The sequence below is a fragment of the Phragmites australis genome, chromosome 14, assembly GCF_958298935.1.
Source record: "Phragmites australis chromosome 14, lpPhrAust1.1, whole genome shotgun sequence".
Taxonomy (NCBI): Eukaryota; Viridiplantae; Streptophyta; class Magnoliopsida; order Poales; family Poaceae; genus Phragmites; species Phragmites australis.
The window spans coordinates 829,987-901,391 of record NC_084934.1 but is presented as its reverse complement, the minus strand read 5'-3'; the positions used below and the strand labels follow the sequence as shown (position 1 = coordinate 901,391).

General features: G+C 45.3%; 5 protein-coding genes across 7 annotated transcripts; 2 read left to right on the top strand and 3 right to left on the bottom strand.

Annotated features, from left to right (window-relative positions):
- Positions 1-2,107: 2,107 nt before the first annotated feature.
- On the top strand, positions 2,108-4,187 carry LOC133891162 (putative disease resistance protein RGA1). Its single transcript, XM_062331884.1, has 2 exons — positions 2,108-2,177; positions 2,700-4,187. Exon 2 carries the CDS (start codon positions 2,724-2,726, stop codon positions 4,185-4,187), a length of 1,464 nt encoding a protein of 487 aa, XP_062187868.1. The 5' UTR covers positions 2,108-2,177; positions 2,700-2,723.
- A 32,360-nt stretch (positions 4,188-36,547) lies between these two features.
- Positions 36,548-38,378, bottom strand: LOC133890075 (probable N-acetyltransferase HLS1). Its single transcript, XM_062330519.1, has 2 exons — positions 37,959-38,378; positions 36,548-37,857 (listed from the first exon to the last, which is right to left on the bottom strand). The coding sequence occupies exons 1-2, from the start codon at positions 38,169-38,171 to the stop codon at positions 36,856-36,858; spliced, it is 1,215 nt and encodes a 404-aa protein (XP_062186503.1). The 5' UTR covers positions 38,172-38,378; the 3' UTR covers positions 36,548-36,855.
- Positions 38,379-45,766: 7,388 nt separating this feature from the next.
- LOC133891445 (uncharacterized) lies at positions 45,767-50,558 on the top strand. Of its 2 annotated transcripts, none has more exons than XM_062332157.1 (4): positions 45,767-46,122; positions 46,995-49,374; positions 49,636-49,764; positions 50,154-50,558. In XM_062332157.1, the coding sequence occupies exons 1-3, from the start codon at positions 46,108-46,110 to the stop codon at positions 49,719-49,721; spliced, it is 2,481 nt and encodes an 826-aa protein (XP_062188141.1). In that variant the 5' UTR covers positions 45,767-46,107; the 3' UTR covers positions 49,722-49,764; positions 50,154-50,558. The 2 variants fall into 2 exon arrangements, with proteins under 2 accessions (XP_062188141.1, XP_062188142.1); XM_062332158.1 differs by lacking the exon at positions 45,767-46,122 and adding an exon at positions 46,143-46,678.
- A 251-nt stretch (positions 50,559-50,809) lies between these two features.
- On the bottom strand, positions 50,810-53,802 carry LOC133890031 (QWRF motif-containing protein 2-like). Its single transcript, XM_062330472.1, has 6 exons — positions 52,536-53,802; positions 52,282-52,401; positions 51,731-51,847; positions 51,561-51,650; positions 51,295-51,402; positions 50,810-51,061 (listed from the first exon to the last, which is right to left on the bottom strand). Exons 1-6 carry the CDS (start codon positions 53,790-53,792, stop codon positions 50,993-50,995), a joined length of 1,761 nt encoding a protein of 586 aa, XP_062186456.1. The 5' UTR covers positions 53,793-53,802; the 3' UTR covers positions 50,810-50,992.
- A 4,586-nt stretch (positions 53,803-58,388) lies between these two features.
- LOC133890033 (uncharacterized) lies at positions 58,389-59,293 on the bottom strand. 2 transcript variants are annotated; one of them, XM_062330474.1, is made up of 2 exons: positions 59,011-59,293; positions 58,389-58,923 (listed from the first exon to the last, which is right to left on the bottom strand). In XM_062330474.1, exons 1-2 carry the CDS (start codon positions 59,093-59,095, stop codon positions 58,700-58,702), a joined length of 309 nt encoding a protein of 102 aa, XP_062186458.1. In that variant the 5' UTR covers positions 59,096-59,293; the 3' UTR covers positions 58,389-58,699. The 2 variants fall into 2 exon arrangements, with proteins under 2 accessions (XP_062186458.1, XP_062186457.1); XM_062330473.1 differs by having other exon boundaries at positions 58,389-59,292.
- Between the last annotated feature and the right edge of the window lie 12,112 nt (positions 59,294-71,405).

The following is a 71,405-nucleotide window of genomic DNA, read 5'->3' as shown; positions in this document are numbered from 1 at the left end:
TTCCCTTTGAGATAGGACTTACTGAGTAACTTATGTACTCACTCTTCCTTTGTTAAAATTCAGTTAAAAGATCCCAAGAAAGACTACACCGATAGCTATGAAGAGTAGAAGACTATGGCTTCGTCCGCCCCTAAGTTGCCTGTAGGGCTTAGGATCTACCCGTTGAGTTCCGTTACATCGTAATGTTTTAATTCAGGTATAATATTCGAAGTGTGTCTATAATATCTATTTCTGTTGAAATTATGTGTATCATCTACTGATCTAGAGATTGATATTGTTTGCACAGGGAGACCTAAAGGAAAGGTCCGACATGAGGGGAGGAGAACATGGCAATATGTCAAAGCCGACCAGCTGAAAATGATAACCAGTCTCCATCCGCCAGGCAAAACAAAATCTAAGATCCATGTTGCCTCCTCAGAGACTTTGTCGTTAAGATAGCTCACAAGAAACCAAGGCAGGATCAAAGAGGTTGAGATCTATGAATCTGCAATAACGCCTCTAATGAGGGAAGCAACATTAGAAATGTCGGAATTGCTTGATCCTCAGTTTTCATCTCAGATACTCCACAAAACCTCAAACGGAGTACAGTGCTACCTCTACTGCTGCTGATCTTATCGACAACCACAAAATCCCCCACCTTTCCGCTGATGGCATCAGACATTGCACCTTCAGATGTGTGGATCTGGTCGAGAACAAGGAGGAGAGGAAGGTGTATTAAGGCTGTCAGGCCCAATAGTCGCCGCCGTCATTGCCACACGAAGCATGTTGTTATTGCTTGTAGCGCTGTGTGGAGGATTGGGAGCAGATCCGACAGTTGCAGAGCGTAGAAGAACATCCTCTTAAGAGGAAATTTTACTTTGCCTTTTAGGCCCAAAAAGAGCTGGAAAGAGAACCCTTGTCAAGCATGCCTGTAACGGCAGAAGGGTGCGAGATCACTTCTCACAAATCATGTCTCTCACCCATGGCGATCTTAAAGATGAAAACTTACTTTTGACTCTTAGAAGCTGCGGTGGTGTAACCAAGCATCGGCACAATGGCTTAGATGAAGAAAGGGTATTGGTCATTGTTGAATTAGATGGGGATAGGAATTCAAAAGGTCAAGATTGGACTATCATTGAGGGGTTATTGGACAAATTATACTCTACCTTTTTGAGCATAGTCACACAAGTCGATCTGACAAGATTGCAAGTATCGGTGCAACAGAGCCTCTTAGATTAATGCCCATAACACAAGAAGCTTACTGGTACTTCTTCGAGCCGAGGTGCATACATTTGGAAGCACAGACGCGGCAGAGCACCCAAAAACGGGCATGGTGCTGGAGATGGATGGAAGTTTCGCGTTGGCAGACATCTTGGGTGGACTGCTGAGATGAAATTTCAACGCTCGTCTTTGGAGCTTGGCGCTCGCAGTCCTAAGAGAATTCAAGCAGAAAAACCTTTTAATGCATGATGCACGCCAGACTGAAACTGATCGTTGGGAGGCGACGAAACCCGCATGTACCCCCAAAGTAACCGAACAGTTTGTGTTTCTTGATGACTATCAAATAGGTTCTTCTGCGCATGGAGAAGTTCCTAAGGTTTCGTTGCAAGATGTCCTGTTTGGAGGTGCTAGGCCTCGAGGAAATTTCGATGTTTTTGGGTTGGAAATCCCCCATACCACCTCACTAGAGCTATGCGTATAGCTGCGAGATACGGAGGACACCGCGTGTGGTTGCCAGGAAGAAGAGACTAATGCACAAGATTTGCAGCTGACCTGATGATCATCTTCTGTACATCTTAGATATATATTAGAACTTTCCTTCGTGATAGGATTCTCTCTCCTTTTCTCTCACGATTCAACTCGAAGAAAAACTGTTGGAGATGAATGAAAATAAAGAAAATAGGAACGGGGAAGGAAACATGAAAGGAATGAAATGAATGGAAAATAGTTGGGATAGTCTAATCATATTAGAACTTTGAGATGTCGATGCCAAGCTGCTTTTAACTTCATTTGGATAAAGAGAATCGACTTCTCTCTCTCTCTTTAATTCCTTCTCTCAATGCAAGGCTCTATATAGAAGCCAAGAGGGGATAGATGGTGCGTTATCTTCCTTCAAGCAGAGGGAGAAGAAGCAGCCGGCGTCGACAACGGAGCTCCGGCGGGTACTGGCCGTCGTCTGCTATCTTCTGCATGCATGCGTATGTGTCTTCTTGTTTCCCCGCTCTTCAAATTGAAAGCTTTTAAATCTCAAAACTAACAAATCAAAACTCTATAGTATACGTTTTGAATCTGGTTTAATGGTTTGTGACTACAAAGTTTTTGGCTTGAATTTGGGAGCCCCGAATACAAATTGAAATTTCAGTTCTTATTTTTTTAGAGTCTGTAGATTCCCTTTTTAAAGATTTAATCCGAATTGGAACTTATATATATATTTAAAAAAAAGGTTTTTGTGTAGATTTGGTTATTTTTAAAGGAAATGTGTAGATTTACTAGCTGTATAAGGCCTGGTCGGTCTGGTGTGAATCCGGCCCAATTATCTTCGGCCCATTAATTACTCCGGCAAGAAGGAACGATCGGCGACGCGGTGGTCGTCCACCTCTCGTTTGATTCTAGGCGAGTAGCAACCAAATTACACAGTCTTCTCTTTGTGATCGCTTCGAATTCCACACCATCCCTCTTCAAAACATTCAGCCTATCTCACTTCTCTCATCGGCTGTCAGGAGAGCTGAGGTGATCTCACCAACATGGCGATGTTTCTCTCTGCAATTTTGAGCGACCTCACCAGCAGATCCGTATCTTTCCTGATGGAAAGATATCGGGAAAGATGCTCGACGCCGACGGTGGAGGAGAGGCTACAGAGGCTGCTGCTCCGGGTTCGCGTCGTCGTCGAGGAGGCGGCGGAGCGGCGCATCACAAGTCAGGCGATGCTGCATCGACTGGACATGATGAGAAAGGAGATGTACAGAGGCTACTACACCCTTTACACCCTGAGATGCCGAGCCAACGAAGAAGACAAGCATCAAGTGAGCCAATCTTTTGCACCATCCCAGCTCAATTCTGCCAAGCGCGTCCGTCTCTTTCGCAGCACTAGTTCGGATGAACGAGAACATCTCCAGCAAGTTGTTGGCTGCCTCGAGGCCGCCACTGAAGATGCGAGTGAGCTTGCTGTGCTCCTTAGCGGATGCCCTCGGCTGTACCGCCAGCCGTACAGCATGTACTTGATCTTGGACAAGTGCATGTTCGGTCGCCAGATCGAGATGGAGCACGTCGTCAGGTTCCTGTTACAGGCAGAGGCTCCAGGTGATGAAAATAATCCTGATGTCTTGCCCATCATTGGCCCCAGAAAAGTTGGAAAGAGCACCCTCGTCGAGCACGCCTGCAACGACGAGAGGGTGCGCCATCACTTCTCTCAAATTGTGTTCTTGAATCTTAGAAATGAAAACATGGCGACTCCTGGAGATGCTGTGATCAAGTATGAGAACCCTGCCTCACATGGAGAAAGGGTATTGGTCATTGTTGAACTGGATGGGGATAGGTTTTCAAGAAGATTGGCCAATGAAAATATCGACGAGGGATTGTGGCGAAGACTGCATTCGCCTTACATACGTGCGATTCCGCGTGGCAGTAAAATCATAGTCACCAGCCGATCGGACAAGATCGCGAGTTATGGAACCACATCGCCGCTGAGATTACAGTTTTTTGACCGGGAGGCGTTCTGGTACTTCTTCAAGGTGCGCTTGTTTGGGAGCACGGACGCGGCCGAGCACCCGAAGCTGGCATCGATAGCAATGGAGATGGCAATGGAGTTGAACGGGTGTTTCCTGACGGCAAACATTTACAGTGAATTGCTAAGATCAAATGTCGACGCTCGGTTCTGGAGCTCGGCCCTTATAATCATAAGAGAATTGAAGCAGAAGAACCTGTTTGGTGGTGCACACCAAGTTGCTGATTTCTGGGAGGTGCCTGAACCTGTGTATGTGCCTAGAATGAATAAATCATCTGAAGATTTTGTAGTTCTTGATGACTATGAAACAAGCTCTGCTGACCACAGTGCCGTTACGACTACGACCACGACGGTGCAAGAGGTCTTGCTGGGAACCGCTAGACCTCAAGGGAAATTTGATGTTCTAGCGTGGAGATCTCCCATACCACCTCATTTCAGCTACTTTTTGGGCTGCGAGATACGCAGGCCTCATGTGAAATTATGAATGTTGAAAAATTGATGTTATTGTGAAATTAGCAAAGTGATTTAGTGTTATTACACTTGTTGATGTTTTTGAAACGTAACCAGTAGAAGAGCTACCGATTATATATAAAAAGAAGAAAGCTCGACGGGCTCACGTACAGAAGCAACCAGGAGGGGCCCTACAAGACGGCATCCCCCCAACCCGTAAAAAATGCGAAAGAAATAGTGAGCAAACGAGGGTCTATTCTTGCGACATAAAGTACCCTAAGTGGTGCACCCCAGCAAAAACCCAGATGTCAGCCTCCTCAAGGATGATGGTCAAGACCCCAGCTACCAATGTCTCTCTGCTCTCAAAAGTGTGTATGTTTCTCTCCAACCAGATCTCCCAAGAGAAAAGTATTGTGAGCATCCTCAATGCCTTTTTTGAAGAGATGCAATTTGCCATTGAGGACCACCAGCCAATAATTGAGGTGCAGACAGGATTGCAAGGCCATTCTCTGTGAGCAAGTTGATCCACAACCAAGAGTCTGTCTTGGACCACGAGCCAGGCGAAGAACTTACATTTCGGTAGCAGCCACGCCTTCTTAGATGAGCTTTGTAGAACTTATGCGGATTGATCCTTTGAACATCAAGGAGTATGAAGATCAAGCAGTGTAGATGCCTTGACCGAAGTACTTCCAAGTTATGGAGTCGTGGACGTCAGGTTGGAGGCTGATCTCCCTAGTGGCTTTCCAAAGCCAAATAAATTGGGACATGTGGTCCCATGAGACTTGATGCGGTTAGGCCATGTCAGTAATCCACTGCCTTTGCGCCATCGCCTCCTGGAAAGAACACCTCTTAGCATCAAAAATTGCAAAGAGAAGAGGGGCATTGTCTTTAGGCATGAGACCCCCAGCCCAAGGAGAGTGCCAAAAGGACACATTTTCACCATTTCCAATCGAAATTGAGGTGACAACCGTGAAGAGGAATCTATCAGAATTATCACATGGTACTTCCATGCCAATCCAAGCCTTTTGCAACAAATTCCACTCATGCTAAAGCCAACACTGTCTTAGCACCATGCCAAAGAACTCAAGATCAAGAACCCTGAGTCCCCCAAGCACTTTCGGCCTGCAAACTTGCTTCCAGTTGACCTTACATTTGACGCTCGTGATAGGCTTGCAACCTGTCCAAAGAAATTGCCTCCTTGCTTTGTCGATTTGGCGCAAATTGAGATTGGAGCTTTGATTGCTACTAGAAAATGAATAGTCTGGGATTTCATCATAGCTTTAATGAGTGCAAGATGCCTCGAAGGCGACATGTTCCGTCCTTTCCAGGAAGTCATCTTCCCAATCACCTTATCTGCCACCGGTTGCATGGTCGTGGCCTTTAGGCAGCCTAGAGTGAGGAGCAGCCCAAGGTAAGTAATCAAAAAGTTAGAAATAATGGTCGACAGGCCAGAGAGGACCGTGATCAGGTCAATGTCATCACATATGATTGGTGATACCGATGTCTTGGAGAAGTTGGTCTCCATACTAAAAGCCTTACCAAAAGAGTGTAAGATGCGTGCGAGCATGGCCACGTCGTGAGGTGATAGGGTGATGAATACCACCGTATTGTCAGCATACATGGAGGCACGCATCTTGTCATAGTTGAAACACCCTTTGAGCCGCCGAGGAGCCCCCACCATGTAGCCAGGGAGAGCAACCGCTGGAGAGGGTCAATGGCTAGCGTGAACATCATGGGGGATAGAGGGGCCCCCTGTCTCAGCCCCCTCCCAAGCGCTACGGGTGCCCCCAGAATTCCATTCAGGACAATTCTCGAAGTGAAGGTGGCAAGAAGGTTTGAAAGAAGATCTCTCCACCTTTGCGGGAATCCTAGGTTCGAAAGATCTAGGAGGTAATCCCAGCGGACCAAATCAAAGGCTTTTGAAATGTCCAATTTGAAGAGGAGAGCGGAAGTGCGACTTCGGTGAATGAGCCTGGCTGCACCCCTAACAGTCATGTAGTTGTCATGAATGCACCGTTGCTTGATGAAGGTGCTCTAACAGTCGGAGATCAAAGAATCGAGAAATGGCACAAGCCGGAGAGCCAGAATTTTGGAGACTAACTTAGCAACTGAATGGATTAGGCTAATTGGCGTAAACTCCGAGATGGTCTCAGCTCTTGCATTTTTTGGGAGAAGCACAATGTTCACCGAGTTAAGGAGGTGAAGGCCAGATGACCACAGGTAAAAAAAAAAACCTGACGACCGCGACTACATCATGCTTGATGATGCACCAAGAAGCCAATGTGTTGATGTGTATGTGTTGATAATATGTTGCTTTGATATGCTCGTGGTACCATAATGATGTTTTTGTTTTTAATATGTATAATATACTCATGTGATTGGTGTTATGTGGATTGATGTGAGTCAAGTTTGTAAAAACTTCTGCTGGAATTAGTTGTTGATTTTGTTCATATGCAGGTGTGTCTTAAGAGCGAGCGTGGTCAGTGATAGGGACCAGGGTTAGGTTCAGGGAAGAACTGAGATCAAGACGGTCAGAATGTCACACAGGATGTTCGGGCTAGGGAATAATACACGTAAAGAATGATCATACTATGAAATATGCAAAAGAGATGTATGGGCTATGGTGTAATGGAGATGGATCATGCCAAGATGGGATATGGCGCAAATAGCGCAGTGGTCCAACACGATAATTGGGCTAGAGTTGCTAAACTAGGCGTGGACTAGGCGCATGTGGCCATGCGCAGTGGCGGATCTAGAACCAAAATCTAGGGGGGCTCTCTCTCTCTTCTTCTTCACCCCCCCCCCCTCCTTTTTTCTCTTCTTCTTCGTCCTCCTTCTCTTCTTCTTCATCTCCCATGCCCAAAATATGAAGGGGGCTTAGAGGGCTCTCAAGTGCGCCGAGGGGTGTAAGGACTTGAGCTCCAAGTCCCCCGGTGGATCCACCGTTGGCTGTGCGGGGTGTCTAGCAAAGAAGGATCGAATTAAAAAAAATTGATACATGTACAGGAGCATGTGCATGCTTGTTTGGTGAATTAAAAATGCTTGGCTCTGGAGAGGAGCAGATGCCAATGCCAAAGCACCACCGAAAGCTGCATGAAAACTGGTCTGTCGACCAAAGATGCAAGGTGGATTGTCGATCAAAGATGCAAGGGGGATTAGGGGTGATCAACCTAAGAATGCAAAATGAGCCGTTGCTTCTGAAGAATTTGCATGAATTCTATAACAGAGATGATCTTTCATGGGCTCAATTGCTTTGAATTAATCATTATCAAACTAGCAGGCTACCTGGTACAGACAAAAAGGGTTCTTTTTGTTGGGCCACTATTGGGGATGGAAAAACAATAATGCTATAGTATGATATCTGGCATGGATGGCTGTCTAGTTTGAGATATCCTGAGCACATGTCATATAACAGGAATAAGGCTATCTCTTTATACCAAACCATTCAAATACCAAACTTTAGCTCCCTCTTCCACCTGCCTCTATCTATCCAGGCAATGTTTTGTCAGTCAAAGTATATCGTTTAATGATAGGTTAGACACCCATACATCCCTCCTATAAATATGGCTATGGAAATCTTGCTATAGTTGAAACATAAAACTTTATTCTGGTTACTTTTGAAGGACAAACTAAGCACAAGAGAACTTTTAAAAAGAAAAAACATGAATTTGTCGTCATATCACTGTGTTTTGTGTGATCGACAAGAGGAAGAATCTTTAGATCATCTCTTCTTACAATGCAGCTTTGCGAAAGATTGCTAGCATATTATGAGAATCCAAATTTCAGCACAGCTCCCTCCCTTCCAGATTCCATAGAAAATGAAAACTGAACTGGCAGTTCCTTTTTTCATGGAAGTCACCATTCTGCTCAGCTGGAGCATATAGACCATGAGAAACAACTTAATCTTCAATCAAATTGTGTCAACAATTGAAGACTGCAAAGAAAAATTCTAATTTGAATTTTCCATGGTTATCCATAGGGCAAAGCCACATTATCTGCCAACAATAACTCAATGGCGGCAAGGTTTAGACTAATTTGGGCTCTCTGCCCTTTTTCCTTTCTCTATTTTGCTTTTTCTTTTCTTTGGTTCTCTTCTCCGTACTTCAAACTCTCTTTTTTCTCTTTAATATATGATAGTTAGTAGGGACGTGCCCCTCCTGTTCCTTAAAAAAAATGCTTGGCTCAGGGAGACATCCATGGTGTTCTCACGTTCGGTTGCCGAGATGCAGTGCAATCCAGGTGGAAATGCAGTTCTGTTTGAGCAGGTTGGCTGGTTGATATTTCGGGTGAGGAAGCCCAATCGGATGTGGAGTCAGGCCGTGGAGGCCGATTTTGCATTGGAAATCCGTGGTCTATCGCTGACTATAAAAAGGTTTGATCGATCGGTTCGGCTGTGTAACACAACAGAACCTGGAGAACAGAGTTTTTGAGAGTTTTCTCTTCAGGAAAAAGGAGAAACTTATTAGGGTTACGATTTTATGGAAATCTTTTAAGAATGTTTTGAAGATGTATCTTGTGAACTCATCCATGTAATGAAGATCAAAATTTGTAAGTTGATAATTGGTAATTTCGTTCTTATTCCGCACTTTTTGTAAGTTTTGTTATTCTATGTTGATTTTTTTTGGATCTTTTAATCACTGTAATTTGTCTTGATTTGATCCATCGAAAATTATCTTAGAGGTCAAGTAAAGTTCTGAAAAGTTTGATGGGTTAAATTTAGTACTTAATCTATTTTCGTCACTATCTGTCATAGTCTGTTTGCGAAATTTATAACTTTTGATCTAAAAATCTGATTGACTTGTTTCTTATTGGAATAGTTTTGTATCATTATTTAGTTTCTATAATTAAATTTTAAGAACAATTGTACTGTCAGATCTTTTTATATATCGTTTTTAGTGACGTGATAGCAATCTATTCCTTACTGATTTGAAGATTTAATTGAATATTTTATTAGAATGAATTAAAATTTAAATTTGGCTTCGGTAATCCTTCATCCCCTGTGATTGCATATTTTGGACGTAATTGATCTGACACCTCGACGTGTGGTTCCCAAGGAGAAGAGAATTCAGAAGACTGCCGACTGATCATCTTTCGTTTACTCGCAGTCATGTCGACATGTAAATATCTAAACAAAAGCTAGAACCTAACATTTGTGTGATCTTATGCAGCTAACGCTAATCAGTACAAATACATGATCCCCAGCTCATGATCAGTATATAAATAGAAATTGCTTCATTTGCTTTCTCTCGCTCACGTTAATTTCTAGCTACCTCACTTCCCCAATTTCTTTCAACACATATTGTACCTACATGGTAATCAGACTACGGTGAATTTCGATACTGTTATTGACCGCCTCCTTGTGCCTCCCTATCCCCATTACATTCTATATCTTTCTCCCCTCTGGATTTTCTTCTCCATATGTTTGGTTGGAGCCCTAGATTGGGCTACGCCGAGCTCGCAACATCATCCCTTCTCTATGGACTTCATATAACCAGATTTCAGCTTCCCCAACCTCTGTTAGTTACCACAATGGTACAAACATGGATGTTTCGATTACACACAAAATACCTAATCAGAGGGAGGTAAATGATTGTGAAAGCTAAATTCGAATCTTAAATCACCCTAATCAAATATTCAATTTAATCGTGAAATTAGTTTGGAAAAATTGCTATCACGTCACTAAAAATGATGTACATAAATATTCAACCATTGGATTGTCCTCAAATTTTTACCATAGAAAATAGACAACCATGTGAAACTATTCTAATAAGAATCATGTCAATCGAATATTTGAATCTAAAGGTATAAAATTTACAAGCAGACTATAACAGACTATGATGAAAGCAGATCAAATCTAAATATTGCAAGAATTATGAAAATTTGTGAAATCAAACTTTCCAGAAAGTTACTTTGATGCTTATAATGATTTTGATTGGATCAAACCAGTATAAATTGCGACGATCAAAAGGTCTACTGAAAATCAACACGAAACAACAAGCACAAAGAACACGGAGAAAAACTTACAAAACTTTGATTTTCATATTGAATAGATAGGTTCGCAAGATACATCTCAAAGCACCTCTAAAATGATCCCGCACAATCTAGTATGCTTGTGTACTGTTGTATACCAATTAAGCTACCCACAATCAACATGAGTACCACGGTTATATGAGGTGAGTACTCGTAACTTGATTGAACATGCATTTTTACAAAATAGTTATGTACATTCTTGACGTCTTATTGGTACAGAGCCTAAAAATTGTATTTTTATTAGAAAAAAGATTGAACATGCATGGTGAGTATTGGATATGCGTCGAATAATTATACGGAGTGGGTTATGAATAAGACTTAGAGTTGTATCAGCGTTATATAGTGGAGTTACACTACGTGAAAAATAGATAAAATAGACATGAAATGAGTCACTCATGGTTTATTATAAGTGACGGGTCATTCTAGATCAGTCATAGGTGACGGGTCATAGTTGTGATCCGTCACCTATTACGACTCATAAGTGACAGGCCATCCTAACTAGTAATTGGTGACGGGTCACAACTGGACCCATCACTAATGACTAACTCATCAGTGAGGGTCATCTTAGCTAGTCATTAGTGACGGGTTAAGTTGTGATCCGTCACCAATGACTTGATCAATACATAGAGCTATCATTTAATATATTATGTGCATATATACCCTAGTTATTTATATACTTAGGTTTATGTAGATATGTATATACAATATTTATGATTATTTTTATAGATGTACATGATCGATAGACGTTTATTGGAAAAAGCAACACCAAAGATTTGGTTATTTCATGTGGTGCAAAAGTACATGTACTCCTAGTTTATGTTATGTGTGTGTATATATATGTATAGTAGTACAAATATATACTCATATATATATATATATATATATATGTGTGTGTGTGTGTGTGTATTCTATGTTATTTTTCTCTATTCATCAGTGGTGTAATATATAATATGCAACCAATTCCAAGCTGTTTTTAGTCTCAAAAAATTCTTCGAACCCGACAAAGTCAGGGAGAAACGGATGTAACTTTTTCTGTAGACGTCTGTAGAGTAAAAAAAAAACGTTGAAATCGAAATCTGTTTGCAAAAGTTATACACTTTTTACTAAAAGCACTCAGGATCAACATTTCGGGACACCTATAACTTGCATAAGTGACGGTCATAGTTATAACCCATCACATATAACCTTTGACAACGAAAGTAAAAGGATAACATAACCGGTTCCTATCACAAGCACGTGATAACTAAGATGGTAAGGGAGTTGCGTGCAAGGCCCTTGGCACGGGTTTGAGTCCCACAAAATGCAAAGACCGAAATATGTTTGAAAATAATATAGATTGGACATATGCGATGGCCCTGTATTAGGTGGCTCTCGGGTGAAATTTTTTTTTAAAACTTTTTTCGTGTCTAAAAAACGCAAAACACATGCATCAGTCATAAGTGACGGATTACTGTTACGATCCGTCACTTATGTTCAGTTATAGATGACGGGTCACTGTTACAACCCGTCATCTATGATATTTATTGGTGATGGGTCAAATTATGACATGTCACCTATGATCATATTAATGACGGGTCTATACCCGTCACCCATAATAACTCATTAGTGACGCGTTCGGAGTGACAGATGCGGAACCCATCACCCATGAGGTTATCACCCGTCACCTATGTCCCTTTTTTATGTAGTGTTTGAGTAGGACTTCAGATGAAATCCTAGTAGGACTCTTGTAACTAGATCTCCTTATAAATATAAGAGGATAACTGTTGTTGTAACTATAATAGCATAGCAACGTGTTATTAGGGGTACATGGTAGAGTTAGAGTATAAGGGTACATGGTGGAGTTAGACCATGACATCATAACGATATGTATAAAAGGATAGCTATTGTATTAGCGTTATATTGTGAAGTTAGAGTAGGACTTTAACTAAAATTTTAGTATCGCTTATGTAAGTAGATCTTCTTATAAATATAAGAGAATAGCTGTGGTTGTAACAAAGATTCCTACTCTTGCATGTCCTGCTCCATTCCTATTTCCTAATCTTGCGTGTCTGTCACGCATTGCTTGTTCGAGAATAGCTTTCACAGGCCTCAAGCAATAAGATATGATGCACACGTGTTCCATAATATATTTGAATTGACGTAAGCTTTACTTTGATCGTATCAAGACTCCTTTCTTTAAAAAAAAAATCAAGGAGCTTAAGCTTTATTAATCAGTAGGTGTATGAACTTAATCTGCAGATACGCCTATATCCAAACTCTGTACGAGCGATACCAGACAATAGACGTGCTCCACTCGGACACTTATTTGTGATCGGACACTAATTAAATCAAGCTTCCATATTTGGACTCTACATATCTATTGCTTCCATATTTTAACTTTATTATTCCATATTTAGAGTAACTAGCTTTCTTATATTTCTCATCTCTCGAATTCACATCTGAATAGAATTCCTTGCCGATACTTATTTCCATGACTCGCATGTCTACATGTCACAAATATGAGCTCTAGATCTTCCACGTACAGTTGGAATATATCAAATAAGATATGAATGTTTTTTGTGAGATTTTTAAGGATTTCTTTTTTTTTAAGTACGTTTCATCTGGGTCACCGTGGAGCTTCTGGAAGACTCTTCATTTACTCTCTCCAGTCACAAGTACTTGACATTTTGGATAATAGCATGATCTCAAAAAAACATATATTTGATTATAATTTTCTATTAGAATATATTATAAAATCTAATAAATTATGACATTGAAAGTATTTTTCAAGATAAATCATAAGTTTTTCATGTTTCCAAACTAAATATTGTAAAACTATTGATAATAAAAGTTTCAAAAGTTTGACCTCAATCTTATCCAAAACATCATGTTTTTTTATTGAAGTAAAAAAAAAGTTAATCCAAAACGTCATGTTTTCTTGTCCAAAACGTCAGTCACTAGTCCATCAGACAAGATTGCCATATTCGGAATAACACCGCCCCTGAGGTTGCAGTTCTTCCCTCGAGAAGCCTACTGGTACTTGTTCAAGGTGGTGACGTTCGGAACCATGGACGTGGCGGAGCACCTGAAGCTGGCGTCGATCTCCATGGCGACAGTGATGAATGGGTGCTTCCTAGCCGCAAACATCTTCAGTGAATTCAAGCAGAGGAACCACTACATGAGCAGTGCACATCAGGTTGATCCATGGGAGGTAAATTCGACCGTACGCATCCCCAGAGTATCTGAATATATTGTAATTCTTGATGACTATCAGTCTATCAGTTGGGTTCTGCACCTTCTCGTGGTGAAGCTGGAGCTGAAGCTCCCAGGATTACGGCGGTAGAGGTCATGTTTGGACATGCTAGACCTCGAGGAAAATTCGATGTGCTTGCATGGAAATCTCACTTACCGCCTCACTACTACAGCTACGTGTTGAGCGCGTAAACACTACTTCATCTGCATAATTAAATTTTACTTGAAACAGTACCTCTCCACCAGTCAAATTGTGTTCCCAAAGAGAACCATTTGATATGCTCTCACACTAATGCTCCACACATGGAGCACATATGGGATTGGAACAGCAAAAATATATGACAGCAATCCGGGTGCAAAGAGGTGATCCTTATGCATCTGCATCCGAGCGCTGGCTCGGTTGGCCAGGACGGCACACACAAGGCGTGAGCGCTCGAGCCGGCCCGCGTTCGAGCGTGTGCGCTCGCGCGAGCATGCATTCGTACCTGCCTCCAATAAAGACCATGAATATAGGTCCTACATTTTAAAGAAAGAGGCGGTCCTTATTGTACCCTTTGATGACCCTCTTTAGCTCGTTTGCCTGTACAAGTAATCATCATCATGGACTAGAAATTTAAGTTTTTAGTGCATTAATTCAAATTAACAAGAGTGGGGTATAGGTTCTAATCTTAGCATCTAATCTAATACCTAACAACTATCCTGTCCAACACCACAAGTAGAGCACTAACAAGACGTTTAGGCATTAACAATAGTTGAGGTTATCAACTTATCTGGATGTATGGAAAAGTAATCACATATGGTGCAAGAAATGGTGTACTACTTTTGTTAAGAGCATACCATCACGTCACTAGTAGTACAATACTTTCTTTGTACTACTACCACAAATGGGAGATAACTTTTTCTTTCTTGAACACGTCTTTTTTTCCTTTTAGTGGACAAATGGGAGATATCAGGCAGCATCAGGATGAAGTGGCAGACATCAGGGGCCCGTTGGCTGCTTGGAGCATACGGGGGCCAGGAAGGTGTAGTTCCAGATCAGACTGTGGGCCAAAGTTCTTGGACTCTTCTTCAGAATGTGGACAAAAATAGCAAACCGTATTTGCTAATTGTTACATCAATCACTCATCCCTTGATCAAATACTCCAAGAAGTTGCATCACAGTCTCACAGAGCACTCTCTTCCATTTTTCTTTATTTTTTAGATTGTGTGTATCTTAGCTATTCAGAGATGGAGAGTGAACTCTCGTATTGTATATCTTGATGTAGAGATAAGAGTTAATAAAAATTTCCTTTATCAGACAAAATAAGTAGCCGAGGCCTCTACAGGAGCATTGTAGCCTGTCAACCTTCCTAGTCATTAGCAACCGCTCATGATTTCTGTTGCGGCAGTCTAACGAATTTATCCATACTGTACCATCATGTTACTAAATTTGTTTTTTAAAAGGTTTGTTTAGGCATTCAGGTAAGATTTTGTAGTCATCAGTTTTTTTTCATGATCGGATAAGGCAATGTGCTTATTTTTACCCTATGTCCCTAAAAATATTACAGATTGTATTGGATTTAGAGCAACCTTTACCTCAAGTTTGTTTCAACCGCAGCAATTTTGATGATGTGCTCATTTGGATCATGAACACTGCACTGCATGTGACCGTGTACCTACTTTAGAAATGATGGCCAATGATTGGCAGGAGGCAGGTCCTGGGATGGGTCCAAATTTGGTTAAGTCACACGTTACTGCTTATGTATTGTACTACTGTACTTGCATTCCTGCCATGCAGTTAAGAGAGAAGAGACAGCCACCAGCAGCGAGAAAACAGTCGATCAACGAATCACTGCTCATGTTCAGCACAAACAAATCATTTCGAGGACCCGTTAAAATGAAATCTTTTAGCGCCACTGTTTTTATAATAATGAAAAAAATCATATCCTAGCCTCTACATTTTTCTGAAGAAGATGCTTGTTTGCCGGTGTTTGCTGCTCCCCTTTCCGATTGTTAGTGTAAGAATTGCATTCGGCGATGGACGATGCCGAAGAGAAAAGTCGGCTAGTGTATCTTGTTCCAACTCTTTTCAACCTATGAAAGATTTTATACCGTGGAGAGACAAGGGAAATTGAACGCACGTCGGCACATGTTCTAAGGATGCGATACTCCTTTAGCGTCCTATAATTCCTCTACCTAGATTTGGCATCTTTATAACTAGCACAGACAAAAACTAAAAGGTTGTATATATTTGGAGAACTTTAATTCTCCTCTATTAATATTAACTTGCTCCATCCGTCACTAAATGCAAGACTCTGACCATGTTTCTAACTTCAAAGTCTGTAATGCAAGACTCTGACCATGTTTTTTCCCTGCCATACTTATATACATGTAGACATTCAAAACAACTGGATATTATGAAAGTATTTATAAGAAAATTGTAATAGAACTATATTCAGATGCTTAAAATATTTTGTAAACAAATACATACAATGTTCGAGGAGAAAACGTTGGAGAATTCTGCGGTCGAGCTTGGCTACAATGAGGAGCATATAAAGATTGTGGATTAAAAAGGGATCGATCGAGATAAGTGGCCAACATGCACGATTCCATTAAGGACAGTCTACAAAACATCATGATTGAGTTTGTTTGGATCGACTAGATCGACACCATTTTGTCTGCAAAATTCAGGGACAAAGTGTCGGCATGGGGTCCTTGCCAGTGCTACTAGACAACTACCGTTGGAATTGAACGCCCCCTTTTTAATGAGGTAAAAAAGGTTAGCCAAGCCTTCTTGATTCTAGACATGCACGAGCACGTACGATAGATCGATGAAGACACAATGATTATTGTATGATAGCTACTCCTTGATGGCAAGAGATAACAGTAGACACACACACTTGATGGAAAATTTTATCTATATGATTGTTAATCTCCAAGATAATCTAAGGGTTCAGTGGGGCAGAGCTACCTTAGGCCAAAGGGGTGCACAGAAACCCAGGTAAAACAAAACTTTAGTGGTAAATCAATTGTTGGGATAATCCCTGATAATGAATCCGGAGTGTATCAAATGACAGACGTGTTGATCTATATTTCTTGTGAGTGTGTATCGAACGAACTTAAGAACAGAAGACTTTATCTAGATTCAGGCCTCCCGTGGGATACTAACCCTACGTCCTGTGTATTTTCTTATGGATGAGATGAATTTGTTACATAGTGTTCTCCGTTATCCTTACAAGTTTGGCCTTCCCCTTTATATACCAGGGGAAAAGAAGTACATACAAATAGATCGTGCCAAACGTTGTGGCAGACCCACCTCTAACGAAGCCAACTATCCCTAACCCATCATGACATCGGATAGGCATGCCCGCTCTACTCTAGTCATACTACGCGTCTTATCCTATCATCGAACACCGTCACGCTCACCGGCCAGGCCATCCCATAGCATTAAATGCTACGGTATGGGTCAATGCTTCACCACGCTTGCCACAACCTCGCTCACCGAAAAAGAGTGCATGAGGAAGGAAAGCACTTGAGTGGATGACATTAAATGTGTCCTGATATATTAGGTGAATACCTACCCTACGAGTTGGTCGCAGGGTTTCCATCTACGACCAGAGGACTAGTCGCATGAGCCTCACCCTGGCCGCGCGATGAGGCCGTGGTCTTGAAAATATCAATTGTCATTGACATTTGATGGTGTGGGGCCCACCACGTGGGGTACCTCCTTATCTATTACATCGATACTAGCCCCCAAGCTCTATTGGGATGGGACGAACTGAGTGGTTTGCCGTAGTGGACCGCGGTCGCCGCGCGATTAGTGATCGTGGTCAAGCCTGATTGCGCCACTTGGATCCCAGGTGAACGCATGTTCACCCTAGGGAGTGGTCATTGACGCAACCCGCTTTTGTGATCGACTCATGAAACTGCATCCTCATAGGAGGTTAAATGTCCAGAGAGAGAGAGAGAGAGAGAGAGAGAGAGAGAGAGAGAGAGAACATAAGAGAGAGAAACATTAACTACCGCTGGACCCGAGAGAATTTTGGTTCCCCACATGCGGCCTTTCAAATTTCTAGCGGATCGGACCCCACGGCGGTTGAGATACCGTGGTGGCCCTTTAAATTGGAGCGCCTATAGTTCCCCACGAATCCTTTCATCGCCTTAGCCTCCAAGCTTTTGCGCTCAGAGCCCTTCATCTTTATCTCCATTCTTGCCTCGATGCATCTTTCATCATCATCTGATGGCATGCACCGGTAGCAAGCCCGCCTTCCCCAGGTCCAAGTGCAATGTAGCAGTTACGATAGATGCATGATGCTGGTCTGCTCACCCGCCGCCTAACCACAGAGTACCGCTCCGGAGAGAACGTGCCCGCTCCTTGCCCGAGGGAGATCGTCATGTTCGTCTCATTCTTCTTGGTCGGCCTCATGCTGCCCTTCTCTGAGTTCTTCACCATTGTCATCTCCTTCTATGACATATGTCACCTCCACCTCAACCCCAACTCCATTCTTATGTTGAGCATATCCGCTCACTTGTGTGAGAACTTCGTTGGGGTAGAGTCATGCCTCGACCTTTTTCGGTTCTTCTACACATGTCGGTCGGTGACCGAGCTGATCATTGGAAGCTGCAGATTCTGCCTCCGCGATGGCTTCTCAGACTCCTACATTGAGGTGGGCTCAAGTAATCGCGATAGGGATGGAGGGAGGAGTGATTTACCTTGCAGTGGACAACCTCCGAGTGCCGAGCGCTTCGGCGTAGGTCAAGAACAACTAGGGGACTTCGCCCACTACTACCCCGGAGCTACTGACCCTATCCAATCTGGTTGGCTAGCTCCGAGGGATGGGCTATGGGGTCAGACATCGTTCGTGACTTCACTAAGCGCTGGTTGTGCCCCCTGCAGAGTTGAGCACACTCGACATTTCAGTACTTTGGGTCGAACAATGTCATCCGAGAGAGCTTCACAGGTAACCCTGTTGCTATTTTTTTGGGTGTCACTTCTTTAGATAGGTGTGCGACCTCTTACATCTCCTAATTTATCCAGATCTTAGTGATGATATGGTCGACTCGCGGGTCCAAAGCCTGATGTCGACTGCCTTGAGGAAAGATGGTCCTCCGGGCGGTGCACCTCCGCTGTGTGATCTCACCCCATAAGAGAGAGCATCACTTCGAAGGTTAAGTTTGGAATTTCCAAAATTCCTACACCCGAGTCTTTTCATGAGTTAAATTTTCATGGTTGCCATTGCAGGGTCTCCCTGAGGTCGACGTTCTGCGCTCGATCATCGACGAGGTCCTAGAGGTCTCCGACCAGGTCACCTTAGGAAGAGAAATTTGTAGCGACCTCCACCCTGGCGCCTAACAGAGCACGGTCCCATCTAATCCTTGCTCGTCTAGTCACGACCTCCACTCGGGCGCCCAACGATGACCAGGCTACTTCGAGCCAAACACCAACAACGGGCGAAGGTCTTACGAGCAGTGCCGGTCAGTAGAGGAGAGACCAGCCTCACCCTGAACCAGCCGAGGGTGATCGGACTACTCACAGTCGATTGCTGATCCCGGGAGGAGACCCTACGAGTGGTGTCGGCCCATAAGGGAGTGACCTGCCTCGCCCTGAGCCAGCCGGGGAGGACCAAATCACTGCCCACCATGCCTCCACGCAAGGGGAGAAGAGACCAGAGGAGGATTCAGCTTCCGCGGAAACACCCAAATGAGCCTGTGGGACACTGATCGCCCGTGGCTCGATGGCAGATATGACCTCCTCACTCAGTCAACTCAGTGGCTTCTTGAGGACAAGAATTGTGCTCACTAGTCTGACCACACGGTAAGTCCTCCAGTTAGGCATAGATACCTTGATTTCTTTCTTGACTTCACCATTTGTTATCATTGTAGGTCCTCTACCCTGGTCGTAACTCCTCCAGCACCTCGGTCGGATACTCCAGTCCTCGAGCCCGCTGTGGCCCTAACACCGAAAGCATTGGCTGTAACCCCCGCGCTTGTAAAGCTTATCATGGAGCTCGTTTCTGCCTTCAACCTACTCTCCCTGGTAGTCAACCTCTTCGCCTCCATCAGCAAGCTTATCGCTAAGAGGGAGGCAGCAAATTCCAGGTGCCACCGAGCTAAAGGAGGAAACTATGCAAGGCTAGACCTAAGCCATCAGCGACATGGCAGAGAAGTTCACCAAGCTCCCGGTCTGAGGAACGGTGACGTCCTAAGAGGGGGTGAATTATGACACTTAAAAACTAATGGCTCTAAAAACTTCACAGGATAAATTTATCTCAATTTCTATCTAAATATGCTCTATGTTTATCTATTGTGTCTACTCTACTGCTCAAGAGGACTGCAACCTACTCTAGCAAGGTAAATTATAAGTATGTAAATGCGAAAACATAAATAAGGTAGAGAGACAAACTCGGCATAATGGATTTTTATCTCGTGGTATCGGTAGCACATAAGCTACCCCTAGTCTACATTAGAGCTACACAAAGGATATGCTCCTGGTCGCCAAGTCTCTTCCAGTCACGGCCCTTGAGCTGCCAAATCACCAAGACAAAGCCTCAAGCACGATGAGCCATCAAGCCACCAAGGTGAGGTCTCACCACTAACCTCTCTTTTAGTCACTTGTGCATTGTCTTCACTTTGGAGCTTTAGTCATAAAGACAAGGGTCTCCGTGTCCCCGCACAATCTTCCTGTCATCGCTCCATACCAAGTCAGAGGGTTAACAAGTTACCGGCGAGTCACAAAGACGCTAAGGCTTCGGCATACATCTCAGTACACGGCTGGATCACTCTTTGATCCACTATCTAGGTTGCAACACCTAGCAACACTTTTTTCTAGGCCTAATAGCACTAATCACTCTCTAATATTGTGCTAAATTGCATTAGATGAACACTTTAAGAACTTTGGTGGTTTGGATATCTTCTCAAATGTATATGGACTTCTCTAGACTCCAACACCTTCAAATGGCCGAGTGGGTGGGTATTTATAGCCTCAAACTCACCTACTAGTCGTTGCTCCAACGCCTCAACTTTACTGTGAACTCTGGATGCTCTGGTGACAATAGTAGTATAAGCACCGGACCATTCGATGTATATAATATCAGAAACTAGCCATTAGAACTCACTTAGAACCACTTTTGAATACCAGATTATCTGGTGTATACTTCATCTCCATCAGACTATCTAGTGTGTATAATTGAGCCTGATCAAGCCAACTTCTTCACTATTCAACTGTCTGGTGTATTGATCTTCTGATCACCGAACCTTCATGTGTGTACTACTTCATCTTCTGTGAGTTCTAGAAAACACTCTGATGCGCACTGTCTTTTCATCACCAGACCTTCTGTTGTATTGATCTTCAGTCTTCAACAGTTGCAGAGCTTCTGTTAAATACTCTGATGTGTAGAGCACACAGATCACCAATATCCGGTGAAGTCATTTCTTTCCTCTTCTGAGTGAAAACACCCGATGTCTGCAAACTCTTGAGCACCGAACCTTCCCATGAGAACAAACTGATTTTATCTCAGTTTTTCATCCTTCAGGAAAATGCTCCGGTGTGCTTTTTCTTCCATCACTGGATCATCCGGTGAGATCAATTTAATTCTGTGCAGAACACAAAATTACTCTAGTGTGTATACCTTTGGTATCACTGGACTATCCGGTGTACTTATTTTCCGTGGGACTTCTCTAATTCAATCAAACTTTGTTCTGGCTTCGGTGGCTTCTTCGTGTATTACATCCATGAGATCTACTAACATATATTCTTGACAAACATGTTAGTCCCATTGACTATATTATCATTAATCACTAAAATCACAATTATGGCCTAATAGGGCTATTTTCGCTACACCCGGGCTTCCTGGTGGTGAGGGCAGTGGAGGATGTGGAGAAGGCCGAGGAGGGGTACATTCTCTAGTGCTACCACTGTCATGACCCCAATTTCAACCTCGAGGTCATCCAGTAGGGGGTCATGACCGTCGGTCCTAAAGCTGAGGCGAGGTTGCAAGCAGAGTATCGAAGGGCAATGGAGCATGTAGGGTCACTCTTTCAGGTGGAGACCACCGAAGAGGAAATACCATATTGTAACTTGGGCTTGTATCATACATGAATGGAGTTTTCATTTCTTTGATGGGCTTGTGTTACTGTTGTGGTTGTAGTGCCTCTGCATTGACTGTATGCAATCTCCGAGCCCTTGACCTCTCTCATCGACAACTCCCTCCACCAGCGTAATCAGGAAATAGTGGCTGAGTTTGAACTTAGTTTTGTGGTCGAGTGAGAGAACTTGCAAAGAGATCTTTGAGGTGCGCCAGCCCTACCATAGGGTAAGTCACGTGTAGTCTTAGTTTAGTCGAGTAAGACCCAGCCAGCTGATTCCTATGTGTTTTGCGACATGTTTCTTCGACCAGCTTGTCAGGAGGAAATCTCGCAATGCAAAGGGACATGGAGTGGATGATGAGGGAAAACAACTAGCGGCGAGTGTATTTCAACAATTGCCTTAGTCGGACATTCACCCCCATCGACTCGCTACTTCGTTCTGTCGGCATTCAAGTTCGCCCCACTCTTTGGGACACCATGATTGGTCATATCGACTGGCTCTTGACAGCCTCTGAGGAGGCTGGTGAGCTTGAGCAGAGGCTTCACGAGACCGTTGGTAACTACATTTTCAAAGTCAGAGTCTACAACGCCTGCATTGCCCTTACCTGTGTCAGCAAGCACTTCCCTAACCTCGACCTTGTTCTGGTCATCTCTAAAGGCTTCGTCAGTGCCCGAAAGACTACATAGGAGCTCCACGATTATACGGACACATTTCTTTTCGTAGCTCGATACTTCCTTTGGGTAGTCCAGTTCGAACCGCTAGCAAGCATTTTTGGATCCTAGGGACACTAAACAAATAATTGGAACCAACTCTCGGGCATTACCCGGGTGGTCATTTTCTAATATGAGGACCTGCATTTATATAAATCTTCCATGTGTTCATGTGGTGAGTAGGCTCTGATTGCTCGTTATCTCTAGAGGGAATCGAGGCTTTCCTTACTACTTGCTAGCTAGGTTCACGATACCTAGGACAACCTTAGCACGATAAGCCCTTCGGTGGCGACCAGTGCTCCACCCCAGTTATGACTTGTGGCCTCATGGTTGTTATCCCCCAGCCACTCCTAACCCTGATACTATGTGAGCAATAGTTTTCATTCCCTCCTAATCCAATTGGTACTCACCATATGAGCGAACTAGCCAAAAAATTAGCAGCATAAACGGAATCCTAAACTTTTCTAGCCCCCCGACCGTCTGGTCAGTAGAAAAGCTACCGACCAAGTGGTCTAACCTCCAAATTGAAAAAACTTACAAGCCTACAGGAGACCGTTCTTGTTCGAGAGAACCTTCAAAACAGAGTGTCTGGTCTTTGAATCTAAAAAACTTACAAGTCGGGGGGTAGTCCGTTCTTGTTCGGGTGGTCCTTCAAAACAGAGAAAAAAATGGTCTTGTGCTCGAGTAGCCTTACACATAAAACTTGTGCAACTGGTTTATGTTCTATGAACTCTGCAATTCACGACCTTCTTCCAAGGCCAGTTTGATTGCACCGGGTTAGGTAACTTCGACCATTGTGTAGGGCCCTTCCCACTTGAGGGAGAGCTTGTTCGGACCTGTTTTATTTTGGATTTTTCTTAGGATGAGGTCGCCTATGACCAAGGTTCGCTCCCACACTCTGTGGTCATGGTAGCGCCTAAGGCTCTATTGGTATCGGGCTACTTGAATTAGAGCGTGATCGCGGAACTCTTCAATTAGGTTTATGCCATCCTCTCGTCGAGTGGCCTGGTCATTGTCTGAGTATATGGTTACTCGAGGAGACTAGAGGGCGATCTTAGAGTGGAGCATTCTTCAGCACCAAAGACTAGGAAGAATGGAGTTTCGACCATGGCACTGCTGGGGTCATTCGCAACGACCAGAGTACTATAGAGAGTTCATCCATCCAACGTCATGAATAGCTCTAAAGCCGATCAAAGACTCGGGTTTTGACTCCTTGCAATACCATCTTATTTTACCTTTCAACCTGCTCGTTATTTTGTGGGTGTGCCACAAACACATAGCATATTTTGATTCCGATCTCTTCGTAGTAGTCCCTAAAAGCGCTACTGATGAACTGAGTCCTGTTGTCCATAATTATGCTGTTAGGACTTCCAAACCACACTAAAGAAAAGGGCCCGCCTGTCTTTTTTTCTTCTTTTTTTTATACTTATGTATGCGGGGAAAATGCGCAAATATACACGGCAAAATACCGTCATACACTTTGCATCTTGTAGCTTTGTTGTGCAATATGACATGAAGGATGTTGGGATCTCCATGTCCTGGATTCAAGGACTGTCATAGTTCGGTCCATGTCCACCGGATGCAGACAAGGCTACAAATTATGCAGCACTATGAGGTTTACATGTATGTCCTGATGGGAGATATCATGTTCTACAACATGGCAGGTGTCGGTGACATGAGAACCAGGGGTCCTCAAGTCCCGAGGCTAGGACCGCAGAATGCCACGTGGCACCATCCCTCGGAGACCATCTCCCTGAGGACTGAGAAGAGCAAGTTCCGGGAGGGGTGCTCGGGACCATGAACAGTGATCTCCGAGTACCAGAGTTCCCCAACGACTCGAGAAGAGGTAGTTCCGGGAGGGTGCTCGGAGCTATGAACAGTGGTCCCCAAGTACCCGTAGTCCCCTAAGGACCTGAAAAGAGCTAGTTCTGGGAGGGGTGCTCGGGGCCATGAACAGTGGTCCCCGAGTACCAGGAGTTCCCCAAGGACCGAGAAGAGACATATCCGGGAGAAGGCGCTTGGGGATATGAACAGTGGTCCCCGAGCACCCAGAGTTCTCCGAGGACCTGAGAAGCCCCTTGCTGGTGGACCCCACAAGGGCTCAACGGTGAGATATCAATTGGTGAGAGACCCGATGTTGTATTTAAGAGAGAGCGTGGCCTGTCACTTCTAACCACTCCCCCCACGCTTATCGTACTGAGTACGTCAGTCCCTGCCACCTTCTGGCAGGAAGGCGTGGGGACATTTAATACGATGGGTCCCATTGCACGTCACCCTGCGGGACCCATAAAGGAAACGGTTTGGAGATATCATCGCTGGGCTCGAGGCATATCGCTTGTCCCCTACTGTGTCAGACCTGCTCTGATCGAGAGGGCATGCGGGGCAGTTCGGCGGCTGCCCGATGGGCCCCCCTGCACCTGCTAAAGTTGGGCGTAATGGGCGACATGACCGGTCGAAGGCGCATTTTCAACCCCCTGTAACATCAAACTGCAGCCCCATGATGGTTGCTTTCCATTTATGGCTCATGGGAACTCGTGCCCCCGTTTCTGGGCACGCCAAGCCTCCCCCAACAGGAGAAAAGGGGGGTGCAATTTGTAGAGAGGAGGGGGAACAAGTCTGAGAAGATTTCCGAGAAGTCAAGCCGGAAGCAAGGAGCAAGACCGGAGCTCAGGACTTAGACAAAAAAACCTTGTAACACAGAGATCTAGAGAAAGGCATTCCAAGAGCATTAATAGCATACCCACAGGAGTAGGGTATTACGCTCTGTGCGGCCCGAACCTGTCTAAAATCTCTTGAGTATTTACTCTCACTAGCCGACGATCATCCTTCCCGCCTAGATCTCACATATTCGCATTAAATCCACGTACGAGGTAGATCCAGAATCAGCCCCCCGGTCGAATCTCAAAGGGGGTCCCTCAGGATCCCCGCTTGCGGTGTTCACCCACCGACAGCAAGTGATTATGTCGTCCCCCATATTGTATGGTTAGCGAGTCAGCTCGTGTCACATCCTTATAAGCCGACATCTTACACTTAGGGATCTGTTATGCTGACTGCAACCTACAGAGGATTGTGTACTGTAACTCAGTGGTTAGAGAATAAGGAATCTGTTACAGGCTGCCTACACCTCTTACAGCTATGGAGTTGGGAGTACCTCTCAGTTTGTCGGCCTCAGGTGCTTAAGAGCTACTATCTAGTCCTCATCTCCGATGACATTGCAGATGTCATGAAGCCTATGATAGAGTATCAGTGGATCCATGCTAGGCTGAAATTGGTCCAACAGCAAGGCCATGGTAGCTACTCCCGGGTGATTAGTGATCTGGACGTCCTTAATGCCTATCTCGTGGAGTGAGATCTATGGCGTATGGCATGAGTGGCCGAAATTGCGAATGGAGGGCTCATCATATCCTCTTGTTGACGTGACTCAGACTTATGGATGACCATACGCTTCTTGTTATACATGAACAATATGAAAGTATATTCTTCTGAGCGTGTACAAAGATAGTTCGGGTACTGATAGGTGGTGCCACTACCTCCCCCACGAGACTCTAGACGGGCGCATGAGTAAGTATGTTATTGTATGTAGCATTAGTACCTTAGGTGATCCATATTGTGAGGACCCATCCAAATAATATTCTAGTTAATCACCAAGTCGATCATTTACATAATCACGACTTCAACGATTAACCAGAATATCATCTTGGCAGTCCCGGTACATGTTTTGTGCCCAAGGATCGGAACACATGCCTTCCAACATATACATCACAACACAGTTTAATAAAGAGGTAATTAAACATTTATATTACAAGTCTTTAAACATGCAGTTGTTTCCACAATTTACACTAAAAGGAAACAACAACTACGCAGCGGAAGAAAACTATACAACAAAAGGATATGGAGCCACATGCCCTTAGGCTCCATACCAAAACACTGCGTTCGGAGTAGAATGTGCTACTCCTGCCCGCCACCCTGATCGGCAGGCACAAAGTAGCCAAACACCGCCTCTTCCTCACCAGCAGCACTTGAAACGCAGGCATGAGTACAAAGGGTACTCGCAAGACTTAAACCATATAGAGCACAAAAACATAGCTCGACTCCAAGGATTATGCATTGAGCCATTAGCAAAGATAAAGCCACATGGTTATGTTAAACACAAGCAGTAAGCAATCTAGATATCTATGTGTGAGCAACTAACTTAACCAACAACATAATTCTACCTTGCATAGGCCAACTGAACATAAAGGTAACTGTAACCAACATAAACATAAAACTAGAACCAACATGAGCATATATGTAACTAAGAACCAACTCATCCATCACCATAATAACTGAACCATCAATCACATATCCGAACCATCACCCACAAACGAGAACTCTACGACCGGGTGCAGATGAAATAATAGCATGCTCATGACCGAGAGCGTGGTATTTCGAAATGTTTATACACCCTGCAGGGGGATACTACTGGACCCACATGACACGAGGATCATACGGCTTGTGCCACCCGCTAAAGTGCACACAAGGGGGTACCCGTGACAACCTTTCCCAACCAGCCCCAATCGTATGGGGTATGCATTGCTCGGCATGGCGATACTAGAACTACTCCCGTAGCAAACTAGTACCGCTTACAAGCCCGCTCGCTCACACCGTCGATGTTCACGCCCACAAAGCCACAACTACGAAGGTATTCGGCTCGCCTTACCATTAGATCGGCATGTGGTGAGTAAGGTAAGTGCTAAAACCAACAACCCCGACGATCGGCCTTAAACGATGCAAGCGGTCTATGGTCATCGGGTTTCCTCTCCCGACCTGCCACCTGGACTTTCCACCGAGGCAGACGACACCCCTAACACCGCCCACATTTCGTCTCATACTTACCACTCGACCAACCAACCTCAACCCATATCCAACATTGTGATCATAACAAAAGTAAATAACGCCTATGCTCGCGAACGATGAAACCATTCACCGCTCGACTTCTACCGAAGGACCTATGCATTGCTAAGCATTTCGATTAAGTTGTAATCTCGACAACAACATATTCAAGGTGAAAAGGGTATGGATAAACAACATCTCAAGGTAGAGGATATGCAATTCAACATAGGATCTACCCATTTTATACCCGACAATGACTCACTAAATATGCAAACATACACAAGCATAATTTATCAATTTTAGACTTCATTCAATTCGATTACACGGGTGCAATATGCAAACATAATAGGTTACTTGCCTTGATGCACTAGTTCACAAAGGTGCGGCACGTCGGGATCGACCTCGGTCTCCGGGATTGACAGATCGGCGTGCTCTATGAAACATAACGCGTGCAATGCAATGAGTATGAATAAAGTGCAAATATATGCCTCAATATGCATAAAATGGATAAAAACATTTTTCCTAGATAGAACAAGTCATAATGAAACTATCAAAACTGGATTCATCAATTTTGGACTTACGATGAATTAACGGTGAATTAATGAAGCTTTAACCTAATTAATTAATCTCTGAAATTTAATTCATCATTTCATGGATGGGGATATTTTTAATAGGTAAAGTAGGTTATTATAAAACCAAAAAAAATTGTTTCATAATTTTTGAAGCTACAGAGAATTTATTATGAATTTTACAAATTTCAGCAAGCAGTAACTGTGTTGTCTGGGTACACCGCGGTCATACCGAAGGTATCTAGCGGTTAGACCACCGAGACTCACGGTTAGACCATCGGAAACGTGGTCAGACCGCCCCCGTACAGAGAGTTTTGGCCCCTGGCGGTCTGACCATCCTGGGGGTGGCGGTCAGACCGCTGAGAGTCGCCGGGGGCACTTGGGGAGCTCACCGGCGATGATTCCGGCGACATTTGGAGTGGGGACTTGGACCTAGAGCATCACATTAACTTCCTCTACCGCATAGGACAACATGCATATGCCGAAATCTAAAAAAACTCGGCTATTACTTCTAATTCATCAAGAACTCATGAACTTCACAATCCTAGCTCAAAATGCAAAATTCAACCATCCAAAAGGCGGATTCTTGCCATGGGAGTTTAGGGGACTCACCCAATGGCCTTTGCCGAGGTTGTGGACCGTCGATTGAAGGAGGAAATAGAGGGAAACGCTCGGGAGATGAAGAAATTCGGTGTTCTTCACATTTCAACCCTAACACCAAAAGACACCAAATCCGGTTCAAATCCTCCGAGAAAACGAAAATAAATTGGGGGAATGGATAGCTCATGAGCTTGTGATCGTAATGGTACCACATACTCACGTCAAATCCCTCTCTTGAGCTTGGATTTTGGAAGAAAAGAGAGAGGGAGTGAGAGGGAGAGTGAGAGGGGAGGGGAGCACGATGGGTGCTCGGGTGGGAGAGTGAGGAGGAGAGAGAGTGAGCTGCCACTCTAGAGGGAAAGAGAGTGGGGTGGTTGGCCCACTCCGGTGGAGCCCACGTGGTAGAGAAAGAGTCCGTTTTAACTGCGAATTTTATTCTTTTCTCTCCTGGATTTCTCTCTCTCATCCAAATGATTTCAAACGAATTGCATTAGTGTCACAAAATGAATTACACAAAATTAAATATAATGCTTAAGAAGCATAATTATGCTTAATTATGTGATTATGGAATTTAGGACGTGACACATATTAACAAATTATAACAACTTATGTCACGTACAAGAGGAGTGCACAAGGGGCAGAGGCATGCAGGACTGTGCATCTGTGAATGCCGAGCACATACAGAGGTAGACATAGTTAGCTGCGGTGGATGCCATCTTTCTTGTTGTATAATACAATGACACCATGTACTGAGAGTACCTTTCGTGGTACCATCCATGCACGCGTGCCACCTTACTCAATGAATTTGTAGAGCCAGCCCAGGCCCTTCCTTGAGGATTGTGCTTGCCTTCTTCATGTTGTGGCAGGTGATGCGGTACTTATAACAATTTGTTTCATTAAACCTCTGCATTACTGACATGGACCTCATCTTATACAGATCGAAGAGGCGTACGAGATGTATACGCAAGCGGAGCAAGCTTGTGGGGAAGCATGCAGGTCATCAACGCAGAGAGATCGAAACCCTCTCCGGGACTACATGACGACAAGAGGGTCCCACTTCCTATCCGCTATACTGGTCTAGGTTGTTGTGCCCCGCGTTGGAGGGGGTATGACATACTAGCTATGGAATCGTCTCGTGTCTCCCACAACAGCGCTCGTCTAGTGCTCGTGATGAACCCATTCAAGCACACTCACGAGAGGCACGCCCGGCTTTAGAGCATCATGTGTCACATTCCGATGATGAGGACAATGAGTGCACGGATGCTCATGAGCCCGAGCAGTGTACATTGGGTTCACATGCCCCACAGTGGACACAGCCTCCTCAGACTACGTTGACACCTCCGCCTGCAGCATCAACTCATCATGAGGATGTTGTTGACTGTACGTAGCAGACATCTAACTAGAGCAACATGCATGATTTTGATTGAGCTGCTACAATACAGGCCGCAAGCTTCACCGATCTTTTCAACGAACAATACCCCCAATACCTCCATGCACTTGGGGGTTCAAAGTGGTACCAGCAAGGCGAGCCTTCGGCACACCAGACTCCATCAAAGCACGTTCTAGGGGGATCACACTTCCACATGAGAATCCTTCATCATGGTACACGTAGGGTTGAGTTAGCAAGTCTAGATACATGTCTGGTGGGGGTCCCACATGGGAGGCCGATGATGATGACGAGTAAGGGCAAACGAGGCAGGGGCCAGCACAGGGCCACTGGGATGAGGGCCACACAACTGTAAGACGCTTAGACTCCTGAGGATTGCATGTGGGGTCATCGTCGTTGAGTAGCCAGTGTAGTTGTTCGGTGCACTTGTACTTATTCATTACATATGTACTATTTATTTTAATGTAGTAGTCATCCCTATTATGTTATTCACTGTATTGTTAATGTAATTACTTTTAATTTATTTAATATTTATCAAATAGTTATGGCACATAACTTTATTTATTAATTATTTCTTGAGCATTATTACATATTAATTATGATATTTAATACTAGTTTAATATTTGTTAAATAATCAAGGATTCATGCTTTTATGCATAGCAAAAATATTGCAGTCAAGGATCAATAAATCTATGGTCGGATCTTCTAGTTTAGGCTTTCCAAGGACACCTACAATGATCGATATAGTACTTAATGCCTCATTGCAGATTGTGCGTGGAGGGAAGGATGATCCCATAAAAGAGAACAACCTAATCCAAGTCATGTTTAAATTGCATGCAAGACCCTTCTGTTCTACGTTAACCGCTCCACTCTAACATGTAATCACCGATGACCTTAGTGCCCTATTGCCCGAGCAACATCAAAGGTACCTCAGGGTGTGCGAACTAGCCTATCATCCTTCTATGCTAGGTTTCTCTAGGGGGCAAAGAAGGATAGCGATGTTGCCTAACGGGAATTAATCTTGTATTCAAGTTCGCCATTTTTCTATTTGATCACCCTACTTATCTTATTCCCACTGATTCGAACGCTCCTCTTTTGCGTTAGGCGCTCCCGAAAGACGCAAAGTTGATCAACAAAGAAATTCCAAACTTCTTGGTGATGTATTTGCTCTTCGACGGGGGTGTGATGTCTGGTTCGCGTATAAGACGACAAAGATCAGTGAACCTAAGGGGTACAGGCACGCCCTCTACTATTCAAGTAGAAAATGATGAGGATGATAATTTTGTACCACCAATACCTCAATGTTGTAGCAACAATACATAAGAAGGTTCAAGTAACACTACAAAAGAACATTCACGCACCACATCGAGATGACGTACAACCAACAATGAAATAGGATATGCTCGTACCGTGACTGCTCAAGATGATGACGACGACGACGATGATTTTATGTCACAACGACCCCTCCCTTGGAGACCTCTATCTCCGAAGGACACTGATGACCCTAAATATTATGGTGAATTTGCTATTATCCATCTTTACAACTTTCCATCATCACCTTGGAGACAACAACCATCTTACCCTAATAATATTGACTGGCACCACAAGCATTCTTCCACTATTTTGCATCAACACTTTCCACCACCATCTTGACATGATCTAGGTATTCTCTATATTCTGAGTTAGTACACATTATGTGACAATACTAACTTGTTTGTGCACATTGTAATGCAAGTATTTTTGCGTTGAGACTATCACACAGGTTTGCCACAACGACCATCCTCGGGTAGAGGAGGAGGCACACATCCAAGCATCAGCATACAGGCCAAAGCGTGCCAGAGGCAGGGTTCAGGATAGGGATCAGGGTACGGGACAGGGTAGGGGCCAAGTGTAGTCTCTTTTACTTGTATGCTTAGGCAATGTATTTTGTTCAGACTATTGCACGACTATTTTATTTTGTGTACCTTTCCATTACATTAGTTCAGTTCGATAGGTATATAGTTAGTGTCTTATATTACCGTACTTTGTTATGAACTATTTGTGACATTTATGTCTAATGCATGTATTGGTTAGTGTATTATATTAACATACTATCCAAGCATACTTCTTTCCAACATGTGAAAAGCATCACTTAGCCACTTTCGAACGTATCTACGTGTTGTCCTGTCAAGCAATAAATTGTTGGCTTACAACTTTCCACATTAAAACTATTCGCACATGAATATAACGTTACATGATATGGTATAATTTATTCAATTACGAACAACATGGTATAATGAAATATTATATTAGGCTAAGGCAGTACATCAGGATACATTGCTTCTAGTCATACAGAACTGACAACACACGTAGCATGCGACACACGTAGCTTGCAATACACGAATGATCTACACTTGCTGAATCACCCTCCCGTGCAACGACTTTTCTTTCTTCGCCTCCCACCTCGCCAAGTCCTCGCCCATTTTCTTCAACCTCTCCTTCGTCTCCTCCGCTTGTCACTTCATCTCGAGGTCTTCCATGTCCCATTTCTTCAACAGGTTCACACATTCCTTGTCCTCGGCTTTGATGTGGAAGTCGATCCATATTATGAAGTCATAAGCTTAATGGACGGTTGTACGCATGATTTAGTTACTATCCAGATCAAAAGTTGATGAATCATGTGAAATATGACATAAATTAAATACCTTGTGACACATGGATAAAGGGTCAAAGTTTGAACACCAGAATAATCTCCTCCCATAGGTTTTGAGCTCATGGGATACATTCATTTCGCATGCAGTACCGCACTTGCACAATGGCGGTGGTATAGCAAATGTATGCATATCAGAGCTCACCATCTCTTTACTTCATCTTGTGTTTGGGGCAGGGATAACATATGCAGTTTAGCGTTGCCTTTAATAGTTGTTCACAGCATCACTTGCAAACACTCATTGCTGCAACCACACCTTGCTACCAAAATAATACCTTTGTCGTGAGTCGGACTTTAGACATGAAGTGACCAAACGACTCAGCTTTAAGCATGAAATGACAACACCTTCCTATCAGCACATCATCTCTATCATGGCTCATACTTTAGACACAAAGTGACCACATAACAGAGCTTTAAGCATGACAAGACAAGGCTTTAGATAGAAAGTGACCACATGACAAAACTTTCAATATTAAATGACAACACCTCTGTCCTAACTTAAGCTTTAGACATGAAGCGACCACTTGACAGAGCCTTAATCATAAATTAAATGATAACACCTCTATCCAGACTCAGCCGTTAGACAAAAAGTGATCACACGACAGAGCTTCAATCATGACATTACAACACATATGTCGTGAATCAGGCTTTAGACACGAAGTGATCACACGACTTAGCTTTAACCATGAAATGATAAAACCTTTGTACGAGCTCAAGTTTTAGACACGAAGTGACCACACGATAGAGCTTTAATCATAAATTAAATGACAATACCTCTATCCTGACTCGACCTTCCATGTAGAGGCAACAATAAATCCTTTCTGAACTATTACAGAATGAAATGACCACACTAAGCAATAGCTTTCATAGGGAATCTATACCAAGCATCAATGCCACAACTTTTTTAGCTTTCACAGGGAATCCCATACTCTAGCCCCACCCATGACATGCACTCAGTTCATACACTAACCCCTAACCACCATAAATAACCACACCCTCAACCATGAATAGATCACTCTTTCCTCAGCTCCACAAAGTCCACCGAAAAAATATTGGGAGATTTTTATCCCCCGGGGGTCGAACCACCGATGTGTTTACGACCCGTGTAGGCTTCGCGAATCCTAGGACATCTCCTATACCTATGGCCTACGATTCTTCATATGTGTCAACTATCAGTACGACAAGTCTTGACATGGATCATATAAGTACCCACCGATATAGCGACATCAATCACTCATGTGGCACTTTACATATGATTTTATGCATTGTCTTACTAATATCCTCTTTTGTTTTATTTGTCCAATCTCCTTCACTTATCTGTGACTTCATGGAATAGCTAGATATAGAGTAAAATGAACACCAGAAGTGGTGGGTCGACATGAGTATACGGTAGAGGAGGGAAGTGTACAAACGCCAAGAGTACGAACAATAGCAGGAGGAACTACGGCTCAAGCGTCAGGAGGAGGAGCATATGAGGAAGGCAGCGTAGGAGCGTGCCACGGCTGACGCTCGCGAAGAAAAGAGGAAAAGGAAGTGGGAGAAGTCCTGTCGCGCTAAGGCGAAGGGCCCCGATGCTCTGAGAAAGGGAAAATATTCTAGGTGCACTCAATGAAGAGCATCTATTGTAACCTGGTCTATTTTCATTCTCTAAGGCACGCTATTAAGTTAGTTTTTAGATATACCATGTATGCCAACGTTTGTTGTCGTCATCTCTTTATTGTTAGGGTTTATTCATGCAATGTCAAAAAATCTCATATCTCATGTAATGTTTATCAGTATTTGTAATTTCCGTGCTGGGTTATATGATAATTGTGCTTCACAATTACTATTGTTCACTAAAAAATTACTCACACAGATTTACATTAAGAGAATAAGAAATGTTGACAAAATTACGTTGAAACAAATTTACAGCAACAGCACACCGCTGTCGACACAAGAATAGATATTGGCCAGTGCTGCTGTATGACCTAATGAGCAAGACATGGACAACAGCATGCAGGAATTGTGACAAGACCGTTGGCCTGTATTCAGCAACTGAGGTGCCGAATAGAGCACTGTTCGGAGTATTCAGCGCTTGAGATACCGAATACATGCCGTTTTCGGTAACTCGGGTGCTAAATAAGGTGCACAGTGCCGTATTCGGCACCTCATATGCTGAAAACGGTCAGGTCCACTCTTTTTTGGTGTATCGCATACCAAAATCAGGTTTTTGGTGAACGAGATACTGAATACAAAGGTTGAATTTGTAAATATGTCAGTATATTATCTATTTTTACAAATACGGTACCATATATTATCTATTTTGGATTTAACCTGAAGATTATCCCAATGTGGCCCTATCCGTGCGATCACATCTTTGGAGCGAATGGACGATTTTAGATGCATCTCAATATGGGGATAGACCTCATTACGGATGGAAACGGATTGAATACGCATGGAATCGAATTCGGATAGTACGATTTACCACATTTTAATCCGAATGTGAATACGGATTCGGATATACTCGAATACGAATACGAATCGGATAGTTCGAATACGAATCCGCATTCGGATATCTACTCGATCTTCGAAATTCAGGTCGGAAATTTAATTTTTTGAAAAAATTTGACTGAAATTTGATAAAATTCGACTGAAATTTGTTTTAATTTGATTGGGCCGGAATTTTAGAAATTTTGTTCAAAATTCATGTTGGAAATTTAAATTTTTGATCAAATTTAACTGAAATTTGACTGAAATTTGTTCCAATTTGATTGGGTTGGAATTTCGTTCATATCTGAAATTTCTAAAACTTTAGCAAAATTTGGTTCCCTGGTTGGCGGATACGGATACGAATCGGATATATCTCGAATTCGGATATCCACATTTGAATCCGAATCTCGAAAACGAATTCGGATATATCCATTTTAGTATCTATTTCATAAACGAATACGGATACGGATATCCATATTCGTATTTTAACGGATACAGAATCGGATAATTCGGATTTCCTGCCATCCATTTCCACCCCTAGTCCTCATATGCCGAAATTTTGTTCCACATCTCTAGGCATTATATTAATCCATCCTAAGTAGTTATAAACTTATAATCCGTACTACCTTGTCACTTGTCACGGTCAATCCATTCACAACCATATCAAGTTGCATATATATCGCACAGTTAACAGTCGTTACCACACCATTGCCCCTCTTGACGGAGATGTGTTGAAATGGACCTTGCAGGACGCGACCATATATGGACACAATAACAAATATTATTTTCCCGGGATTGAAAACGACTATACCTAATGGTAAATTATCAATTACAAATATCATTTTTTGTGAGAGTAGGTTTTTGTTTTTTTGTCTGACAGCCTTTGATAAGACTCTCTTTTGTTTCTGGTTGCACCCAACATCCTCTTCTAGTTTAATCTAACAGGTAACTCTTCTGCTAGTTTGTTTCGAGAAACAACAATATTGCAATGTAGCTAAGAGGTTAGGGAGATATAAATAGTGTTCAAAGTAAAATCAAGGAATTAGTTGATGGTATTGTTACAGATTGCAGCGCGGATTATATTGAAAAGTTAGAAAGACAATGATATATACAAGTTAAACGGATGCATGATTGATTGATGCATATGCTATTACTGCAAATTTTCCGTAGATAACTGAACATATATTGATGCATTGCTATGAGCAATCAGGAGTGCTGTGCACTGATAATACCACTTGTAACTGCAAGAACATGGATCAAACTTAAACGACGAATAGTTAAGAGTCTATTCCAGGTTCAGATGATTGTGCTGCACTGCTGTGCAGGTGCACGAGCAGTACTCATGTTACTTGTGCATAGCTCTTCACAGTTACATGTAAACAGCTGCAAGATTTGGACGGCGACAGAGAAAGAAGATGATCACACAGTGGCATAATCTTCGCCGACGCAGCCAGAGGCGGTTTTCCTTTAAAGATAATAAAAATATATGTGCAATTTTCTAAGTACTTGAAAGTTGCAAAAATTGAAAAGTATCATCGATGTGATAGGCATGTGGGTCTTAGATCTACATATCATCCTCACACCGATGTTATTTTCTAATACAATTTTACAATAATATTCACCTAATTTTAAAAAAATATAACTTTCAATCTCAATATCAATAAGAGACCAAGACGTCCAGATACACACACAGCCGTTAGTATGATTTGTTTGCGAATGAAACAGAGCAAGCAAGCAAGCAAAAGGTCAGTGAAAGGAAGGAAAGGAAGTGCACTCTATTGACACCCACGGTTGCAAATTTAGCCCACAAGTTAAGGCGAAACAAAAAAGGCCGTTCATTTCCACTAATCATAATTAATTAAGTTGGAAACGGCCTTCGAACGGAGATAATGGAAAGCAAGTTTTCGGCCTCTTCATGTACAGTGCACCGATCATGTCTACATCGTCTACATTACGAGAAGAAGTGAAGGATTTACAGGTAGGTTGTGCAGTAGCCGAGCCAAAACGCTACCGGCCGTCGGATTCGACATCTACGGTAGAACTAACTGACAACTGATTATGCTAAGACGAGTTGAAGCGCCTAAAACTCCCTTGGGTCGACGAAGATGGAGGCGCCGGGCGGCGCTTTGGTCCAGTCGCCGAGCGTGCCGTCGCCGTAGCTATCGGTGAGCCGCTTGATGCACCACAGGTCCTCGGCGCCGAGCCGCGGCCAGTGCGGCACCCCGGCGCGGAGCGGGTCGCACGCGCCGACCTCCGTGGCCACCACGCGCGCGCCGGCGCGGCGCGCCACGTTGTGCGCGTGCCTGCACAGCGCACGCGCCAGCCGCGGCGCGGAGGGGCCGGCGCCGCCCAGGCCGTATAGGAAGTGCATCCCGAACGGGTCGAAGAGGTTGGGCACGGAAGGGATGCCGAGCCACGGCGCGGCGCGGTCGGCGGCCCGCGTGGCGCGCGCCGCGGCGCGCCACAGCCTCGGCGCGCCGCGCACCTCGAGGCGGAACGCGTCCTTGCAGTTCCACACGCTCGCCACCGCCCACGACTCCGGCGGCGCGGCAAGGAACGCCTCCACGCCGCGCCACGACCGCGCCGCGCCTGGCTCCGGCAGGGCCAGGAGTGTGCCCAGCGACAGGGCGTTGGACAGCACGGCGTCGATGTCGCGCGGGAAGAACTCGACGTCCGCGAAGCGGCGGCGGTAGAGCAGCTCGGCCTCGCGCGGCGCGAGCTGCACGACGGCGGCGCGTGGCGACGGGGCGAGGTCGTGGCGGAAGACCGGGTGCACGAGGACGGAGGGGGTGCGGAACTTGGCGTAGCCACAGCGCGCGGTGAAGAGTCGCACCGACGGCTCGTTCTCGGTGTCTGTTGCGACGTAGGCGTACTCGGCGCCCATCTGCCGGAACCACTCCTCCATCCGCTCCACCAGCTTCCTCCCGATCCCTCTCCTCCTGTGCGCCGGGGAGACGCGGAGGCCGAGGAGGTAGGCGACCTTGGAGAAGAGCTGGCCGCGGCCGCAGGCGACGGTCTTGACGCAGCCGCGCACGACGCCGACGATCTCCGTGCCGAGGGGCCCGTCCGCAGCCTCCGCAACCTGGCATGCACGTCCGTGTCAAAACCACCTGAGTGGTCGATTGATCGATCGGAGAACACAAGAATAACCGAGCGATAAGCGCAATGGCGGACGGGACGTACGAGCATGAGGTATGCCGGGGAGTGGCGAACGCGGCAGAGCGGGTCGCCGAGGAGATCAGTGAAGAGGCACAGCTTGCCGCCGCTGGGGCCCACCTCGCATGCTTGCTCCAGCCGCTCCACGGCAGCGCTGTCGCGGTCGCGGTCGCCGTCGAACTCGCGCACCGTATAGGCCACCCCACCGTCCTCCTCCGCGGCCACCATCGAATCGATCATATCGCTCGCTCTTGGCTGGCTGCTTCCTGCTGTCGTCCTCCGACGTTTGTACTACGTGACAAGGTGGCGTAGGAGCTAGCTGTATATATAGGCGTCACGATCGAGTCTTGCTCGGTGCAGCAGCTGGCGCAGGTAGTGGCAGCTGCAGCGAGGCGATTCAGCTTCTCTCCCCTCTGGAGTGGAGTGGACAGTGGCAACTGATGAGGAAGAGGAGAAGGCAAAGCGAGTTCATGCGTTGGAGGCTGGCTGCTGCTAGTAGTAGTGGGGGTCATGCCTAGGGATGGCAACGGGCCGATCCTCGCCGATGAATGTTTTTTCATCCTCGTTACCATTTATCTATTAGGGAAAATTTTCTCTCATCCTTATACCCATAGAAAATTTTATGACAGATCTCCAGTGAGATGTAAAATTAAATCTTAGTTGATTATTTTTTATATATTACCAATATATTCATAATACAAATTAATTATTTATTGATGTATATGAGAGTAATTAATACAAGATAGGTTAAATATTTTAGGTTAGACAAAAAATAAAAGTAACTTATTATTTCTCCCATGTAATGTTTGTATATTTATATATTAAAAAAAATGTATATGTGTGATATCGGGAATATAACGGAGAGTGGAGACGAATGTATCTTCTCGTCCCTGTCCCTATATAAATTCACATGATCAGATTTTCTCATACTCATCACTTAATAGGAGAATTCCTCATGGGTTACCGGAAAACGGAGTCCTATTACCATCCTTAGTCATGCCGTACCGAGAGGGGAGAGTGGGGTAGTGGTACTTTTGGATTCTTTGTCTATCCTTGTCCACTAGTGTTGTTTGGCAATATTAGATCAGACAAACTTTGTTAGAAGAAGAGACAATTATCTCTCAAAAACAAAGAAATATTCGCCCATCGTACCTAAATTCAAACCAAATTAAAAAACCAAACGTGCTTATTTATTCTCTAATCTTGCTAGATAAGACTAGGTAGGATGGCACTCGTGCACCCGTCTGCCTGCCTGCTACATATATGGGCATCTCTGCTAGCAATGGCATCTGCTACATATAGAAACACCTAGCTTAGCTAGCTTGTAAAGTGCTTATTTTTCTCTCTTTATTTGACAAGTACTTTGGAACTGTGTACCGTTTGCTACCTCGTTGAGCATTCTATTTTCTACCTAAACTAGCCATGCCAAATGCGTCATAGAAACTTGGGCAACATGACAATATATGTTGCTGAAATTACGTAGCAGTTAATTTATAGAAGAGAACACCGTTCTGCATCTAAAATATCTTTACAGTAAAAGAAGAGAGTGATGGATGTTACTGATTGAAAAATAGCCAAAGTAGAGCAAGGAGTTCTACTCTTCGTGCTCCAGTTTGTGGCGTGTAGTAATAGTATGCGTTAGCAATTTTATTTCTCTCTCTCTGTCACTCTCTGAACAGTGTGTAGAAAACCGAAAACTGCCGCTACTAAAAATATAAATTGCTGGAATATTTTACACAGGCAAAAACAATGAAGCTTGTTAGCATGAAACATTCTGTCAAACTATGCTACCACTATTTCCTTTTGTTGTGTCAATTTGAAGATGCAGTAGTAGAGTACTATGCATTGAGCATGACACTGGACCTCTCTTGTTAGTAGTACTTTTCGGCCTCAACCTGAACACACAACAAAGTAACACATTTTGTGGTAGCTTTGAAGGGTGCCCCGCGCAAATTATGTCGCTCTCCGTTTCCATGATCTTGGAACCGAGTCAAACTCACTTGATTGAGGATGTTGATATATATCTAAATCATTTAAATTTGAGTTCTCTTGTTTACAAATTTAAGTGTCTATTTTAAAAAATAATTGTGTGCATCATGAACGTCTTGCTCGTTAGAGGAATGGTATCATATTGGTCCTATTTGTTGACTTTGGTCATGCCACTTAATCTTTAAGGCAAAGTAGCAAGGCTAACGTTAAGACTCTGCAGAGATTAGGTTGGTGATGTAAGGACCTTTGATAAGAGAATAAAGGTCTATCTCAGGAGGAATCTTTGGGTTAGCCAGAGTCCGATCAGAAGTCCTAAAGGGGACCCGATGCGGACCCCTGTAGACACATGTCGGGTTTCAATAGTGTATGTCACCGTAAATGTACAATAATAGTATTATACCAAGAATATTTTGGGATACTCTTCGGTGTTAAAAAATATTTTTTAAGATAAAAACACAAATGTAATGATAATTATGGTGATTGATATGTGACTATAAATATCTCTATCTGACTCATGTAATAACAAGAGCGAACATTTATTACACTTAATATAATGAATCTATTGTTCATTATATTGTGATCCAGATCCAACAATCTTATTGGTGCAGATGCGAGAAAAAGTTATATTTGTATTTTTTTTTACCGAAAATCCCATTCCCGTCCCAACGTCGTTGGCAGCATCTGCACTTCCCACAGAAGATCCGGGCCATCCGAAACGTAATGGGCGGTCCGGTATGCGTTCTTCGTCGCGACCCATCCTGCATGGCGGCTGTGGCTGCTCCGTTCGGCGCCACCCGCTGCTGCGCCGGCGAGGTGGGCCCGCGCCCGACAAGCGTGGTGCCCACGGGCATTTTCTGTCGAGGTGTTTTCGCCTTTGCTCCGTCGGTGCCTGTGTAAAAAGCCAAGAAGAGATCCTGGCCGCCGTCGATGGGTGGGACGGGGACTTAAGCGGCGGCGGCGGCGCTGCCGTCGGCGTCACTGATGCCGGCCTCCGTCGCCTTTGTGTGGCGCATTAATCAACCTCCGCCACCTCGAGCGACCGTAATCATGATGACGATGCATGATTAGTCATTGATCGTGGGCGCCTGAATTGAAGGGAAACGGACGCTCCATCCGACGCCCAGCCGCCACTACTTAAAAAGTGTCCGCCTTTGAAACTGACTAGCTTATTGTGACCTTTTATTTATTTATTTTTTTCAGATGTGACTTGTTGTACTCGATTTAGTTGCTAGTGCTAGTAGATTTTAGCTATTGCGTTTCAATGGTTATGTCTACGGGTTTTTTTTAGTACTGTACTTTTTTAAAATAATAAAATACAAATTTGTGCCTATGCATTAATAAGACATTTAGGATGCAAATAACTTTTTAAAAAAAATATAAGGCTCTACATTGGTGTCAAAATGGATATGAATTTAAATGATCTAGACGTACCTCTACGCTCTCTCACCCTACTGAGATAGCCTCGATTCTTTAACTTTAATTCGAAATAAGTGTGTCACCATCCCACTAGATAAGCATTCGATTCACAGACCAATAATCACTCGATTCAACTCAATAGGTGGCTCACTCTAACAATAGTGTACGGTGGTATTTTGCCACGGACAATTGCAATCCCCCGTATACGCATACGTGCATGTATACATATATATATATAAATAATAAGAAGAAATTAAAAAAAAAAAGAGGAGGAAGGCAGGCTGGCCTTTTGCCTTTGGGCCGGCCCAGTCCTTTTCCTCCCTTCCCGTGCAGCCCGGCCCAACCGGCTGCCTTATCTCCTCACGCCGCTGCCCTAAGGGTCGGGGGGGACCTTGTGCCCCTTTCTTCTCCCCGTCGCCTCTCTCCTCGCGCCGCCTCGCTCGCCTTCGCTCCCAAGCCGCGTCGCCGCCATGCTTGAGCCGCGCCGCCCTAAGCCAGCTCGCTCTTCTCCCTTATCCTCTCCCAACCTTATCTCTTCCCCCAACTACCCGATCCGATTTCCCCGGCCGGATGGGAGCCTCGCCGCCGCTATAAAGCGGGAGGGGGTGCCCCGGTGCGGAGGGGAGGGGGTTAGACCGGTGAAGAAGAGAGAGAGAGAAGAGAGAAAGAGGGAGAGAGAGAGCACGAGAGCACCACCGCCGTTGTCCCATCCATCCCCTTATCATCGTTGTCGGATTGACTGGAGCGCCATGGCCGCCGTCTTCAGTGCCGGTGGGTCTTGGCAATGATCTATCTTTCCCCTCCCTCCATCTATGCTACAGGCTAGGCCGGCCGGCCTCCGTGCCGTGCCGTGCTCACAGGCGCTTTGGGTTGTGATTTTGCCGAGGTGTTTGTAATTGAACCCATCATCTTGCTTTGTGGTTCGATGATGGTGGAGTTTTGTGCCGTGTTTTGGCCGGCGGTGGCGATGGAGGAGTTTTGTGCCATGTGTTGGCCGGCGGTGGTTCATTGTGGTGCTTGGTCGGTATTTGTTGCTGCGCCCGTGGCGTAGAGGTGTTGATTTGGTCCGGCTGTTCTTATGTTCTGTGGTTGGATCCGGCTGGTGTTTCGCGCCATATCCGTGCGACAAGCAGGTGGTCTTTGTGTTCTGGTGCGTGTGTTTCTTGATGTTCGCCGCCGTGAGGAGATTGTGTGCTCCGGCCGGCTCCGTGCCGTGACCGTGAGGAGATGATGTGCTCCGGCCGGCTCCGTGCCGTGATTGTGAGGAGATGATGAGCTGCAACATGCGTACTTCTCTGTGCTCGCTGTTGTGAGGTGAGGCAGGTGCTCTGGCACATAGGTGTGTTGTTGCTAACAAGTCGATGGGGTTTTGATCTCTAGTCTCGGCTGGCACTGGTGCCATGGCCATGGAGGTGTCCTTATTGCCGGTTGGGAGTCAGAAAGCCACCGGGTTGCGAGTTCCACCGGTAGGGGGTCTGAGCGCCATCGTGTACATTTGCTTCTGCTGTAGTCTGAGGTAGATGAGAGGCAATTATCTGGTGCCCTCTGATGATGCCTGTGAAGATCGCGTACATATATTTGTTACCGCATATGCGAGCAAGGCTCTGTCCTGCGGCTGGTCCTATGTCTTTGATGTTGAGATATTTGCGCTCTGTTGAGTTGTATTTGTTCAGGCCTTTGTTGCCATTGGGATGAGGCTGCCTCTCTGATGTTGGCCGCTTATATCTTTCTATTGCCTGTTGCTCGACTATGCTGGTTGATGAAGCTGGTAGGATGGCCTGGCTTCCCTGTAGTGGTTGCCCTTATTGTCGGCCCTACTTCTCTATTGTCGATAGTGTCATTCCAGGATGGTTGAGGCTATGATATCTACTACGGCTTGTTACCCTTTTTGCTTATGCAGCGTCACTCCCTTTATGGGGTTTAGCCTTTAAGGTTCAGTTTACTATGGGACGAAGTTAGAGGTCGTAGATAGGAGTTTAGAAACACCGCAGTTCACCGGGCTCCCGCGAGGTTGTAGCTGGTGATCTGCCGTGCAAGCTAGACTCTCTCTCCCTCTATTCTTTCGTAATGCCTGAGGCTACGGCCGATGATGATGGGCTGCCATGTCTGAGGCCTGTGTGGCCTATGATGACCCGGGACGTATAAACAATCCATAAAGCTCACGCTAGACTGTTTGTCCTGTCTTCTACTTTTATTATCTAACGCTCACTTTGTTTTATCTATGATGCGTGTGACTACAGCCTTGCAGACTCGGAGATGACCTTTACACGACGACCAGCAGTGCAGCTTAATCGGAGGTATTCTGCAGTTCGGCACTGCAGATGCAATTAACCGGAGGCTTCACGAAGCCACGGGAACCAGGAGACACAGTCGCAGGAAGTTTAGTCAGATAGCGCGTGTGTTTGTACCAGAGTATGACATTGTAATCATATGAAACTGTACTTTATGATTTCAGCAATGAATGAATAAAGTCATGTGTTTCAATTACATTTGTCTCTCGTTCTTTCGTATACGACAGTATACTGGCACGTCCGCAATACAGGTACAATTACAATATACAGCAATTCGAGCATACGAAGCGGAGTTTGTTTCGAATCCGCGAAACAAATAGAGTTACCACCACTCAATTCAACTCAATAGGTGGCTTACAGTAACAATAGAGTCACCACCACTCAATCTGGATACAATAAGAGAAGAGAAGTTTAGGTTCGGAAGAGCAATAAACTGGGAAGAAGGGGACTGCAAATAGAGCGGCAACAGGGGATTGGGATGTAGAAGAAGAGGCCAGAGAGAAAGAGAGCCGAGAGGAAGAAGAAGTGTTCTATTTTATCATCGACGTCCTTTTGTGCAGATACCTTTCCTCTTTTGTATTGCCTCGGCGCAACTGGCTTGGCCTATAGCCCGGTTGGCATTCGACGCCCCCCTTGAGCAGCTACTAGATGGGCTGTGACAAAAAAGTGTTATTTTAGACATTAATATGATCTTTAAAATACAATTTCGATTACTATTTTTTCTTGAAATATATTGATAAAGCATAACAAAAGTATATTATTAGAAAAATACTTTTTAAGATAAATTTACTTGAGTCATTTAAAGTATCCAAACTCAACATAAAAAAATAATTTATAGTCAAAATTAAAATAATTAACTACATATAACTCAAAACGACTATTATTTTAACCCTTATTTTAGACGGGAGGAAGCGCAATATAATGCACACGATCATCGACGATCCCTCTGCTCTGCTTCGACTCGGCCCATCACTAAAGCCCATCGCCCCGCCCTTGGCGGCGCGCGTCTCCACGGACGGGACGGAGGTGGCTCTCCGCCTTGCATGGCTCCTTGGGCTCCTCCCTCACCGCGCTGCCACTTCAGAAGCTCTCTGTTGTAAGTAGCGTTGAACTGATGCGATTGCGCTGCAGACAGAATTCGGAAGCTAACCAGGGACCCTAACTATGTATGAATAACTGTGGCCAAATTTCGCCACCGGACCAGTTAATCGACCTTGGTCCTTGTCCCTGCACATTTGGCTTCTCTCCTCATGTGGAAATGGAGGTAGAATTACTTGCTTTTATTGTGTGCTTCGATTTTTGCTTGACTACAACGAGATATTTACAGACATCCAATCCAAACATGCCCCTCCTTTTGTTTTTTTCTCTGCTTCTAGCTTCGTAGGTAGTTTCGGCTAAAATTTCCATAGCACCCGACTGAATGTCTCTAGTACAGATGGAGCCAAACAATCCTGATCACAACCACAGAACCTGGGTGCTGATTTTAATGGTTACTATGTTGGCCAAGCCGATGATGCGGTCGAAAGCGATACATGTTTGTTCACTTCTGTTGGACAATGCTCATGTTGTTTTTGCTGGTTGTACGCGGTGGAGGAGTCAGCTCGCTGCCTCAGCTCTCCTAATCTACTATAAAAGATAAATGCGCAAGCCGATGATCTGACATAGATACGCAGGAGTACCCTTTATGCAACAAATCCACCTCCTTCCTTTGTGCTAATGCATCTCCTTCCCTACATGTTGCTGCGCTGATTCTAATGCTACATTGCATCTTCAAACCTTAACTTTGGAACTGCCATTCACGGTATGTACATCCCCCTGACATGCTACATATATCAGTTGGTGCTTCTGTAGAGAGAAAAAAAAGGATTACTTGATCGAGCTGAGGCAATTGTCACCTTTTCATTTGTGCTAGTCTATGTAACACTGTGACTGAGATTTCGCAATTCTTTATCTAGTGTTGATCTAATCAAATGTATTCTTTCAACTGATTAAAGGGGGGGGGGGGGGGGAAGAGACAGACCTCTGTTCAAAGATTTTATAATTGTTTTCTACTAATTAGTTTTTATAATGTTGTTCATACAGATGGTGCCAAAGGGTAAACTTTTGTAATGGGATGGCATATAGGAGATTAGTCATTTTGCAATGACAGATCAGGGATTAGAAAAAATTGCAATAACAAATAAAAAATTGGCCCTAATTCATACGTCGCAGCAGCAGATTGTTCCTCGAGTGAGACAGTTTTTGGAGCGATTGGGGATAACAGCAACGCTGTTTTCAATCGTCCGTTTATTCTGCATGAGACACAGAGCCACGTCCCTATCTTCTTGGGAATTGACTTGACTTGGATGTAGTAATATCAGACTCAATTTGCGTCTGGCTGCAGTAGGAGCTTGTTTAAGCACCTCTTGTTCAAAGCCAGCGCCAATTGCATCATCTTCAGCACGCTTAGGGAGCAATAGGGGCTCAATTCATCAAAGGCGATGGCTAACCATACGGTATGCAACTTTGACCAAATAAACTTATGTCTCGAGCTTGGAGTATAGGATGAAAGCCGTCTACTTTCTCAAACTACTGTTGTCAAATTATTTCTTAATTTACTAAAAAGTCAATCTGCCAAGTGAAAAATGATATGAGTTGATCTCTATCAAAAAATCTTTCATAATATTACAATATTGTTAATTTCTGTAAACGTGTTATAACAGAAAGTCAGGAACACATTGTCAAAATGTTTTGGATACCATTTCAATCTCCAAAACACACATATTTCAGACCGGAGTCAATAATTTGAAGTGAGTTTAAAATCTGGCTCCAAGATCAGCAAACAACCAACACCATGAATTCATTAATTACATCCAGTGATCTTTTTGAAGATAACTAGAACTTGCTAGTTATTTGTCTTGCAGTATTCGTTTTCGCATCATACTTTGTGAGGTGGCACTGGCATGGTCTGTCTTTATTTTTTAACACAGCCGAGAGTATGCACGAAGACCTATGTATCTTCAATTTTGATAAGGAGAGCGAACAAAGGTCATCTACCACCAAACCACACAGGTGCCCCAATGTTTTTGGTTTATATAAATGGTTAGGATCTACTCCTATTGCTTATGCCTCCAAGATAAATAACTAAAAAATGGTCTCTTTTCCTTGAACCCATGACTTCAACCGCCACTATCTTGTGCTCTACAACTATGCGTCTATGCCAAATGGGTGCCCTATTGTTTTGGTTTATATAAAAATCAGGACCGGTTGCTTATACCTCTAGCATAACTAGCTTCAGGCAGCAAAACTTGCCTTTTCCTTAATTATTGATCAGCTTGCTCTTACGCCTTGATCTTGATCTTTTCGGATGGTTGATTAAATCTAACAGCACGACACGAACGGCACATCGACGGCCTGGCCTCAACGCGCCGAGGACTGGTGGAGCGGCCCTAGGGTAACGGTGGTGTGCAACGAGGCACTGGTACTACTGGCTGCTATCAGCCTGTTCTTCATGGCCACCTTTGGGTCCCGGCGTCGCCGAAGCAGAAACTTACTCATCCAATACGGTGTCTTGGGCGCATACACGTTGTCCTCCTCCCTGGTGCCACACGCACTTGGTTCTATGCAGTCATCCGCAGTGAAGAGCAGCATGTACCCCATTTGGGCCACATCCCTTTACCTCCTCATTGGTTGTGCTGATTCGATTACAGCTTATAGTCTCGATGACAACAACCATTTCACACGTCAGCAGTTTTTGTATCTTCTCTACAATACATATTTGGGGTTAATTACCAGATCTGATATTACCCTGATTTCTTATCTGCTATTGGTTGCTCCTCATAAATTTTTGCAAAGAATCTGGGCATATAATCTGGCAAGCACATCATGGAACTTGAATAAAATGGTTGCTGACTACATGTATCAGGAGCACACCAAGAGTGGATCATCTTACGATCCAACCAGCATGAAAGGTTATCATTACTTAGTTGATTGGCCCCTCCGCGAGTCAAAACTGGAAGCTGGGATGTTATATGCAACAGAATCAAGAGCGGACGGTGCTCAAGTCATTGACATAGAGAGAATATGGCTGTGCTGTGGACTAAGCCCAGAGCTGAAGGATGTGTGCCTTTCCTTCTCTCTATTTCATCTGTTGAGGAGGCGCTTCTTTGGGTTTGCATGCGCTGAATCTTCGCAGCGGAAGACACATGATTTTGTCTTCAAGGGGCTTCTGTCCAAGAATGAGGATGGCGGCGTCGATTACAACAGGGTTTTCAAGGTGATTGAGGTTGAGTTAGCTTTTATGTATGATTTCTTCTTCACCAAGTATGCTGTCGTTTACTATGGATCTAAAAAGGTTTCAACGATTTGGTCCTTGGCTTCAGCTACCTTAATATCTGTGACAGTCTACCAGCTGACAACCAGAATTGCCTCTAATCCGAATGGGTCCGATTTCCTGCACACCACAACATCTGATGTTGTTATCACAGTTCTGATACTAGCATGCATTGCTTTGCTTCAGTTTCTCCAAGTGTTGCTTTTTTGGAATACCATTTGGGGCAGAGTGTCCTTTGTTTGTCATTATGTCCGGGAAAAAGCAGTGAACAAAAGGGGAAGCATCTGCATGAGACCTTTTCAAAAGAGCTGTTGTATGAGATTCAGGGAGATTATTCTTACCAAGATTATCGGTGTGTCCACATCAAGGTCAAGCAAATGCTACTATCAAAATAAGCTTGGGCAGTACTCCTTGCTTGAATCAGTGAGATACAAGCAGCACAGTCCACCTAAGGTAGGGCATAGTAGGTTTATGCAACGATTTTGTAGCCTTCTTATGCATCCAGACTTTGATCACCTTTGTGAGTGGAACAAAGACATTATTCATGCAAAAAGTGTCCGCAAGGGACGTGGGAAACCTGCAGCTGTCAATTTACCTGCAGAGGTAAAAAAGGCACTTGTCAATTCCCTCCAACGTACTCAGGGTGTTCTAGCGAGCGGAGAATCGTCATTGGTGTACAATGAGGTGCGTGACCTCTTATGGGCTTGCAGGCATGATATGCTCCCAGTCTCAGACAAGGAGAATCAGACGCACGTCATTCTGACTTGGCACATTGCAACATGTTACTGCGAGATGGCAGCATTGAAAAATCTTTCCCCTAGTACTTTGGGGGGAGAACTCAAGTTCCATCTTGACGTCGCCACCATACTATCCAAGTACTGTGCATACCTGGTGGTAGACCAGCCAAAGTTGCTTCCTGGGCACCACTATGATACAAGCCTTGTTTTTGATTCAGTTGCAGTGGAAGCAGCGCGATTTCTGCGAAAAGAGAAAGACAAGTATGAGGCCATGAGAAGTTTGCCTGAATCGACAGAGACATCCATCTTCCGGAAGGGTGTAAAGCTGGGGAGGCAGCTCGAGGAGATGGAAGACGACAAGCGTTGGAAGGTGCTTGCGGATTTCTGGGTGGAGATGTTGCTCTACGTCGCACCATCAGATAATGTGAAGGAGCATATAGAATGCCTGGCAAATGGAGGGGAGTTTCTCACACATTTGTGGGCGTTGCTCTCCCACGCCGGCATTCTGGACAGGGGGCAAAGGAATGTCGCCGACATAGAAAATGTAGGAGCTGACCAGCCCAATCCTGGAGAGCTATCATACGGTGCAGCTCTGAGGCTTCGCCGTGCGAGCTCCTACCTCGACAGGTGTAGAGAAGGGGCGGCCCCTGCCACCTGCTCCACAAATCAACCAGCAACGAGTGCAAACTGTGTGCAACGTAAGTGTTTCTCTTTTTTCTCTTTGTCGAAACAGGCGAATGTCTCTGGAATAGCCGTTTTACTGCCTACAGTTCTACAGTCATTGTATATTCCATGTTGCATCTTGGAGGGGCATGGCATGTTGGATGCAAAATATCTTTAAAGCTTTTACAGAACGCCATGGCTTCAATCGTCTTCAACTTAGTCATAAGCTGGTGATTAAAAAGAAACTGATCAGACACCCAGCTGATGTACTTTATAAACTAATTTCTTTTTTGCAGCACCGGAAATATCTGTTGAAGGTGGAAGGACAGTTACAAGTGGACAAAGCGGTGGAAATGATCAGTTCCAAGGCGTGGCAACTTAAACGTTCAAGAAGTCAAGAGCAAGTGCCTGGAATCACCGGATAGGTATAAAGGATGTGAAACCATTTTCTTTCTTTCTTTCTTTAACCAAGGATGTGAAATCTGGAGGTGTTGAGTTGGTACTTTGTAGTGTCTGGTTAAGAAGAACATTTTGTTACTTGTTAGTGATGAACTGTGTTGGTTGTTTGATGTATTTTGGTTCTTCAGTCATTTCTTATAGGGAGTATCTTTGGTTTGTGAGTAATAGTGTGACAGGTTTTTAGTTTCTAGTCCCTGTGATGTATCTGGTCTGACCAGGATTCTGTTCTCCCATTCCCTTTCTGTTTGTAAGACTTGCTGCTTTATGCTTTATAGTCTAAAAAAACTTAGTCATAAGTTCTGTTATGTTCAGCCACAGATATCACAACTTAAACCCTTTACTTCTGAACATGCAGATTCCGGGGAAGCTCTGGCATCTTTATCCTAGAAGGGGCAACATTCTTCGCTTTGTGAATTCATTTACATAATCGCAATCTATCTCCATGATTCGCTTTAGTGATTTTCTGTTACTGCAAGTGTGTGCTTGGAAGGATGCTGGTGCGATCGATTTCTCGTATTAAGGCATTGGCTACTTGTTGGTTATGTTATGCATTTAGGTCATTGCTCGCTGCTGTACTAGCATTGCTTCTCTTCATATCCTTGTCAGTTGTTTCGGACAATACCCTGTGGTCGTGTGTATTGCTGCACTTTGTATCTTGTTTTCTCTACTTAAGGAATGATACTCAGCTCTACTGTACATTCTTGAAGAAAAAGTAATATTTTGTGTGCTTAGGTGCTTCGTTTTATCTGAATTGCCTGTTTAGTAATCTTTTGCTGTGGAGATGGATGAACTGCCATCTGAATCTTCTATTATACATAAACAACAATCCATTGCTGAAACCATGTCGTGCAGCATCAGATGTCAGAAAAGATGCTTCTCAGTGGGCCATGCCGACTTCTTCACAAGATTTTGATCACTCCTGATAATAAGGGTTTAAATGTGTCAGTACCCAATTAGTTCTAGATGTGCCAGCAGCTAGTCACCTTTGGTTTAGACTCGTCTATAATCATGTATGTGTGATTGTATTCAATATAATCCCTTGGCCAGTTGACCCACATGAACAATACATAACTCTTGTCTTCCTTGTATCCCTAACTGCTACTACTGAACTTGGCAAACTGTCATCTTTACCGATCGCAGCTACATTCTTCTTCAGTTGGAGACTGGAGAGAGCAGCCTGAAGCCCTGAAGATTCTACTGAAAACGCCTAAGCCTTGTTTGGTTCAGCTGTATCCTCTGCCCTTGTAGGCTGCTGCACTTCACCTGTTTCAGCAACAATGAATCGGAGACAACACTTAGAACATCAACGATGCCTTGCCTACCACACTGATCAGACCTACTTACGTTCATTGATTTTTTTGGATAATGGAAGCTTTTTTTACTCTCATCGTTACATTAAGGTGATATAAACGTATAATAGTTTACTCCTGGTTTTTGCATAGCTGTAATGTACACAACCAAAAAAGAGAAAAAGGGAACAAGAATACATGACTTACGTGCATTGATGCTAGTGTGGACAGCAACTCTCTGCACTGCGCCATCAGAACGAGTTCTTGGATGGTAACTCCGGCGAGCTGAGACACCAAGACATTTGTCCGGGCTAACTGCAGAAAATGGTAGACAATTTCAGGCCAAAAACAGCAGCATATATTGCGGTTCGTTACTGCATCTCATCACTTACTTAGATACTGATATTATTGTGTAACTGGTATATGATTCCAACAAAGCTAACAAGGAAAAAAATCCTACATAAAAGCAGCACCTTAGATACTTGAGTGCTTGTGGAGTTTCCTATGGTCTGCATGACATGAACTGCAGAGGCAACAGCATTTTTAACAGCTTGGATATCTGCCTACAAAATACAAAGCTGGAATGAGATCCAACTGGAAAGTAACACGGGAAAGTGTTTTGGTGTTCCATTATATTTCTAACCATTGCTCCATCAGTGACGGGAAGGCGCAGAATGGTAGCATTCAGAGCCTGTGTTGTTCCTGATAAAGAATTAGCATACTCCCTCTCCAATGAGGACCATTCTTCCAGGTATTTCACCTGCATGTTGTAAGTTTATCAGATTTTGTCAAAAATGTGTACTTGAAAAAATGAATTTAAGGTCACAAACCAGTAATTAGTTACTCATGCAAGCCCAGAGGAGAAGGGATGAGCAAACAGGGGGTGTACTAGCTTTAGACTTTTAAGTTAGCATTATAGCCGGTCTAAGTGTCTTTTATGAGCCAAATCATGACCATTCAGTTTTGCAAGCTAGTACAATTCCAGAAGTCCATATTAGCTGTGATCTGGGCTCATCTGTTTTACTATTTTACAACAAGGTGTATTAAAGATCCATTTGATGATCATTTGGACAGTCAGGAAATGTGTATCCAAGTGACCTAGTGTACCTCCTGAAATAGACAGCCTTGACCACGCCCAACTGTCAAAAAAATGCATTATCCTAGAATTTTATGAGTAATCAGAAATGTTCTTACTTGTCCTCTCATAACTGCCATGAGCTTGCAGTTGTTTAGACGCAACTGCAGCTGCAACTTTCTAATGGCGACCGATTTGCGCATCCTCAGGATAGCAATCCATGCACCACAGATGGTTTTCTGCCATGAAAAAGAAGAAGGATTAGCTGTATTTTTCTGAAGGAAAGCAGCAACATCCTTCAGCAAGTATGTGAAACAGCTGATACATTGATCAAATTTTGTCCAAGAACAGAGACGCTCATGGAGTCACTCACCTCTGCAGCCATCGTCTGCGAAGAAAGCGCAGCTCCAGCCTGCGCATTGGCGAGCCGCCACTGCAAATGCCTGGTGTAGAGTAGTCTCAGCTGGTGCTCCTCCTCGGCCTTGGCCACCCCAGAAGGCTTCACCTTCGTGTCGCCGTTCAAGACGCAATTTGTAGAAGAAGCCTTGCCCTGCAGCTTCCCAGCAGAGCCGGACGTCTCCGTGGAGCCCCGCGCCTTTGACGGGCTCGCTGTCCTGCCGAACGAGCTGGCCACCGGCTTGCTTGGCGACGGCAGTTTAAGAGACGGCCTGCTAAACGGCGAGGACAGCAAGCCGTTGAACAGTGACCTCTTCTTCATTGGAGCAGGCGAGGCGACGGCAGAGGTGCGTGACGAGAACGGCGTGGCCGGGTAGGCGAACCGGTCGGAGCGGGTCCCCACGGCGTCCCGCGAGAACCTCGCGGAGGAGCTGATGATGCTCCTCGGAGACGGGCGCGGTCCGGAGGCGGTGCCAGGTTTGTCGGCGCCGCCGTCCCGCGAACCGCCGGACGACGCGCTGTCGGTCTCGGAGGATAGCGCCTGCAGGTACTCGTTCGCGCCGTCCACAGACGCGCGCCGCGGCGTCCCGTCGAACGCCCTCGACCGCATGGCGGCTATCGCCTTCTTGTTCAGAGCAGAGTACTTGAGGCTCTTGGCGAGCGCGCGGCCGTCGTACGCGCACGGCGCCGCGGTCGCCGACGCTGGCCACCGGTATGTGTTTTGGCCTCCGTCTGACACCTTGCCCCGTACATCTGTGCCTGCAGTACTGGACCTCCTCTTCTCTGGCGTGATCGCGGCCACCGCAGCAGGCGACACGGACCTCACCCTGCTGGTGTCCAAGGAGTAGGTCGGGCTCTGGAACGCGACCGCGAGCGTTCTCGTTGTCGTGGTCGCGCTCCCACTGGAAGCCGCGGCGCCGGCGGTGACGGCGTTGGGCAGCACTTGACGCGACCGTTCGGTGGACGTGGGCCGCCTCGGGGCAGGGGGCGTCGCGGAGGAGGAGCGGACAGCGCTGGAGATGGAAGTGGGTTTCGAAGAGGGGGCGAGGTAGCGGGAGGCGACGGTCTTGGCCTTGGACTTGGGCGCCGCGGCGCCGGCATTAGCATTGGCATTAGAGATCGCGGCGGCGACCGAGCCGGCATTGGCGTTGGAGAGCGCGTCAGAGCGACGGCGGCGCCCGGTCAGGTCCGGCCGAGGCGCGGAGACGGCGGCGTCGAGCATTGTAGATGCCATTCTAGCTAGCTATTGGGCGGGAGGTGGGCTGGGCGATGGTGAGATGGATGGTATGCGTGCGCGCGAGTGGAACCGAAACCAACGGGCGTCAATGGCTAGGTACCTTGTCTTGCTTTTCTATAGGTTAACTACTACTATTTGTGCTGTGCTGTGCTTCCCGCTATGAGTTTACTACATTTTCATCTATCACTGCTCCGCACTCAAGGTATAAAGATGTAAATATAGTGTGAGAGTGTCGAATACGTTAGAAACGATACTATAGTTTGATTGCAGATAGGACCAAAAAAGGAGAGAAGATTATCCGTTAATTTTCTTTCTAATTTCTATATTTATTTTTATTAGAAAAATAGTTTTCATATCTGTAGCTGGTAACAGGCATAGAGGCTGCAGGACAAGCGTGAATAACAAAAATAGATAAATTATTTAATTTTTAGGGTTTTATTAGACAGTAGGAGAGGAAAGAAAGAGATGACGCGTAAAATAACTTGTGTTTTATATAGTAGAGATATACGCTACTAACCTAAAGGAGTTAGTAACGCTCTAAAAATAACAATTTTCTCGATCGACGGATATTATTGATCATTGGATCATGATCCAACCACTACTGGCGGACCTAAAGGATGGTTTAAGTGGGTCTGGGACTATCATGTGATCTAATCTAAGTTTGATTTAATATGTGATCTAGCTCATGATTTGTCTAAAGAAAAACGAAAAAAAATCTAATTGAATACCTACCCAACGCTCTGACACTGATCCACCACCGAGAGGTATGCACCTAGAAGGCTGCAGGGGTGGGGTCACTCATGCTCTGCGTCCTTAGACAGTGAGGTCAGCCCCTTAGGTATAGTCATGTGTTAGTCAGTTCTCATCCATTAAAACACGCAAAGTCATGTGTTCGGTAGGTCGTGCATTCAGGCCGGTCCGGAGGGGGGTCGAGCGGTGCGACCGCCCCGAGCCCCCAAAATTTAAAGGCTCCATATGTATATGTATACTGTGTATATCGGTCCAAAAGCAAACTGAAAAAAATTAGATCTAGATGATTTATATTTAATAATAAAACCTATTTTTAATCTCGTCCCGGACCACCGAAATATCAGGACCAGGCCTGCGTGCATTTGCCGTGAACAACGAACGACGACCTCCCTTGGTATGGTATGGTATGGTTTTGGTACGGACCTCAATCGTCCATGCCAATACACACAGCCGACGGGCGTATATATATCGGCCGCCACGTCGCCCTCCCGGCATACACGATCGAGGCGACGCTACGGGAGGCCGCTCGGGAGGCGACGGCGCGCCCGAGACGGACAACGGTGCAGCTCCGGCCGGGTGCGGCGGCAGCAGATCTGGACTCCGACGAGAACCCATATATTTTCACGTCGGATTTGGGCGTTGGGGACTGGGGTCGGTGGCCACAGCTCCATGTATGGTGCTCCCCATGGCACAGAAGCTATAGAGAGAGAGAGAGAGAGAGAAACTTTATTTTTCCCGGTCAAGCGTACGTACAGATGGATGGAGTATCTATCTACTCGATCGCTCCCGTAGTCCTCCCAATGGATACGATTCTATACAACACGTACGTACGACGACGTTATTTCACGAGGACCTCATGCATATCCAACGTTACGGAATGTACGTATACGTGCATGCATGCATGTGTAGTACTACTGTCCTAGTAATTAGTCGTCGGTCGGAGGCAAATTAAAGCTGATGGATATCCATTTCTCCGGTCCGGTCAGATTTTATGTATAATAATATATACAAGTCACAGCACATCGTGTGATCGATGCATGTGGCATGTGTTGTGTGTAGTACGCTCTTTCATTACAATCGATAAGATTTTGCTGTAACATGGCATGCGTACACAGAAGAAGTACAGTATAGGCCTAGAGTACTACTGACTCGATCTCTTCTTCCCTCCCTCACCCGAGCTAGGCTGCTTATGGCCTTATGCTGTTTCGCTTCCACAGTTTGTCAGACTCGTTTTGTTTATCCGGCGGATGGTTTCGCGCTTGAGTTTCTTCCCCTCATGTTTGCTTTAATAAATTTGTGCTGTTTATTGACACTTCGTTTACATCCTATGGCTGAACTATGTAATAATAAATAGTTGATATTACTGTAGAAACTTTCATCAGTGATAGTTTAAAAGTCGTCCCTCCACTGATTAATCGACTGTGTTGGGTATGAAATCGACATTGATAATCACTATCAGTGTTGATTCGTAGATCCCACCAACACTGACAGTACACCTATCATTGCTAGTTTGTATTAACAACCGACACTGATAGGTGTTTCTCACCCTATTTAAAATCTGGCGGTTGCCGTCAATATCGTGCGCATTTTTAAATTTTGGTCTTGCCGCCAATAGTACATAAGTACATATAAATTTAAGTCATAAAAGATAATGTCTTGTCACAGTATATATACACCGTATACATATTAAGTTTCATTACAACAACGATAAAGAGTTTAAAGTTTCTTATTAATCTAAGAGTCTGAATTTTGTCCTTTCTTATTGGATGAAGATAATGATAGAGAAGAGTCAATTTCATGGAACTCACCGATTGGACTAATGATTTGGTCATCGATGAACCTGACGAGTTATTCTTGAAGTGTGTTGATTTTAATAGGCATGAGACGATTTTTGAACAGCTTGAGGAGCCGCAATTTCAAGAATTGAATAAATGAATCCTTCTGAACACGTATCAAACCTAAAAATTAGTCATTAATATATATGGCACCTACCTCAACATCGGTCATTAGGAGCGACGCGTCTCCATTGAATCTGTGTATGAATTTCATTACATCAAAACCACATAAATTATTACTTAGGCCATGTTTCCTACAAGGAAAGTCATATCAAACTATCTATTCTTTTATGAATAGCTGGTGTCTAACACTCTTCTTGATATATCGTAGATACACTCTGCATGTGTACAATTATTACCGTAAGTAAACTTAGATTCAATCAAATCAAATATTACAAGAGTAATAACAAAATTATCGGGTTTTACCTTTATAGCAAGTCAATTACGGGTTAGTAGGTATCTTTTGAATTGTGAGTCGTAGACAACAATCTTGCTAATGTCTAGCTGGATGACAAGGAAGATCCAGTGATAACTGCACATAGATCATTATAGGTTAGTTGGTCCTAATTTCTAACAATGCATTGCTAAAAAAGAGTAGAACATTTATGAAGTGAAACACATACCCAAAGTGGTAGGGTAAAAGTATGTATTTCTTCAATTGTAGCTCTAGAATACACTTTAATGCATAGTCCTCAGTTTTTTTTTATCGAATTCGATCATTATAGGGTTTACATGATGTGGGTCGATGAATCTCATATGTTGGATGTCGTCCGTTTTGCATCTTTATACCTTCATTCTACACAAGGAATGAGTTAAGACATCCAATCTAATGGTATAGAAATATTTACTGCGAATTATACGTATACGACACTTACAAAGTTCAATAACTCAAAATAGACATGTCGAAAGCATCTTACTGGTACACTTGATATATTTCCTCAAATAATATAAAAATAGTGTTATCCTTATGGAGAAAATCTCGATCCTTATATCTGGCCTCGAATATTTCTCGACCTAGAGCAATCTGCCAAGTAAAGCTATCTGAAAATGAAATATAGATCATCTCACTGACCTTAGAGCAGCTAACTCCTCTAAATCTTGAATCCTCTGACCGCAAGACGGTAAAAAATTGGTGGCCGGTGCTGTTTGCTTGGGCTTGCGACAGCTCTATTCTGGTCGAGCTGGGGAAGAAGGTGGGCTTTTATATTGTAACAAGTATCAATACCGGTTGGTATGTGGAACTGGCACTGATAGTCACTATCAGTGCCGGTTCTTAGCTCTTTAGTCGTTGTTCACGTGCTGGAGTTTTAGAACCGGCATTGATATGTTTTCAGTAGCGGTTACTGTTGAACCGAAATTGATGGAGCATTATATATTTGATGTTCTGTAGTAGTGTGAGTGCATACGAGACCGGAATAAAGATATTGCTTCTTTTATCTAACAAAGATGGGTGTGCCATCAGTCACATTTGCAAAACGCTGGAGCTGTACTAACACAGCATGAACGAGGAAGGAAAAAAAAAAAGCAAGGCATTTATTGGATGAATATTCCAGAACATTTATCAGAGTATTGGACCTTGTTTCTTAGTCTAGGTTCAGCGTAATTCCATCAGAAATCGCCTCCCAATCCGTCTTCGTCAAATGCTTAGAATAATACGGGTTTGAATTTGTGACGTGACAACAGATGCAATTTTCTTTTGTTCTTCTGACGGCCAGCTCTAGAGTTCTCCATGAATGTCAAAAATTAAAATCCCTGTCAACAGCTTGAACAGCACTACTGGATTTTGATCCATTTCCATCAGGCTTACAAACACACTAGCTCGCCAGTCCAAACTCTGAACTTTGATCGAGTTCGCATTTCATTTCTGTCACGCAAATGAAGCTGAATTTTGATCGAGTTCTCGTTTCATTTCTGTCACACAAATGAAGCTTATGCCCATTTCATTGTGATTTGTTCGGTTTTTTAATCACAGAAAACTGAAGCTGATTCACAAGAACACGTAGAGATATGGAATGACAGCAAAAGATTTCTGATGGAACCACAGCTCGAATGAACAAGCGGACAACCGAAGACACAAACAAAATTGGATCAAAATCACAGCAGCCTGTATATACACAACCCTGGAATGATACCCATTCGGAACGCGGGATTTTTGGAATCCAACTGTGAAATTCCTCCGTTCCAAACAAACAAGACCCTCTTCTGCCAAAGCTTAATTGATCGATGAACTCCCTGTTCCAATCAAGAACGCACAAGAAGAGGATCCCTCTCTGTCCGTCTCTGAATGGCTCTGCTCTGCTCTGCTCAGCTCAGCTCAGCTCAGCTCAGCTCAGAGCGCGCAGCAGTAGGAGACACGACGAGCCTCCTCCCCCTCCTCGTCCGCCTCGTCGCCGCCGCGCCCTTCCCGGCGGCGTCGTCGTCGGGCATGTCTCCTCCACCCCTAGTGGTGCCGCCGGTGGTGTTACTCTTGCTGAGCATCTCCCACATGACGTGCACGTCGCGGTACTCGCACGTCCGCACCTCCTTCCGCAGCCTGCCCAGCCCTGCGAGCACGCCGACGTCCATGTCATCCTCAGCATCCGACCGGTCGTCTGATCCCCGATCCATCGGCACGTAGGTAGACAACTCACCGGTGGTCCGCCGGAGGCCGAGGCGCGCGCTGAGACCGCGCCAGACCCGCTTCACCGGCACCGCCGCGCGGCCCAGGCACGACATATATCCTCTTGGACTGCTGCTGGATTGGAGCACGTAGGTTTCTACTCTGCTCTTCTCTCCGCTCCTCTGCTCGATGCCTCGACCTCGCCGAAGCTGGTTATCTTTGCGTTGCCTGCCTCTTGATCCTCACCGGCTGAGCTGATCACCACGCGGAGAGGCCGGCTAGCTCTGCCTCTGTCTATCGGGATGTGACGCCATTGATCGAGCTTACGTTTATTTATAGGTGAAATGGAAATGGCGCGTGCGATGTAGAGGGAAGCCGACGGCACCCCATCCGATGTGGACGCGGCGGGGAATGACGAGCGCGCACGTGGATGCTCGGCTTGCTTCCTCGCGGCTTCCCGCCGCACGCCGTCGCTCCACAAGGTGACAAACTGACAGCCGCGTTGATTCGACAGTGATCTGCGTCTATTTTTAAGACATTCTTTCTTTGTATTTTTTTTCTTTTCCTCCTCTCCTCTAGGGTCCAAATTGCTAGTGAAATGCTCCAGCCCATGAGCATTACTAGGGAGTTACTATAGCTTCAGACTCTTTTCCATGATTCAGGCTTCCAGAAGCCATGAGACTCATTAGGCCACTGCCTCTCAGAACGGGGCAGCAGCTGACCTCCGCAGAGAATCTCAACAAAAGGAGAACACTCACTGCAATTGGTCTAGCATGAAGTGGCCGGCAGTTGATTGCAGTACAGGTGGTGGACACCATGACATCTGTGACAGTACGATGTCGTGTCACAATTGATAATCGGCTCAGTATCGTGCCCTTTGCTGGCGTTAGCTCATGGGCCCCAGACCTACGAGGCCCCCGGAGCCTGCGAACTCTGGAGCTTGCCTACCCTCGAAGCGTGGGAGGAAGGGGGTCATCAAGTCCCTATGAATATCAGCCAAATGGAGTCCACCGATCGCCATTTGACTGCTACGAAGTAACCAGCATTAAATGTTGGTCACCTCGGCAGTCAATCTGACACAAAGGATAAGGTCGGCGCCGCATTTGACGACCGACCAAGTCTACCGCCACTTGATGTCCTTACCCTGTTATAGTAGATAATATCTTCTGGGTAGGGTTAAAAGTATTTTACCTATGTGCGGTCCATATAACTCGGTCGGTTCTAAGTCCTTGTTATCATAACAACTTGTATGCCACGCCTCAGATAGCACAATAAATACTTGGCCATGGCTATTAGGCCAAAGGAAGGACACCTTTTTAGGATCAATATATTTGGTGTTATCCTGTCTCTCGATGTCTTCTCCAAGTTTGAGTCTCCTTTCTAGAGGAGGCTCTCGCCGCACCTTGTTTGCGGAAGATGTTTCGTCTTCCGCCAGCAATGCGTCATCCATAGAGAGGGAACACAGATGTACTAGAGAGGTAGGACACCACTAAAAGATCACCAAGGTGCTAGCCCAAGTAGTCATTCTCATCGCCGCACCCATGCAAAAGCATGCATGAGAGCCGCAACTAGGCACACTATGTGCACCTGCCAGCTCTGCAGCTATGTGGAACGATGGCCCCTCAGCCACCACCGACCCAATAGCTTGGGTCAGCATGGAGGCCCAAACCGGCACAAAGGCCTTACAACAATGGCACAACAAGGACCTCGTCGCACCCCAGAAGGTTACATCAGAAGCCGCAGCCAAACAAGCTGCCCTCTAGTGGTTCTGGGTGCTCAAGCCCAGGGGCACACATGCCTGGGCCCAGCCCCTAGAGACCTCCTGTGATGATGTCCAAAGCACCTTCGTCAAGCCAGCGTCCTCCGAAGGCTTTGTTGCCTGGCAGCCCCCTCGGCCTCCCCTGGCGAGGGGGGGGGGTTCAGGGAGACTATAGGTTCTGGTGCGTGCAGATTTTGACGTCGCCCTCATCGTTGACCATCGACTCCGACACCACCGGAAGGGTACCAATGCATCCTGCACAAGGCCGGACATGGCCACAATACAGATGGCTACCGAACTCTCATAAACTTCTGGGAGGATTACCTCGGAAGGCAGATAGGGCGCCTGGCGAGGGAAAAGGCCGGCGACAGGCGACCTAGGGGCCGTAAGCCTGTAGTGGAGCACCAGGTAGGCAACAGGGCCTTGCCAAGCCCCCTTCAGACCGTTAGGCCACCTCCGACTCAGCCACCAATGGTGTAGTACCCCACGGCGAGGATTGAGTCAAACAAATAACCCTAACCATCATGCACAGGAAGGCCTCCAATGTGAGGCCCCATCCTGAGCCTCCGGAGCAGTTAGGGCCCCCGACTTGGCTTTGGATGCTCCGGATGCCCACGTAGCTCAGACCCTTTGCCAGACAACCCAGGTCGGAGGAGCCAACTCTTCCTTCGCCTTTAGGCCGTGAAGTTTTTCTAGCCTTCAACCATACTATGGAGACCCCATTTTGGCAAAGGTACGCTCGTCTATGACCACCTAGCAATAGCTTGTCTGGCTGGTTGTTTTTTCAGTAGGGTCAGCATACATTGAAAGTAGCTAGTCTATCTGTTGGAAGTTCCAATGATAGATGATGACTAGGTAGGAACAGTATATCGTACAACTTAAGTTATATCCCTGTTCAATAGTAGGTAGTAAAACCTAAGTTATATCTGCAGTCAAAATTTAAGTCATACCTTTACTCAAATAGTGCACGGATACCTTGCAAAAACCTCCCCACCGATGGAACAAACCTTGGTGGTGGAGATGTCTTACAAAAAAACCGCCCCACCAATGGCACAAGCTCGGTTGTGGAGATGCCTTACAAATACTCCCCCACCAATGGCACAAACCTCGGTGGTGGAGATGTCTTACAAAAAGCCTCCCCACCTATGGCATAACATCGATGGTGGAGAGGCCTTACAAAAACCTCCCCACCGATAGTGCAAATCTCGGTGGTGAAGATGTCTTAAAAAAAATCTCCCTATCCCTGACTTAGCCTCAGTGGCGGAGACATCTTGAGAAACCTCCCCACCAATGGCTCAATCGCGATGGCGGAGAGATCTTTTAAATCCTCCCCACCAATGGCTTAGCCTCAGTGACAGAAAGATCTTGAAAAACCTCCCTACCAACGGCTTAGCCTTGGTGGCGGAGAGATCTTTAAGAACCTCTCCATAGGTGGCTTAGCCTCGGTGGCGGAAACATCTCAAAAGACCTATGCGAGCAGAGATGCCTTAAAAACCTTAAAGAAACCCTCTGACATGTCATATGCGAAAGCATCAATGTTGTAGAGGTACTAAAAACCCTTCGGCAGGTCGTAGGCAAAAGCTCTGATGTCGTAGAGATAATGAAATCTCTCCAGCAGGTCATAGGCAAAAGCTCTGATACCGTAGAGGTACTGAAAACCCTCCGACAGGCCGTAGGCGAAAGCTCTGATGTCGTAGAGGTATAAAGAAATCCTCCGGAAGGTCATGGGCAAAAGCTCTGATGCTATAAAGGTACTGGAAACCCTTCGTCAGATCGTAGGTGAAAGCCCCGATGCCTTAGAGCTACTAAAACCCTCTGGTAGGTTGTACGCGAAAGTCCTGATGCCGTAGAGGTATTGAAAATCCTTTGACATGTCGTAGGCGAAAGCCCCGATGCTGTAGAGGTAAAAAAGCCTCCAGGAGATCATAGGTAAAAACCCCGATGTTGCAGAGGTACTGGAAACCCACCAGTAGGTCGTAGGCAAAAAAACTCGATGCCGTAGAGGTACTGGAAACCCTCCGGTAGGTCGTAGCGAATGCCCCAATGCCGTAGATGTACTGAAAACCTTCCGATAGGTTTTAGGCGAAAGTCCCGATGCCATAGAGGTACTGGAAACCCTCCAGCAGGTCGTAGGCAAAAGCCCCAATGTCGTAGTGGTACTGAAAACCCTCCAATAGGTCGTAGGTGTAAGCCCCGATATCGTAGAGGTACAAAGAAACCTATGATCCTCGCCACGGCTAAGGGCCAAAGGGGTGGTGGACTGCCTCCCTCACTCTAACCATCGGCTTCACTTCCAGCGACCGTCGCTGGGCTCCAGATGGCCCTGCCTCCAGAGCCTCGCCATGGCTGAGGGTCGAGGGGGTCTTGGACTGCCTCCCTCGGCCTAGCCATCGACTTCACCTCCAGCGACCATCACTGGGCTCTGGATGGCCTTGCCTCCAGAGCCTCACCACGGTTAAGGGCCCAAGGGGTCACGGACTACCTCCCTAGACCTAGCCATCGGCTTCACCTCCAACAACTGTCGTTGGGCTCCGGATGGCCTGCATCTGGAGCCTCGCCACGGCTAAGGGCCAAGGAGGTCGCTGACTGCCTCCATCGGCCTAGCCATTGGCTTCACCTCTGGCAACCGTTGCTGGGTTCGGATGGTCATGCCTCTAGAGCCTCGCCACGGCTAAGGGCTGAGGAGGTCGCAGACTGCCTCTGTCGGCCTAGCCATCAACTTCACCTCCAGCGACCCTCGCTGGGCTCCAGATGATCCTACCACTAGAACCTCGCCATGGCTAAGGGTCGTGGGGGCCGTGGACTGCCTTCCTCGGCCTAGCCATCAGCTTCACCTCCGACAACTGTCGTTGGGCTTTAAATGGCCCAGTCTCTGAAGCCTCACCATGGCTAAGGGCTGAGGGGGTTGCGGACTGCCTCCCTTAGTCTAGCCATTGGCTTCACCTCCGACGACTGTCATTGGGCTCTAAATGGTCTTGCCTCTGGAGCCTCGCCATAGCTAAGGGCCAAGGAGGTCATGGACTGCCTCCTTCAGCCTACGTCTTCACCATCGGAGACTGTCGCTGGGCTCCGAATGGCCCTGTCCCTGAAGCCTCGCCACGGCTAAGGGCCGAAGGGGTCACGGATTGCCTCCCTCGGCCTAGCCATCAGCTTTACCTCTGGCAACTGTCGTTGTTCTCCGGTGGCCCTGTCTCCAGAGCCTCGCTACGTCTAAGGGCCTAGAGGGTCGCGGGCCTTTGGAGCCTCGGCATCAGACTTCGGATAGATTGCTTTGAGTCAGAAATCTGAAAAAAAAATTGGAGAGGAGTTTATACCAACATCGGATAGAAGAATGTTCGTATTATGCTGGAGCCTAGCGGCGGCCAGTGTTGAGGGGGTCGCAAGCTGTCTCCATCGATCTTAATTTGTCGACTTCGCCTCCATCCACCACCACTAGGCTCCAAAAGCCTCGCCTCCGTCAAATAAGTCACCTCATGGCCACACTATCGGCTACACCTCCTCCGCCAGGGATGTCGAGGTCACTATCCCATGCCAAAGGCATCAGGGTCCAAACCCTCTGCACGTCAATGACACCTACCGTGGTTGCGTTAAGGCATAAACCTGTGTAAAACTTCGTCGCTCCAGTTGCCCCTAAAACACAATCGCACTCTTTGGTCGCTAACAACCACTACGTGCGAGGGGGGGGGCGAAAAAGGTAAGGCACTGGAGCTTAGGTGCACACACAAAAAGAAATAACACTAAGCGGACACAAGGACTTAGTTATATTAATAAATTTCACATCTAAAAAGATGCTTACATGCCTTTCCGAGTTCCTGGTATCTAGACTACTCGGGACCAAAAGCACTGACAAATGATGGGGAAGTAAACTACAAGCCCTAATAGCAGCGTATGAGGCAGTGTATGCACTTCATCTGCGGCCTACCACTGCAGCGACTGATGCAGTAGCCAGCCCCCACAATATCAGAGGATGAGGACAAAGAAAACTCCTCCACGACCTTCTCTCCCTCCTCCTTAGCCTTCTTCTTCTCCGCTTGGGATGCCTCCTTCTTCGCTTCCGCCTTCTCTTCCTCGTCGATCTTCTTCTCTAATAGATCTCAGCTAACCTCCTCTTCATCGTCAGAGATATTGATAATCTCAACTAGAGAGATCAATCGGACTAGAGATCAAGACGGAGTGGCAGGGGGTGGCTCTCTCTGCAAGGATGGAAGCACGATGGTGGCCAACTCCAATCTTGCAAATATGCCCGCGGGGCCACTCGCCCTCAGAGGCACCACGGTAGGTGAAACTAGTGCCGGCACCAGGTGACTTTGCCCCAGTCAAGACAGTCAAAATCATTGACATCTCTGACGATGAGGGGGAGGAGGACACCATGATCAAGCCAAAGAAGAGTCGCTCCCTTACACAACAATGAAGGATCAACTGAGTATACCCCATATTTTCCAGGCAAATTGTTTGCACACTCCTAGGGAAGGAAATGAAACCACCACAGTACTGTCATGTAGCCTTTCCAATTATTATCCTAAGAGGTCGTGGCCACATCCCGGTCAAAACCACGCACATGTGGCAACTCCCTAGAGGTCGTGGCCACATCCCGGTCAAAACCACGCACACGCGGCAACTCCCTGCGACAACGCCCTAGTTTTTTGCATACACATCATATCGCATTTATTATTTGAATCCCTTTCAGCGCATGCAAAGGCAATCGACACAAAACCCTAGGAGAACCGGTGCATTATCCCGTCAGATGCACTGATGTTACCACGCGTCATTAAGCGCTTGTGCCAAAAAAATGAGGAGAATATCTTGCCTCTACATACAATCTCCATTATGACAGCTCGAATGGCAAAAAGGCTCGCCATCAGAGAAGTTGAAGAGCTTGCTCTGGCCGCCACAAGGCTTCAAATGACTTTAGGCCCCAACAACTCCGGCCTCAGCATAGGCTCCAGAGCGTATTACCTCTGTTCAGACCTCGACATCCTTCGGCTCCAACACCTCTACGCCTCCAGCCTCAGCATGAGCTCCGAAGCGCATTACCTCCGTTCAGACCTCGACGTCCTTCGGCTCAACCACCTCTACGCCACCAGCCTCAGAACGAGCTCGAAGTGCATTACTTCTGTTCAGACCTCAACGTCCTTCGGCTCAACCACCTCTACGCCACCAGCCTCAGAACGAGCTCGAAGTGCATTACTTCTGTTCAGACCTCGACGTCCTTCGGCTCCAACGCCTCTATGCCTTCGGCCTCAGCATGAGCTCCGGAGTGCATTACCTCTGTTCAAACCTCTGCGTCCTTCAATTCCAACACCCTTACACCTCCAACCTCAGCATAGGCTCCGGTGCACAGAGATCCTAGCAAACCCCTACAACCCTTGGCTTAGACATCGGCTCAACCTCAGGTGATCCCCGCGCGGGCTTTGGCCTGCATCGCCTCCGCCAATCTTCAGATAAAACCAAATCAATATCTCCTACTCTCGTCATTGGATTCTGGACCACACAACTTCCTCCGAATCACACCATCTCCATCAAACATCGTCACCATCGCTTGCGGTCATCACAGGGAGGCCCTTCAACGGCGAGAGGTTGTTTATGATATCTTGACCATGAGGCTGGGCTGGAGCTAGCTCCTTCTATATCTGCCCACTCCTCCGAACCTTGGACCAGCAGATGAGGGGGTACTATTGGGGAAAATACCCCAGCCCACGAGCATTACTAGGGACTCACTATTAGGCGCTCTTCTGAAGCCCTAGGGCTCCGGACTCTCTGCCAAGACTCAAGCTTCCAGAGACCATGAGGCTCCTTAGGTCACTACCTCTCAGGACAGGGAAAGCAGTTGGCCTCCGCAGAGAATCTCAACAAGAGGAGAACACTCATTGTAATTGGTCTGGCATGAAGTGGTCGACACTTGATTGCAGTACAAGTGGTGGACACCCTAAAATCTGTGATAGTATGGCATTGTGCCACAATTGACAATTAGCTCAGTACTACACCCTTCGCTGGTGTTAGCTCATGGGCCCCAGACCTACGAGGCCCCTGGAGCTCTTAGGCTCTGGAGTTACCCCGGAGCCTACGGACCCTGAAGCCTGCCTGCCCTCGAAGCATGGGAGGAAGGGGAGTCATCAAGTCCCCATGAAGATCAGCCAAAGGGAGTCCGCTGATCGTCGTTCGCCTGCTACGAAGTAACTGGTATTAAATGCCGGTCATCTCGACAGCCAATCTGACACACAGGATAGGGTCGGCGCCGCATTCGGCGACCGATCAAGTCTACCGCCACTTGATGTCCTTATCCTGCCATAGTAGATAATATCTTCTGATCAAAGTTAAAAGTATTTTACCTAGTCCCGGGTCATATAACCTGCCTAGTCCTAAGTCCTTGTTACATAGTAACATCTTGTATTACACACCTTAGATAACACTATAAATACCCGGCCATGGCTATCAGGCTAAAGGGGGGATATTTTTTTTACAATCAATACATTTAGTGTTATCCTGTCTTTCGACATGTTCTGTAAGCTTGAGTCTTCTCTTTACAGGAGGCTCTCGCCGCACATATTTGTGGAAGATGTTCCGTCTTGCGCCAAGACAAATCTAGTTTTGATTTTTGATCAATTTCTTCTCTCTAACCAAATTATTACTCCATTGTTTTATTTGACTCTGAAAGTCAGGATGGCTTTTTGTATTTTCAGCTTGACAGTTACACACACCATGGACGGTGGATGAATGCACATCACTTGCGAGTCAAAAAATGATTTCGTTTATTTTTTAAGGCTCCTCTCTCTCTATATATGTGTGTATGTATGTATGTATATGTGTGGCGACAAAGCAATGCAGCATGACAGAGACTATCTAAGTTCAATTTCTGGCGACGATATAATTGAAGATACTATATATTGTAATCCTAAAAAAGCATTGTCTCATGCGAACTCCTTACTGTATCATCAGATAAAAGCAAATCACAAACTGATGTAGACAATTTTCAACAAAAGAAAAGTAATTGTTTTCTTTAAGAGAAAATAACAATCGACGGCTGCAATTTTCAGAGCCGTACCTATATGGGAACTCACCACTGCATCGTTTACAAAAGAATCTTGAATTGACCCATAGCAGCCTAAGCTATTTATCCCTGAATTTGATTCCTCTACCCAGAGAAATAGAACTTTCAGCTTAATTGCCCATCAGTCCTAATCAACTGAAGCATTAAAATATTTCGTTTCAAAAAAAAACTGAAGCATTAAAACATTAGCTGCGACCGCCCGAGGCGCAGGATTAGCGCTTGATTAACTAAAGTGATTATCCAGCTAGACTAGATTGCAGAGCTCCTAACGTACATGCACGAGGCAGCAGGTTTCACATGGCCATTTCTTTTCTCCTTCCTTGCTTGCCTTTCCTTTGTTTTGTTTTATCCTTAGTAATAAACTAGTGCTTCGCACGCACGGAGCGTGATGGCAAGACTCAGGGTGGAGTCTAGCCTATGGGCTTCGATTCCTCTGTTCTATATCTTTTAGACTCCTATCAAGTTTGTGTAATTTAAGGAGACACCAGTAAAAATAACTAGTGCTCAATCAGATCATATAATATCGATCAGATTCATCGCAGTCTACGTGATCATACAGACAAAATGATGAGGAAAACAAAAACAAATAGAAAATGAAAACATCTCGTGTGTCACATGCTCTTCCTCGATGGTCCTGCTCCCTATTCATGTCCGGTCGATCTGATCACGCGGTAACAGTAGCGTCTCTGATGCCCTCCACAGTCAACACCTCGGGTGAGTTCAGACTTCAGACAATAATAACTTGCCTGGTAACTGTGAGTTACAGTGCTGTCGATACTGCTACTACAGTTTCTGGTACTGATGCTGTATCGATAGAGCCCTGAGCTTTGTATTGCCGCTCTTTCAGATAAGAACAATTCCTCGATCATGACCTCTTCAGAATAAAATTGTTGTACTGATCTAGGAGAGAGAACAACTCCTTGCGTTTTATTCCTCTTTCCGTGCGAGTGCGCCGTGAATAAGTTTAGTAGGTTGCATTCCACTTGGCCGACGCATCTCTCGCTGTCTCTTTCAAGTTTTAACTTTTCACAGTCGCAATGTGTACATGCTGAGCTGATAGCCTTTTTCTTTTTCTTCAAGCTAATGTGCATGTCAACTTCGATCGATTTTGGCCTGCTAGTATGATATGTGCATGCACTGGGACTGGGTGATTGGCAATGACACCACTGACTTTAAGCTGCAGTTCAGTCGGATCCTTCTCATCCTAGAACAGTAGAACTGTGTTGTGCATCTGAAATTTATACTCATTGTCATGCCGCGCTAATCAGACTAGACCAGACGCCATCTTGTTTACTGAAATTAGAGGGTAGAATCCAGTTTTGCCAAAGAATTAAGCATCTCTTCTTTGATGGTGTATGGTATATAGTTCAGGTGACATCAAATATTTACCAACTGTAAATTTTACAGAATATATTTAGGCATTGGCTTCAGGGGTTAGTAAAAATTTGAAAGCCAAAATACTGACGGCGGCGACCACATTTTGTTAGTCGTATGACTAGGTAGTAATAAAATTATCTTTAACAAGAGGATATTATTTTCTCCTTTGCTTATTATTTTTATGTGTACACATTGCCTCCATTCGCGGTCATACTACAGTGACAGGAAGACCGCGAACAGGTTTCTTCGGCTTGAACTCTTTTGGGGAGAGTGGCTACATAACTCTTTACCCGAATTGGATGATAGTCTAGATTGCGGATTCTAGCCTAATCATAATATCTGCGAAGATCTGTTGCCAGCTTGTTCGGTTCTTTGTAGCTTTTATCTTAGATACTTTGTTGTGTTTGTTTTTAAGTTTTGTTATGTTCATTATTAAAATGCAGAGGCCGATGACTAACTTTGTGCAGTTGTATCATCTTAATGTAACTATAAGAGTTAATAAAGCTTCACATTAAAAAAAAAATCGAGCAGTTCAGTTTGTCCTGCTCCACTGATCACTCAAAGCACTTGGCTGCCATTTCACCCTCTAAAGCAGTTGGCGAATCGAGCAATATCACACTCACACTCCACTCCGAACCTTTTCACCCTTTTGGAATGAAACTAGAACAACAATTCTTAGCCACTAATCGATCGAGCCGCTGGATGATCAGTGCCGTGGATGGAAACATCGATGCATTAGGTCCGTGACGTCAACCTCTTGAGGTGGTCTGATCGAAAGAGAAGAAGGGGTTTACATTCTTTACTGACCATCATTGTTTATGCATGCAAGTAAGCAAGAGATGTTGCTGCTCGTGGGTCGTGCATGATTAGCGTACTGAAAATGCTCGTCTGATGCGCACTTCTCTTCTTCTTTTTTTGTTAAAAAAAGAATCTTTTCTCAATTTTTTTTGTGTACTATATATTAGTGCATACAACTATCTGCTTCTCTTGGATGGATTAGTAATATAGTATTATGAGAAGCAGTCTTTGGTTTCGTCTGTGGATCCATCTGCCTGCCTGTGCCTGGATTATATTCAGTACTCTTGTAATCTTATTCTTTTCGTTTTCTGGTGCTCTCACAATCCAGCCTCACTGCTGTGTTGTGCACGACTGCTACTTGATCTTCAAAACTGTCAACCAAACCGCGTTCTGCCTACACATAATTATATTTTTCTTATCTGAATTAGAAATCACAACCCTGTTGCCAGCTAATCTTTACATAGGGCCACGAACAATTAGAATTTCGTCTCTCTTTTTTTTCCTTTTTACATAGTACAGATCGAAAGAGAGGATCAAATTAAATTAGCATGGCGATTGGCTAATTAAATTAGAATTACAAGCCTGTTGTCAGCAGCAGCCCAGTGTTGTTGGGTAAACCTCCCGTGTCTCTATTGGTCTCCTTTACCTTCGTATTTTCCGGGTCAGTTGAGCACGTTCTGCACTTCTGCAGGCCGTGCGCGTCTGTAGGGGCTGAGATACGTCCAGTTCGCGTCGAGTCCGCGTAGTGCAGTCTCCCACTCGCCAGGAGTTCGTGGCGGAAGTGGCGTTTGTTTTTCAGTTGGATTGTTAGAACTTCTAGCTATAAATAAGAGAGCAGAAAACCCGAAAAGCTATAGCTTGATCGCAGCACAAATTACTGTCCAGAGTTCATCCTTGTTCTTGTGTGTTTGTGTGAAATTCAGAGCATTGCGAAGGGAATTGCTGTCAATTGGTACCAGAGCCTGTTGCCAGATCCTACACCATGGCATCGTCCGCTACTCCGTACGATGGACACTCCAGGATGCCACCACGGCGTGGTCGTCGCTCGTCTCCTTCCCCGCCTCCATGCCGCTCGCGCCACCGGGACGCTGGACGGCGCGAAATCGTCGTACAGCAAACTGTGCGGGAAGTCGCAGGAGCGGCGAACTACCCCATGCTCACACGAACAAACTACGGTGAGTGGTCTTTGATGCTGAAGGTCATGCTTCAAGTCCGTGGACTCTGGGAGGCGATGGAGCACGGCGGCATGGACGTACGGGAAGACCGGATGGTTCTTGAAGCCATCCTCCGTGCGGTGCCCACCAACTTGATCTCCGCCCTTGCGGTGAAGCCGAGCGCGAAGGAGGCGTGGGACGCCATCCGGTCGATACGAGTCGGCTGCGATCGCATGAGGAAGGCGAAGGCGTAGCAGTTGCGCAAGGAGTTCGAGGGGATCAGCTTCCGC

Bases quoted from the DNA above. Each gene is read 5' to 3' on its own strand.
- LOC133891162 (XM_062331884.1), top strand. From the start codon at position 2,724: ATGGCGATGTTTCTCTCTGCAATTTTGAGCGACCTCACCAGCAGATCC.
- LOC133890075 (XM_062330519.1), bottom strand. From the start codon at position 38,171: ATGATCGATTCGATGGTGGCCGCGGAGGAGGACGGTGGGGTGGCCTAT. The intron at 37,858-37,958 runs GTACGTCCCGTC...CGTGCATGCCAG, and splicing joins CCCCGGCATACCTCATGCTC to GTTGCGGAGGCTGCGGACGG.
- LOC133891445 (XM_062332157.1), top strand. The intron at 49,375-49,635 runs GTAAGTGTTTCT...TCTTTTTTGCAG, and splicing joins GAGTGCAAACTGTGTGCAAC to CACCGGAAATATCTGTTGAA.
- LOC133890031 (XM_062330472.1), bottom strand. From the start codon at position 53,792: ATGGCATCTACAATGCTCGACGCCGCCGTCTCCGCGCCTCGGCCGGAC. The intron at 52,402-52,535 runs GTGAGTGACTCC...TTTTCATGGCAG, and splicing joins CGCAGACGATGGCTGCAGAG to AAAACCATCTGTGGTGCATG. The intron at 51,062-51,294 runs GTAAGTCATGTA...TTGCTGAAACAG, and splicing joins CCACACTAGCATCAATGCAC to GTGAAGTGCAGCAGCCTACA.
- LOC133890033 (XM_062330473.1), bottom strand. From the start codon at position 59,095: ATGTCGTGCCTGGGCCGCGCGGCGGTGCCGGTGAAGCGGGTCTGGCGC.